General features: G+C 44.6%; 2 long non-coding RNA genes across 2 annotated transcripts in view; both read left to right on the forward strand.

The window, feature by feature from the left end:
* Positions 1-284: 284 nt before the first annotated feature.
* LOC132658770 (uncharacterized) lies at positions 285-44,772 on the forward strand. Its single transcript, XR_009598780.1, has 3 exons — positions 285-378; positions 7,130-7,193; positions 30,599-44,772. It is a non-coding gene; the product is annotated as an uncharacterized LOC132658770 (long non-coding RNA).
* A 24,260-nt stretch (positions 44,773-69,032) lies between these two features.
* Positions 69,033-72,089, forward strand: part of LOC132658772 (uncharacterized) — a 3,283-nt gene continuing 226 nt past the window's right edge. The window contains exons 1-2 of the long non-coding RNA XR_009598782.1: positions 69,033-71,418; positions 72,047-72,089. The exon at positions 72,047-72,089 is cut by the window's right edge and continues 226 nt beyond it. This is a non-coding gene — a long non-coding RNA (uncharacterized LOC132658772). The remainder of the gene's footprint in view (positions 71,419-72,046) is intronic.

Genomic DNA, 72,089 nt, shown 5'->3' on the forward strand with positions numbered 1-72,089 from the left:
TTCATAATAAAAAAGAAGTAGAAGTTTAAAAATGAAAAGGAAAACATGATGAAAAATGATGACAGAGGGTTGGAAAATCCAGACTGAGAGGCCCACATAGGCTGAACAGCCTGCCCCTTGGGAAGGTGTAAATAGGCTTTTCGGGAACCTCCATGGAAGGATGTGCAAATAGACAGCATAGCTCAGGCTGGTGGCCAGGATAAGTGACGCTCGCGTTCTCGTTTGTAGGCAATGGGAACCAAGCAAATGCCCTTCAGAGAGGAGAAACGTAACTGCGCTACCTGGAAAATGGTAAACAATCATTTTAGGCCTGGAGGACCGGACTCTGAGAACCACAGAACGTCACGGCAGCGTCACCAATATGATGCAACAAAGATGGTAGCCTTTTTTTTTTTTTTCATAGTTTATGTGAGCTGGTGATGGACAGGGAGGCCTGGTGTGCTGCGATTCATGGGATGGCAGAGAGTCAGACACGACTGAGCGACTGGACTGAACTGAACTGGACTGATACTTGATGTACAGTGCTGTCTTCATTTCAGATGTTCGGCAAAGTGATTGAGCAATAGATAGACTTTCCCATATTCTTTTCCACTATGGAAAAAAAGCAGGATATTGAATATTTCTCACCGGATACTGACCCTAGTTCCCTGTGCTCCATAGTACATCCTTGTTATTTATCTGTCTTGAACAGAGTGGTATGTGTACACTTCCCTGATAGCTTAGCTGGTAAAGAATCCGCCTGCAGTGCAGGAGACCCCAGTTCAATTCCTGGGTCAGGAAGATCCCCTGGTTCAGGAAGAGAAGGGACAGGCTGCCCACCCCAGTATTCTTGGGCTTCCCTGGTGGCTCAACTGGTAAAGAATCCGCCTGCAATGTGGGAGACCTGGGTTCGACCCCTGGGTTGGGAAGATCCCCTGGAGAAGGGAAAGGCTACCCGACTCCAGTATTCTGGCCTGGAGAATCCCATGGACTGTAGTCCATGGAGTTGCAAAGAGTCAGACACGACTAACCGACTTTCAGCTTGAGTGTGTGTATGTTAATCCCGAACTCCTGCCTCATCCCTCCCTCCCTTCCCTGTTTGCTAACCCTAAGGTCGTTCTCTGCGTCAGTGGGTCAGCTTCTGGTTTGGCTCATTCATTTGCATTATTTACTTTCATTTCTACATTTTTATTGGCGTTTAGTTGATGTACAACGTTGTACTAGTTTCTTCTGTACCAAAGTGACCGAGTTACACGTATATCGACTCTGTTTTAGATTCTGTTCCCTTATAGATCGTTACAGAGTATTGCGTAGAGTTCCTTGTGCTTTACAGTAAGGACATATTACTCATCAGTTGTATATATAGTGGTGTGTATATGTCAATCCGCATCTCCAAATCTGTCCCTCTCCCTCCTTAGCCCCTGGTCACCATCAGTTCAGCTCAGTCGTGTCCGACTCTTTGCAACCCCATGAATCTCAGCACGCCAGGCCTCCCTGTCCATCACCAACTCCTGGAGTTCACACAGACTCACATCCATCGAGTCCGTGATGCCATCCAGCCCTCTCATCCTCTGTCGTCCCCTTCTCCTCCTGCCCCCAATCCCTCCCAGCATGAGTCTTTGCCAATGAGTCAACTCTTCGCACGAGGTGGCCAAAGTACTGGAGTTTCAGCTTCAGCATCATTCCCTCCAAAGCAATCCCAGGGCTGATCTCCTTCAGAATGCACTGGTTGGATCTCCTTGCAGTCCAAGGGACTCTCAAGAGTCTTCTCCAACCCCACAGTTCAGAAGCATCAATTCTTCGGCGCTCAGCCATAGGTTTGTTTTTTACATCTGTGCCTCCGTTTCTTTTGTAAATGAGTTCATGTGAACCATTTTTTAAGATGCCGCACATAAGTGATGTCAAATGGCATTTGTCTTTGTCCGTCTGGCTTACTTCACTTCCTATGACCATCTCCAGGTCCATCCGTGTGGCTTCAAATGGCGTTATTTCATTCAGTGATGTCATCCCGTATTTGTCTTTCTCTGACTTATTTCTTGAGAGCCCCTTGGACTGCACGGAGATCCAACCAGTCCATCCTAAAGGAAATCAGTTCTGAATATTCATTGGAAGGACTGAAGCTGAAGCCAAAGCTTCGATCCTTTGACCACCTGATGCAAAAAGGCGACTCATCGGAAAAGACCCTGATGCTGGAAAAGATGGAAGGCGGGAGCAGAAGGGGGCGACAGAGGATGAGATGGTTGGATGGCATCACCGACTCAATGGACATGAGTTTGAGCAAGTTCTGAGAGTTGGTGATGGACAGGGAGGCCTGGCGTGCTGCAGTCCATGAGGTGGCAAAGAGTCGGACATGACTGAGAGACTGAACTGACTGACTGACTTATTTCACTTAGTATAATGCCCTCCAAGTCCATCCATGTGGCTGCACATGGGAAAGTTTCCTTCTTTCTTGGCTGAGTAATATTCATTTGTATATATGGACTGTGTGTGCTAAGTCACAGCAGTCATGTCCAGCTCCTTGCAACCCCATGGACTGTAGCCCACCAGGCTCCTCTGTCCATGGGATTCTCCAGGCAAGAATACCAGAGTGGGTTGCCATTTCATCCTCCAGGGAATCTTCCCAGCCCAGGAATCGAGCTGTGTGTCTTACGTCTCCTGCATCGACAGGCACATTCGTCACCACTAGTTGTGTATGGGAAGTCCAGTATATATGGACTGCATCTTCCTTATCCATTCATCTCTTCATGGGCTTGATCACATCTACTGAATGCCTCCATTCCGGCACCTAGGTGAGACTCTGATCGGAAACCTTAATCTCACTCGGATACCCCACGCCACTGGCCTCTCCACTCGTACAGCTGACTGAGGCAGGGACTCTCAGAGAGGTGTTATTCCTCTGTTATGCAAACCCAACAGGGACCAAAGAGGAACCAGAACTGCTTGCTCCTTGGGAAAGACCCAGCAGCTCCATGTGGATGAAGTTTGAGCTCAGACGGGCATGCACCCCAGATGATCCCCATCTGTGACGAAATGTCATGAGAAAGCCCTGCTTCGTTGCTATCATTCAGTCGCTCAGTCATGTCTGACTCCTTGCAACCCCAATGGGCTGCTGCACGCCAGGCCTCCCTGTCCTTCACAATCTCCCGGAGCGTGCTCAAACTCATGTCCATCAAGTCAGTGATGCCGTCCAACCATCTCATCCTCTGTCGTCCCCTTCTCCTCCCGCCTTCAATCTTTCCCAGCATCAGGCTCTTTTCCAATGAGTCAGCTTTTCACATCAGGTGGCCTAAGGATTGGGGCTTCAGCCTCAGCCTCAGTCCTTCCAATGAATATTCAGGGTTGATTTCCTTTAGGATGGACTGGTTGGATCTCCTAAGCCCTCCTTTAGACGCACATCATAACTCCAAAGACATTCACCTCTCCCGGGACTTGTATGAACCAGTCGTGGCACAAGTCACTTTTCTCTGCTGTGTATTTTATTTTACCGACTTGTTTATTTATTTTTGGCAGTGCTGAGTCTTTGTTACTGCACACGGGCTTTCTCTGGTTGCAGCAAGCAGGGACATCTCTCTGGTTGTGGTGTAGGGGCTTGTCCTTCCCCAGAATACGTGAAAAATACAGATAAATCACAGCGTCATTATGAGTGTTATAAGGATATGATTTGCAATACTCAGAGGATCATTTCAGTGAGTATAACGGTCATTACCCTGCCTATCCCAGGCTTCAGGAAAAGGTTGTCAATGTGGGGACCCACCCTGCCTCCCAACTGCTAAAGAAATGAGAAACCGCAGTTAACTACCCCTCACCCACTGGGCCAAACACCCTTGTATACTCACCCTTCTCCATAAACCTACCTGAGCCTGCTTCTCTTCCCAGCTGTCTTTCTCTCCTGCTCAGATACCACTCGTTTTGAAATTCAGGTGGCTCCGTGGTGAAAAACACAGCTGCCAGTGCAGGAGATGCAAGAGACGTGGGTTCGATCCCTGGTTCGGGAAGATCCCCTGGAGGAGGGCATGGCAACCCACTCCAGTATTCTTGCCTGCAGAACCCCATGGACAGAGGAGCCAGGTGGGGCTACAGTCCATGGGGCTGCAAAGAGTCAGACTTGACTGAGTGCACCTACTCACACTTACTTGCGCAGTAAGCACTTGGTAGGTGGCCAGTGTTAGGTAAACACTCTTCTCCTCTCTAGAAAGCATTCCTGCAGCCTCCTAGCAATGATTGCATCAAATCAAAACCACAGATTCGTTGATGCATATACCAGTCCATCCTGAAGGAGATCAGCCCTGGGTGTTCTCTGGAGGGAATGATGCTAAAGCTGAAACTCCAGTACTTTGGCCACCTCATGAGAAGAGTTGACTCCTTGGAAAAGACTCTGCTGCTGGGAGGGACTGGGGGCAGGAGGAGAAGGGGACGACCGAGGATGAGATGGCTGGATGGCATCACTGACTTGATGGACGTGAGTCCGAGTGAACTCTGGGAGCTGGTGATGGACAGGGAGGCCTGGCGTGCTGCGATTCATGGGGTCGCAAAGAGTCGGGCACGACTGAGCGACTGAACTGAACTGAACTGATAGTATAACTTCCTTGAGTGAAATGACCTAGATTCTGCTGACTTGATAAACCTGTTTCTGGTAAAGCGCTTGATACATGAACAGAAACTTTGCATCCAGGCATGGATACACGTTCATAAAGTCGAAAGTGAAAACAGAAATCATTGCCTCAGTTTAGCGAAAGCTGTATCGCATCCTTTGAGAAGGATTAGGGAGAACCCAGATAGTGTCGGTGGTCCCCAGCATCTTTGGCACCAGGGACCAGTTTTGTGGAAGACATCTTTACGTGGACTGGGGAAGGAGGATGGTTTTAGGATGATTCAAGCACATTGCATTTACTGTGCACTTTATTTCTAAGCTTATTCTGAGAGGACATACCAGTCTGTGGCCCAGAGGTTGGGGAACCCTGCCCTGTTGAACTGCAGACACATAGAAACTGGATTGAAAATATTCTAAACCATTACTTGCCTGAGAAACAGGAAAAGGAAATTCCAAATGCCAACACAGAAGCATAAAATGCAATAAAAGAGTAAAACTATTGTGAGCTGAAATGTTGTTATTTTTAAAAATTACATATAAAGAAATAAAAATACACATTATTTCATTCAGTGGTAGGTTCCAAGATACCACAGATATCTTTTTCCACTTAACGTATGTTTGGCTGAGCTGAATCTTTGCTGCCATCCTCAGGCTGTCTCTAGCTGTGGCGAGTGGGGGCTACTCTTTCGTGGCACGGGGCTTCTTGTTGCTGTGGTTTCTCTTGTGGCAGAGCATGTGCTCTAGAGCCCATAGGCCCAGTAGTTGTGGCCCCCAGGCTGAGCTGCCCTGTGGCGTGTGGGATCTTCCTAGACCAGGGATCGAACTCATCCCCTGGATTTGCAGGTGGATTCTTAACCACTAGACCACCGGGGAAGCCCGTACCACAGGTAGCTTCAAAGAGTTGCATGGAAATAAACACCAAAAAGTAATTGATTAGCAAATTACAGTGTCACTCAGGATCGAAGAGCCCATAAAATATTTTCAGGCATGTACACACTCAAGCTACTGGAGCTCCCTGGGACTCTGGTAAATAAAATTTCCAGAGAATATAGGCATGCCCACATATTGCGGGCTTGAGTCTAGAATACCACAGTAAAGTGAGTCACGCAAGTTTAATTTCCTAGCGTATACAAAAGTTGAGTTTCTAATATAGTACAATCTATTAAGTGTGCAGGAGTGTTATAGCTAACAAATTACATACCATAATTTAAAAATACTTTATTGCTAAAAGATAGTGAATATCTTGGCACTGCAGGATGCCACAAAATTTCAATTTATAAAAAAAAGGGGGGGGGGAATTATTCGCAAAACATGAAAATGTGGCATAAATCTTTACAACACACAATGCAGAAATATGCCTGTATGTTTGTAGAACATGACAGCTACTCTTTTGTCCACAGAATTCCAGGCAAGAGTAGCGGAGTGGGTTTCCATTCCCTCCTCCAGGGCATCTTCCCGACCCAAGGAGGAAACCTGGGTCTCCCTCATTGCAGGCAAACTCTTTACCGTCTGGGCCGCCAGGGAAGTCCATGACAGTTAAACCTAGGAGCAAAATATGTGATTGTGTATGGAGCCCTTTTGAGCCATGATCTTATATCTACAGTGGTCCAAATAATTGTTTACTTTCGTTTATAATGTGCGAAAATGTTGGATTTACAATCCTAGAAAACAATGCATGGAAGACGGCAGGTGACGATAAGGTTTAAAATACTTTCAGATTCTTCAGTCTTTGAGGAGAAAGTTAGATATGTCAAGTAGTTACATATATTTTGTATGCATGAATTAAAATGTGAGGATTAACCACTGAAGACTAGGAAACAAACATCAAATTACAAACCCATGGAGGATAAGAGGGCTAATCAAAATTGGATCAGTCCAGTGGGGGCCGTGAGACAGAGAGGAATAGGAAAGGAACACAGAACCTTCACGTTACTTACCTAGGAACAGGGACAGAATTAACACTACATGTAGAAATGGTGAAACATGGAGAATGGATTCATCGAACAAAACTAGTTATGTAGGAGTCAGTGTTGTGTGCAAATGAGGCAATGCAGAATGATACATTCATCAGAATGTAAAAAATTGCACACAAAAATCCTATGTATTATTCATGAGTCAATGAATAATAACCCTGTCTTCACGTGAGTGATACAAGACAGTTTCATGAAAAGGGTTGTCTAGGCTGAGAGGAGGACAAATATGCTATTAGAATAATGCATACTTCCTCTTACCTTTTTTTTTTTTTTAAGTAAACATTTGAGTGGAAAGTCTCAACTTTAAACCTATGTACGCTGGATTATGGTTGCTGGACTTCCACCATCTTCCTTCTTTCTTTCCCGTTGTAAACATGTTTCAACGTGAAAAGTTCATCTTCTGTAAGCTTAGAACTTATCTCAGTGGATTATAAATGGCACCTACAAGCATGTGATGTTTTGAAACCTCAAGTGTTTGAATAATAAAGCGTCTTTGCGGCAAATATTCAAAACGGGATCCCAACCAGCACAGCGGAAGTATTTTGGAGGAAGACTACAATTGAGCCAAACTCTGTTTCCCTTCCAGGTGGGCTGATGGTCGTTAGCAAGACTTCCTGAGTCCTGAGAAAGAAACAGATGGAAGCATACCTGTAAGTCTTTAATGTATGAATTATTTCTGGAAACTAGAGGTTCTTTGGGGGGAAAAAAAAAATGTGCTAGAGTCTGGGCATATTTCCAGAGAAAACCATAACTTGAAAGGACATACTGATAGCACCGGTCACAATAGCCAGCTCGTGGGAGCAATGTAGGAGAAGGCAATGGCACCCCACTCCAGTACTCTTGCCTGGAAAATCGCATGGATGGAGGAGCCTGGTGGGCTGCAGTCCATGGGGTCGCAAAGAGTCAGACACGACTGAGCGACTTCACTTTCACTTTCCACTTTCATGCATTGGAGAAGGAAATGGCACCCCACTCCAGTACTCTTGCCTGGAAAATCCCATGGATGGAGGAGCCTGGTGGGCTGCAGTCCATGGGGTTGCTGAGGGTTGGACATGACTGAGCGACTTCAATTTCCCTTTTCACTTTCCACTTTCATGCGCTGGAGAAGGAAATGGCAACCCACTCCAGTGTTCTTGCCTGGACAATCCCAGGGACGGAGGAGCCTAGTGGGCTGGCGTCTATGGGATCGCACAGAGTCGGACATGACTGAAGCGACTCAGCAGTAGCAGCAGGGAGCCACCTAAGTGTCCACCCACATAGGAATGGATAAAGAAGTTGCGGTAAATATATACAGGAGACTATGACTCAGCTGTATCCACGTCTCACTATTGTAAAAAGTGCTGCTATGAACATTAGGGTGCGTATATCCTTCTGAATTATGCATTTCTGCAGATACGTGCCCAGGAGTGGGATTTCTGAATCATATGGTAGCTCTATTTTTTTTTTTAAGGAACCTCCATACTGTTTTCCCTAGTGGAGGCAGCACTTTGCATTCCCACTAACACTGTAGGAGGGTTCCCTTCTCTCCTTCCCCTTGCCAGCATTTATTGTCTGTAAACTGTAAATAATGGTCATTCTGATCCGTGTGAGGTGATAGCTCATTGTAGTTTTGATTTGCGTTTCTCTGAGATAATCAGCGATGGTGAGCACCTTTTCATGTGTCCTTTGGTCATCCATAATTCTCCGGTGGAAAAATGTATGTTCAGGTCTCTGCCCATTTTTTTGAGTGAGTTGTTTTGTGCGTTATTGAGCTGTATGAGCTGTCTTGTGTTTTTTGGGAGATTAAGCTCCTGTCATTTGCATTGTTTGCAAATTTTTCTTCCGTCCCATAGATTGTCTTTTCGCTCTGTTTATAGTCTCTTTTTTTTGCTGTGCAAAAGCTTTTAAGTTTGATTAGATCCCATTTGCAAAATGGAGTTTCTAACTCATCATGTTGGCAGGCTTTTCATGAAAGGGATAAAGCCAACAGAGCTTACTCTGGTATTGAGAGGCTAAGGAAACAGAAACGAGAAACAAATCCCAATTCATTATACGAATGTGGATTGGATACAAAAGCCTAGTAAACATGGCGGGGGGGGGGGCGGTGGAATATCACAGGCTGAATTTAAGTGTAATACAAAAGAGCATAGGTAATAGTCTCATTGTTCAGTGGCGTCTGACTCTTTGCAACCCCATGGACTGTAGCTCGCCAGCCTTCCCTGTCCATGGGATTCTCCAGGCAGGAATACTGGAGTGGGTGGCCGTTTCCTCCTCCAGGGGGTCTTCCCTGGCCCAGGGATCAAACCCACGTCTACTGCATTGCCAGGTGGGTTGTTTACCACTGAGCCACCAGTAAATCCAAGTAAAAGACTAGTTGAAATCCATAACCTGTCGGGTAATGTTTAAATGACTGTAATACTTCAAAAGTCCAGCTGGCATTTAAAACTGTCTTATTAGGGAAAATGAGATATTTTTAGAAAGTCATCTTCATTTCTTTCCTCTTTTATTGACGTATATAACTAATAATCAGTGAAGAGTAGAAATATGGACAGCAGAAGTAATCATATTTACTACCCGCACAGATGGATAGTTAATTTGGGACATTACTTCTGAAAATTGGACTTTCCGTTTCATATTTGAGTGAACCGAATTTCAGAACAATAGAATGTGTGACTGTTTCAGCTCTTACTTAATCCTGAACTGAAATCCTAGTGGGGCTTTAAACAGCTTCCTTCAGTGATGTTAAAAAATATATATATATATTATTCAACTCCTCTTAAGCCACCTTTACATAATACTAGCTTCTTTATGGGAAACCAAATCCCATAATGCTTATTACAGAGAGAATCGCATTTGCTTTTGAATTTTCTTGAACCACACACTTTGAAGCAGGTTAGAAATTAGAATGTAATATAAATGAAAAACCAGGGGGGAAATAGCACTGGAATGAGACTGTCAGTGAAGATTTCCCTCTGGCAATTTTATTTCCACCGCAGAGAAAAATACAAGCATATTCTAAATCTGTTTCAATATGTGAGGGAGTTTTAAGTTTGATACTAGAAGATTAGCTGTTTGGGAGCAGAAGCAAAAAGGCAGGGAGAGTTGGTTTTAGAAAAGTAAAACTCTATATAAACCTAGAAACCTGAGTCTCTGCTGAGGTGGTAGTTCCGCCGCTCAGTCGTGTCCGACTCTTTGGGATCCCGTGGGCTGCAGCACAGCAGGCCGCCCTGCCCTTCAGTATTTCCCAGAGTGTGCTCAAACTCATGTGCATTGAGTTCGTGATGCCATCCAACCATCTCACCTTCTGTCGCCCCCTTCTCCTCTTGCCTTCAGTGTTTCGGGGTCTTTTCCAATGAGTTGACGCTTCCCATAAGCTGGCCAAGGTATTGGAGGGTCAGCTTAAGCAATGACATGAGTACCTTGTGACTAAATTCCAATGTGTCCGATTCCATCACTGTGAATGGAACTCACCTCCGCGTGAATGAAGGAATGCTTCCCCCCACCCCAGCCCATTCAAGAATCCCACATTCAGCGTCATGTGGCTTTTTTTTTTTTCTCTTTTTTTTTTTTTTTTTACATTTTTATCTGCCCTGGGTCTTTGTTGCTGGGTAAGGGATTTTCTCTAGTTGCAGCCAGTTGGGGCCACTCTGAGTTGCAAGACGTGCACTTCTCCTGTGGTGATTTTCCTCATTGAGGGAAATGGGGCTTCGGTCGTTGCCACACGTGGAGTCAGTAGCTGTAACGCACAGGCTCAGTTGCCCTAAGGCAGGCGGGATCTTCCCGGACCAGGGATGGAACCCATGTCCCTGGCATTGGCAGGCGGATTCTCAGCCACTGGACCACCGAGAAAGTCTGTCACGTGGCGCTGAATGTCACGTCCCCAACGTTTCATCTCACCTGTGACCATGTCTCAACCCTCACTTACTCTTCCATAATCATGAGCACCTAGAGGACAGCTGAGGCATCAAATGTTTGTTATCAACGGGGAGATAACAGACGGAGGCCGCCTTAGATGTAATTTATCATAGATCCAGCCTTGAAGATAGAAGGAGAACTCTTAGCAGAGACGAAAAGTTGTTTCCTTTGGTATCCATTTAGTGTGTAGTGAGGATGCGGTATACCACGCCTAATGCTTGTAATACTAGTGCCTGTAATTATAATAGTAATAGCGCCTTCCAGGAGTTTCAGCCAGCATAGAATCTTCCTGCAATGCAGGAGACCCAGGTTTGATCCCTGGGTAGGGAAGATCCCCTGAAGAAGGGAATGGCAACCCACTCCAGTATTTTTGCCTGGATAATTGCCATGGACAGAGGAGCCTGGAGGGCTACAGTCCATGGCATTGCAAAAGACTTAGGACGTGAGTGGGTGATAACACTTAATGTGCGTAATACTCTATGTGCAAGAAAAATACAGGTAATATGTACAGCTCTATCTGTAATCACTATATCTGAAAACTAAAATAATGCCCCATTGTTGGGAGTGTTATTTTGTACCTGCATTGACCTGATTTTATTTGCAGTATGAATTGACGTCTGGTAGGAGGTGAAACTCAGCTTCTCTTCCATTAGCATTTCTTGGTGGTATTCCAGGTTTTAATGGACAGTAACTAAAAGTTCTGTTCATCTCTCCGAAGGGTCTTTTGACTCCAAGGGGATAAATGCATCTTTTTTCATCTGGATTCAAATTCCAGCCTGATGTGGACTTTTTTTGTTGTTGTTTTTATGTCTTTTAAGTTTTATTTTGTATTAGAGTATAGCCAATTAAAAATATGGTGGTAGTTTCAGGTGAACAGTGAAGGAACTTAGCCACACATATACGCATATCCATTCTCCCCCAAACTCCCCTCCCATCCAGGCTGCCACGTGACACTGAGCAGAGTTCCCTGTGCTGTCCAGCAGGTCCTTGTTGGTTCTCCATGTTAAATACAGCCGTGTGTCCATGTCCATCCCAGACTCCCTGACTATCCCTTCCCCCATCCTTCCCCCTGGGAACCATAAGGTTATTACAGAGTATTGAGCAGAGTTCCCTGTGCTGTCCAGCAGCTGGTTCTCCATGATAAATGCATCAGTGTGTCCATGTCCATCCTAGACTCCCTGACTATCCCTTCCCCCACCCTTCCCCCTGGTGACCATTGGGTTATTACAGAGTATTGAGCAGAGTTCCCTGTGCTGTCCAGCAGGTCCTTGCTGGTTCTCCATGTTAAATACAGTATTGTGTCCATGTCCATCCCAGGCTCCCTGACTCTCCCTTCCTCCATCCTTCGCCCCTTGTGACCATAAGCTTTTTCTTGAAATCTGTGTTTCTGTTTCTTTTTTTTTATGGCTGAGTAATATTCCATCGCATGTATGTACCACATTTTCTTTATCCATTCTTCTATCGATGGGCGTCTAAGTTGCTCCTGTGTCCTGGGTAGTTTAAATAGTGCTACAGTGAACATTCGGCTTCCTTTTTCTTTTCAGATCATGAGTTTTTTGTTTGTCTGCTTTTTGCTTTTCTTCTCTTCTTTGCATAGAAGGGAGCATTTCCCATCAAAACTTCACCTGCTGTCTCTCCTTTCAGCCTCCAGTTGCAGGATGTGCCTTGTCTGATATCCAGGGGCATCGTCAGATATCTGTTTATGATGCATGGCACAGAGATCAAATACCTATGGTAATACACATTCGTATGGTTTGGACAAAAACAGTTAACAAAATGTGGTTTCCGCACCCCTGGTAGGAACACTACCAGGAATGATGCCTTGGCAGAGTCTCTCCTGGTGTCTGCAGCCACAGATGTAGTGAAAACAGAGCAAAGCCTTTGAAGTGAAGTCCTTGCAGGTTGGTCTCAGGGCTTACATTGTGAAAGCTGCTCAGTCTTGTCCGACTCTTAGAGACTCCGTGGACTATATACAGTCCATGGAATTCTCTAGGCCAGAATACTGGAGTGGGTAGCCTACTGGAGTGGATAGCCTTTCCTTTCCCCAGGGGGTCTTCCCAGCCCAGGGTTGGAACCCAAGTCTCCCGCATTGCAGGCGGATTCTTTACCAGCTTAGGCACCAGGGAAGCCCAAGAATCCTGGAGTGGGTAGCCTATTCCCTTCTCCAGTGGATCTTCCTGACCCAGGGATCGAACCAGGGTCTCCTGTAGTGCAGGGGGATTCTTTACCAACTGAGCTATCAGGGAAGCCTGGTCCCAGGGAGAGGGGAGATTTTAAGGATAAACCTATATGCCTGAGAGCAAAAAAACCTAGGTCAGTTCTCAGCACCCAAATCAGCATCTCCCCTTGCTGGCCGCCCTGCAGAACTGAAGGTTGCCAAGCCTTCTCTGACAGCATAATCACTGTGTCCCCTCAGTATTTGGGATCACCATTATCAAACATAGGCTACAAATTTAACGTTGTTCTTTTTCTGTTGCTCATTTGTGTCCAACTCTTTGCAACCCCATGGACTGCAGCACGCCAGGCTTCCCTGTCCTTCACCATCTCCCAGACTTTGCTCAAACTCAGGACCATTGAGTCGGTAATGCCATCCAACCATCTCATCCTCTGTCGCCCCCTTCTCCTCCCGCCCTCAATCTTTCCCAGCATCGGGATCTTTTCCAGTAAAAAGGCAACAGAGATGTTGAGGGTGATATTTTGCACCGATTCCTTGAGTATCAGCGAAGCTACTTCTGTCGCTGAGAGTGTTAACGCGCATCATTTCCCTTAGATGAAGGCTCCTGCATCTTACATACATTAGACATTGTCCCTGCAGAAGACTTCCTGGGTGACGGTGAATGCACCCTTCTTAGCTGGGGAAGAGAGGCACCTTCCTGGACATTTCTGTGTATAAGACTTCCCCTAGTGCTCTTGCTGTTTAGTCACTAACTGGTGTCCGACTCTCTGCAACCCCATGGACTGTAGCCCCCACCCCCCCCACCCCCCCCCCACCCCCCGCCCCAGGCTCCTCTGTCCAAGGCACTTTTCAAGTATTCCCTTTCCAGGGGTGCATCTCAGATCAGTTCAAGAAGTCTCTGAGGGTGGCAGTTAGCATTTTGTAGATTTAAAAGCTTAAAAGCTTTCCTGGGAATCTGGGGCAGCTATGCTCACAGGCTGCATCTCAGTTCTTGCAGGCTCAGCTAAGAAGAATGTCCATTTGGAACTATGATGGCTCAGATATGGTAAAGAACCTGGCCACCAGAGCAGGGGATGCTATTGGCGCAGGTTCAATCCCTGGGTCAGGAAGATCCCCTGGAGAAGGAAATGGCAACCCACTCCAGTATTCCTGCCTGGAGAATCCCATGAATAGAGGAACCTGGCGGGCTACAGTCCATGGGGGTCACAAAGTGTCTGAATTGTTTGAGCAACTAAACAGCAACATCAGTTACTTAGTTGCCACAGTGCTGTTGCCATTGAAAGAAGCTTTGGAGACCTTGTTACAGCTTCCCTGGTGGATCAGATGGTAAAGAATCCGCCTTCAGTGTGGGAGCCCCATGTGTGATCCCTGGGTTGGGAACATCCCCTGCAGAAGGGAATGTTAACCCACTCCAGTATTCTTGCCTGGGAAATCTCTTGGACAGAGGAGCCTGGCGAGGCTACAGTCCATGGGGTCGCAAACAGTCCAAGGTGACTGAACAGGTAAACGACAGCAGCAATTACTCAGTTGCCATAGCTGTTGCCATTGAAAGAAGCTTTGGAAGCCTCCTTACATTAGGATCTCAGCAACAACATTTCTAGTTTCGCTTCTGTGAGTGACAGCTGCTTGGCATGGGTCAGGCCACACTTAGCTAGCTCCTATTTCCCTTGTTTAAGGGATTATGGGCTCTGCCTTCTCTAAAGGATTTGTTGACTAAACATCCTGTTCATCTCTCTCCGCTGGAGAATAATAATGGCAGGCCAGATGAGAGCAGAAAGGCAAGCCAGGCTGGGCCTTGGACCTTAGTACGTGTAGGTCAGAGCTCCCAGTTCATCAACAGTAATCGTACTGTATGACACCAAGGGTCAGCCGTTAATGAATTTCCATATTATAGAGAACTCTTTAAGTTAATCAGGCCAATTGGATCAACTTAACTGCATTAGGAAAATAATTACCGATAGTTCACTGAACATCAACAGCTCCCAGAAATTTCTTGCTGCCTAAGCACGCTTCCAAATAGCAGAGCATAGAGTTCACCAGGTCAGGTAATTTTATGTTCGTCTGAGCTGTGACTTCTAAAATGAACATAAGATTACCCGACCCAGTTCTCACAGCATACAGATAAGACCGCAGAGGAGACAGAAAAAAATTAAAGGAAATGTCCCAGCGCTATATACGGGTGCAGGAATGTAGAAAAGTCAGCGTTCAGACTGCCTTATGTGGGTTTAAAAAAAAAAAAAAAAGGATACAAAAATGAGAGTGTTTTTAGCCTGATGCTGGGAAAGACGGAGGGCAGGAGGAAAAGGGGGAGGAAGAGGATGAGATGGTTGGATGGCATCAGCAACGCGATGGACATGAGTTTGAGGATGAGATGGTTGGATGGCATCACCGACTCGATGGACATGAGTTAGAAAAAGCTCCGGGAGTTGGTGATGGACAGGGACGCCTGGCGTGCTGCAGTCCATGGGGTCTCAAAGAGTCGGACACGACTCAACAACAGAGATCATGGACGATTTCCCCGCTCTTCTGAATATAAAGACAGAGCAATGCAACTGACTTTGAGAGCAGATTAAATGAATTAAGAAATGGTGAAAGTGTCTTTTAAGTCTGTCCTAGGCTATAATGGACTGTTGACTCATAGTATTATAACACAGGGCACATTGGGGGTCAGGATTTACACCTTCTCCAGTGAATACTTACCAATCACCATATCCAGCCAACAAACCTGGATGGTCCCGCATGAACAGGAAGTGGGTTTAGTCCGTTCACAAGCTTGTTATCGGGATTACACCCATACCTCCTTCAGAAGAAAGACTGGTATCCGTCTGACTTACCCAGCACCATCCTGTAGGTACAGGAAAACCTCAGACAGACAGGGCATCAGTGTTCAATTAAACCTTAACTGTAAAGGTTGAAATCTGAAGCGCTTCCCTGGCCAACAGTGGCCAAGAATTCACCTTCTGATGCAGGGAGTAAGGGTTCCATCCTTGACTGGCGAGCTAAGCTACCGTGTCCTTCGGGCCCCAAAACCCAAACATCAAACAGAAGCAGTATTGTAGCAAATTCAGTAAAGTCTTCTTCTTTTTTTTTTTTTTTTTGGAAACAGTCCACATTAAAAAAAAAAATAAAAGTCTTCAAAAAAAAAGTTGAAATTTGGTATGTGTCTGCCTCCAAGATTTCATAATAACCCTGTTAAGTTTGAGGCTTCCCTGCAATGCCGGAGACCCAGGTTTGATCCCTGGGTCGGAAAGATCCTGTAGAAAAGGAAATGGCAACCCCCTCCAGTATTCTTGCCTGGAGAATCCCATGGATAGAGGAATCTTGTGGGCTACAGTCCATGGGGCGGCAAAGAGTTGGACACGACTGAAGTGACTTAGCAGACATGCACGCAAGCAGCCCAGAGACCTTATCCAGGGAGGCTGGACATCCTGATTAATATGGCCAGAGGCAGAAAACAATCAGCTAGAGTGATCCTGTTCCAGCCCATGCGGTCGCAGTCAGCTTAGCGGCTAAACCGCCACTAAACCAGCACTAAAATGATAAGGTTATCAGTCTTTTTTTTTCCTCTGAGGCAAATGGGTGTTCTCACTCTCTGAATGCAATACTTAGTGAATCAGAGTGTGTGTGTGTGTGTGTGTGTGTGTGTGTGCGCGCGCGCGCGCACGCTCAGACTTTTTCCAGAGTCTCACCATATATCTTGCAAGCTGCGCAAATCACGGCCAAAGCAGGTTTCCAAACTGAAGAGCTCACCTTTAGTTTCAGCAGCATGATACATTTTCAGTTTAGCTGCGCAGTCGTGTCCGACTCTTTGCAACCCCGTGGACTGCAGCACACCAGGCCGCCCTGTCCATCACCAACTCCAGAAGCTTGCTCAGACTCATGTCCATCGAGTCGGTGGTGCCATCCAGCCATCTCATCCTCTGTCATCCCCTTCGCCTCCTGCCTTCAATCTTTCCCAACATTAGGGTCTTTTCAAGTGAGTCAGCTCTTCATACCGGGTGGCCAAAGGATTGGAGTTTCAGCTTCAACATCAGTCCTTCCAATGAACACCCAGGACTGCTTTCCTTTAGGATGGACTAGTTGGATCTCCTTGCAGTCCAAGGGACTCTCAGGAGTCTTCTCCAGCACCACAGTTCAACAGCATAATAAATTTTAGATGTCTCTACCTATCACCAGATAATGGAGGAAGAGAAAGGAAGAATGAGAACATTCCAGTTCTTAGCAACCTGGCAGGATAAAAACGGACGCTCTTTCCCATTTGTATTCGTGTGGGGTCCGAGTTGTGCAATTAACAATTCACGTGTGTAGGTTTTCTCCAAGGTCTGCAAAACCTCGCCATCCAAGTTTCAAACTGGCTGTGCTGGGGACATTTTCAGAGGTCTTTTTTTTTTTTTTTTTTTCCAGTCAATATTGACTGTGATGGAAATCGTCACATCATGTCATTTATCTGCTATTATCAGGATCTCTCTCTTTCTCTCTGTTTCCCCCTCTTTATTTATTAATTTTTATTTTTTACTTTTTTTTAAATTTTAATTTTATTTTACTTTACAATACTGTATTGGTTTTGCCATACATTGACATGAATCCACCACGGGTGTACATGAGTTCCCAAACATGAACCTCCCACCCCATATCATCTCTCTGGGTCATCTCAGTGCACCAGCCCCAAGCATCCTGTATCCTGCTTTGGACATAGACTGGTGATTCGCTTCTTACATGATAGTATACATGTTTCAATGCCATTCTCCCAAATCATCCCACCCTCTCTCTCTCCCTCTGAGTCCAAAAGTCCGCTCCACACATCTGTGTCTATTTTGCAGTCTCGCATACAGGGTCATCATTCCCATCTTTGTAAATTCCATATATATGTGTCAGTATACCGTATTGGTGTTTTTCTTTCTGGCTTACTTCGCTCTGTATAATCGGCTCCAGTTTCATCCGCCTCATTAGAACTGATTCAAATGTATTCTTTTTGATGGCTGAGTAATACTCCATTGTGTATATGTACCACAGCTTTCTTATCCATTCATCTGCTGATGGACATCTGGGTTGTTTCCATGTCCTGGCTATTATAAACAGTGCTGCGATGAACATTGGGGTACACGTGTCTCTTTCAATTCTGGTTTCCTCGGTGTGTATGCCCAGCAGTGGGATTGCTGAGTCATAAGGCAGTTCTATTTGCAATTTTTTAAGGAATCTCCAGACTGTTCTCCATAGTGGCTGTACTAGTTTGCATTCCCACCAACAGTGTAAGAGGGTTCCCTTTTCTCTACACCCTCTCCAGCATTTATTGCTTGCAGACTTTTGGATCGCGGCCATTCTGACTGGTGTGAAGTGGTACCTCACTGTGGTCTTGATGTCTGGCTTTTTGCCTCTAGTCTCTTGCTGGCTCCAAGGCTTTCTACTTAACAGGTCTTCAGTACATTTTATTTTTCATGGAAGGATTACTGCTTTAGAATATTGTGTTGGTTTCTGCCATACATCAGCATGAATCAGCCACAGGTATACATGTGTCCCGTCCCTCCTGAGCCTCCCTCCCACCTCCCTCCCCACCCCACCCCTCTACGTTGTCACAGAGCCCTGGGATGAGCTTCCTGGGTCACACAGCAAGGCAGAGGAAAACATCTGAGAAATAAAACAGAAGCGAGTCTGTTGAAAACCTCTTTGCTTTCCCGCCCAGACACGTAACAACTGTTCATTGCCTTCATCCCTACTGTCTTCAGAGCTGCCCTGTTGGAGAAAAGGAGGAATTTGATCCATCCTGAGCAAGAGGAATTAAAAAACATTTTTAAAAAGCTTTTCTTGTGCTACTTAGCCTTGAATATAAAGATCTTGCTTTTTCACAAAGGGTTTGCAATAAAAGTGATAGCCTATTTCAATGGGTAGCAAAAGAAAAAAAAAAAATCCAATGGAATTTCCTTCACAGGCATAGGTCTGATCAGTTACCCCTTCCGGGTATCATTTCTTTTTTTTTTCTGCAACAACCTGAAGTGTATGATTCTCACCTGAAGTGATATTGGAAAAAATAGAAAGCTCAAATTTTGTATTTTCCGTGACTCACAGTTGAATTATTTTTTTTAATGAAAAAATTTTCTTTGATGTGAATCAATTCTAAAATCTTTATTGACTTTATTACATTTTTGCTTCTGTCTTATGTTCTGGGTTTTTTGTTGGTTTTTCTTTTTTGCCTCAAGGCATGTGGAATCTTATAAGGTGATGTCTTACCCACTGGAACACCAAGGAGGCCCCCCACAGGTGAATTTTTAAACTCAGCTCAGTCAGTTACAGTGGGGTAGCTCACAGTCATTAGAATTAATTGTGGTAGTTTCTGGGACAAGGTAAAGAATATCAGTGGGCATCATTGTAACTATAGCCTAATCTGGTCTATTTCATCAAGGCTATGGTTTTCCAGTACTCATGTATGGATGTGAGAGTTGGACTGTGAAGAAAGGTGAGCGCTTAAGAATTGATGCTTTCAAACTGTGGTGTTGGGGAAGACTCTTGAGAGTCCCTTGGACTGCAAGGAGATCCAACCAGTCCATCCTAAAGGAGATCAGTCCTGGGTGTTCATTGGAAGGACTGATGTTGAAGCCGAAACTCCAATCCTTTGGCCACCTGATGCGAAGAGCTGACTCACTTGAAAAGACCCTGATGCTGGGAAAGACTGAGGGCTGGAGGAGAAGGGGACGCCAGAGGATGAGATGGTTGGATGGCATCACCAACTCGATGGACGTGAGTTTGGGTGGACTCTGGGAGTTGGTGATGGACAGGGAGGCCTGGAATGCTGTGGTCCATGGGGTCACGAAGAGTCAGACACAACTGAGTGACTGAAATGAACTGAATCTGGCCTCTTGTTCACCAAAAACCCAGACGGCACAAACCATAAGCCACGCACAGGTCTTGCGAGCAGACAAAGGAAACACCTAGTTACATAATGAGTTTGTCTTTGCGGAGGGGCCTGTGTTTGGTCTATATAGTTGCCTCTAGGCTTTCTCTGATTTCATGAGGTGGGGGCTACTCCTAAGGTGCAGGGCAAACGCTTCGCACGGAGATGGTTTCTCTAGTTGTGGAGCACACGCTCAGTACTCACTGTGTGCAGACGTAGTTTGCTCCACAGCACGTGGGGGTCTTCCCAGACCAGGGATCGGACCCGAGTCCCCTGCATTGGCAGGCGAATGCGTTAGCCCTGGATCACCAGGGAAGCCCTGATTTCAGCTGTATAACCAACTGCTTTAACATCCTCGGAAAGTAGGAAGGGGAGCCCTGCCAAACAGAAGGCCCCTTCTTCCTGGCGAGTTGACTTTGGAAGTTTTGCCTTCCAGGGGCTCACTGTCTGGTTTCGCTGTTTTCCCGATGGATGTACAGTTGGCGTGCGCTTCTCTGGTGGCTCAGGGGTGAAGAATCCGCCTCCTGATGCAGGTTGGATCCTGGGTGGAGAAGATCCTCTGCAGAAGGAAATGGCAACCCAGCCCAGTATTCTTGCCTGGAGAACCCCATGGACAGAGGGGCCTGATTGGCCATAGTTCTCGGGGTTGCAAAGAGTCGGACAAGACTGAGCAGTTGAAATAGCAGCAGGTTTATCCCCTACCCCTTCCCTTTCTCCACTGGGAGGAACCACTAGCTTGTTCTTCATATCTATGAGTCCACGGCGTTTCTGTTATATTTACTCACTTGTTGTTTTTGACTCCACGCATGAGTGATATCTGGGCCTTCCCTCATTGTTGAGCTGGTAAAGAAGCCGCCTGCAATTCAGGAGACCCCATTTGATTCCTGGGTCAGGAAGATCGCCTGGAGAAGGGATAGGCTACCCACTCCAGTATTCTAGGGCTTCCCTTGTGGCTCAGCTGGTAAAAGAATCCACCTGCAATGCGGGAGACCTGGGTTCGATCCCTGAGTTGGGAAGATCCCCTGGAGAAGGGAAAGGCTACCCGCTCCAGTATTCTGGCCTGGAGAATTCCATGGACTGTATAGTCCTTGGGTGGGGAAGAAGGGGGTGGGTCACAAAGAGTCGACACGACTGAGCGACTTTCCCTTTCATAAGTGATGGCATATGATACTTGTCTTTGACTTACTTCCCATAGTGTGATGGCCTCCAAGGTCACCCATGTGCTGCTGTTGGGGTTATTGCATTCTTTTTTACGGCCAAGTAATATTCCACTCTATACCGATGTACCACGTCTTTCTCCCTTCATCTGTGGACGGACACTTGGGTGGTTTCCGGGTGTTGGCTGTTGTCAACAGCACTGCTACGCTATGAGAATTGAAGTGTGTGTCTCTTTGCTGATTAGAGTTTCCACCTTTTCTGCATATATGCCCAGGAGTGGGATTCTTCCAGCATCACATGATAGTTCTAGGTTGCGTTTTTTAATGAACCTACGTGCCGTTCTTCATATCAGCTGCACTAGTTGGGTACGGATGGAGATATTTCAGAACTCCAAGTGAACCACACAGGAGACATAATCATCAACCGTCCCCACAGAAAAGCATAAACCACAAATGGCTGCACCTCGTCCCAATATTTCATATACCTAGAAAACTGTTCATCAGCATCTGTTCTCATATATGGCACGTTCACCCCCTGGGGTACCAAAATTTCACCTGAAGTTCAGCTTTCAATTTCACGGTAGTCCACCTGTCTGGCATAAGTTAGCTCTACCCAGAACCCCCAACTCAAGGTGTCCTCTTAGTACACAGGCTAGGTGCTAAGTAGTATTGAAAGATACTTCATTAAACTATCCCCACAGACAGGCAAATTCGAATCTACATCAGTAGAAGCGGAATAAAACACCAAAGCTAATGTCACTAAGAATCCCTTAGATGTTAATAATATTGCATATTTCACTATTAGATTGGGGGCAAAAGGAGAAGGGGGCGACAGAGGACGAGATGGTTGGATGGCATCACCGACTCGATGGACGCGAGTGTGGGCAAGCTCCAGGAGATGGTGATGGACAGGGAAGCCTGGCGTGCAGCCGTCCTTAGGCCTACAAAGTCAGACACGACTTAGCAACTGAACAACAGTAATAATGCATATTTCTTTCAACTTTTGTATATGGGATATATATGTAATCCAGGTAAAGAGCATCAAAAATGTTTGTGAAGATGTATAATGATTCTCACAGGGGTGTTGTCAAATAACGGTGATGGAGATTACAGGCGAGTATGTTTCTTTTATTAATAAGATGGACATGATGAAGCAAACCAGACTTTTTCCAGGGGGAAAAATCCCTGTCAAAATCCTACCTCTGTTTAACTTAAAATAAGAAGATTCATTCCATTCAGGGGTGAAAAAAAATCAATGAAGAGATCTTTAGCTATTTGAAAAGATCAAGGATTTGTCAAAAGTACAAAAGAGACTGCATTTTTAAAAAGTAGAGGTTTGTGACTCCCATCAGGGAGGTTGGGCTGGCAAGAAGGAGCCATTTTAGGGAGAAACCTTTTTTTTTTTTTTTTTTTAACCAGTTAGAATTTTGGAATATAGGACAAGAAGCATAGGAATACAGGAAAAAAATGTTACTACTTAAAGCATACGTACAATAAACATATTACTAGTTAAAATACCCATTCTACACTCACGGTAACCACTGTATGTTAATCATGTAAGGGGTAATATTTGCTGCGTTAGACACTCAGTCGCCTCTGACTCTTTGCAACCCCATGCATTGTATCCTCTGTCCATGGGATTCTCCAGGCAAGAATACTGGAGTGGGTTGCCATTTCCTTCTCTAGGGGACCTTCCTGACGCAGGGATGTGACCCGAGTCTCCTGCATTGCAGGCAGATTGCTCACCATCTGAACCACAAAGCAAGCCATTCGTTACCTACGGGTTGTCCGTATATATCACATGACATCTTCACATCCATAAATCAATATCCTTCTTAAAATATCAGCTCTGTTTGTAATATTTGCTGTGCCATGATTGATTTATCCCCTCCAAATAAGTCATGTCTCTATTGTGGTAGCAGTTAGCAAGGCTTGTAAATATATCTGGGGATTCTTTGCAACGTCTTCAACGATGGATTAAAGACAAAAGTATAATGAAATACACTTCAGACTCTTCAGCATGCATGTCAGCAAACTCACTCCACAAGGTTATTTTCTTTAGTGGGACGTACCCTTGCCATGGTATGCTGACTTCTGACTTTAAAGCCAATTATTTGGCAAGGAAATGGGTCATGTGAACATACTGTGTAACTAAGCATCCATTCATCAGATACACAGCAAAAAACTAATTTTAAATGGAAGGTTCACATAAATTAATTACAAAGAAGATTAAAAAATAAAGGCATTATGCATTTAAAGGTATTTTATTGGGTAATTACTTTCTAAAGTGTTATTTCTCTCCTGCCCTACTTTCATGCAGAAACGTGAAAGTTTCTGTCCTTGGTAGCTGGTGTTTTGTGTATATTCTTCAGCTCTTAACCACTGAGGATGCTTTAAATTGAGAATTCTATGAACTGTAGCTGCAATTACACAGTCAAACAGAACAACCCCTGATTCTTTGAACGGTTTATATTGACTTTGCTTTTCCAAGAAAAAAGATGCTTGACTGGATAGCACAAAATAATTTGCCTTTTGACTAAAGAAGACTCAATTCGATTTCATTTGTTCAATCAGCATGATAAACAGAGTGTAATTTACCTTCAAAAGGAAGAGAGTTTTTAAGGTGTTTTTTTTTTTGGGGGGGGGAGTAGTGATATAAAACCTCACATTGAATTCTTATAGTTCCGTTCAGTTGCTCAGTTGTGTCCGACTCTTTGTGACCCCATGGACTGCAGCACGCCAGGCCTCCCTGTCCATCACCAACTCCCAGAGTCCACCCAAACCCATGTCCATCGAGTCGGTGATGCCATCCAACCATCTCATCCTCTGTCGTTCCCTTCCCCTCCCGCCTTCATTTCCAGGGATTGTATAGTCCATGGGGTTGCAAAGAGTCAGACACAACTGAGCGACTTTCACTTCACTTCATGATATGTTTTGCCCGTGTCGAAAACAGTGGGACCGTGTCAAATTTAGACGTATTCTTATTGCATGATCCTGCAGTTCCACTCACAATTTTGAGAGACGTTAAACCATGTGTCCACATGAAGACTTGGATAGGAATTCATTGTGTCTTTATTTAAAACAGAAAAGAAAAATTGGAAGCACCAAATATCCATCAAGTATATTCACCAAATATTCACCAAATATTCATCAAGAACAGATCAGCTTATATTCTTTATCCAGTCATACCATGAATAGTATTCATCAGTCAAGAAGAACAAAGCATTAATAAATGCAACATTAGACATGAATTTCAATAAACTCTACGCCAAGGGAAAGAATCAAAACGTCAAGAGTCATTTACATGAAATTCTAGAAAAACACAGCGCATGGATGCATGCTGGCCCCAGGGCTGAGAGGAAGAAACGGCCAGGCTGCCAGGGGGCTAGAGAAACTTGGGAGGATGTTTATAGGCTTTTATGTTTTGATCTCAGCAGCGATGACACCCAAATAATACAGTCAGTGAAACTCACAAGCTTTATACTTCAAGAAGGCGGGTGACTGTCTAAAAATTGTATATCAATAGCGCTGGAAAATATAGTACTCTGTACACTAAATTTTCTCAGTAGATTTTGGGTTTTCCCTGCTTTCTCTCTTATCGGTCTAATCATCCGTCCATCATGTATCTATCCTCTGTCTATCATCGAGCTCTCTCTGTCTATCAGTAGTATCCAGCGAGCTATCTGGCGAGCTCACAGTCATCGCTTCATTTCTGTCCAGCATCTATCCATCTGTCTACCGTTTATCTCTCTGTGCATCTTTGTAGCTGTCTGTCTTTATAGCTCTCTGTTCAGTTGATTAGTCCTGTCCGACTCTTTGCGACCACCGTGGACTGCAGCTCACCACACTTGCCTGTCCTATACTATCTCCCAGAGCTTGCTTAAACCCATGTCCATTGAGTCGGTGATGCCATCCAACCATCGCATCCTCTGCCGTCCCCTTCTCCTCCCGCCCTCAATCTTTCCCAGCATCAGGGTCTTTTCCAATGAGTTGGCTCTTCACATCAGGCGCCCAAAGTGTGTCTAATACCTAGTGTCAATCTGTCTGTGTCTACATCTCTCTTGTCTTTCCATCCGTCATCTGTCTTTGTATCATTAGCTCTGTGTGGCTACATATCCAGCCATCTATCTAGCGTCTATTTGTCTATGTATTTACTTTAATCTATCTGTCACCTATGTACACACCTATTTGTCTGGGTGTGTACACATCTATCTGTTTGTCTAGAATACTCAAACTACAGCACAATTGCACTCATCTCACACGCTAGTAAAGTAATGCTTAAAATTCTGCAAGCCAGGCTTCAGCAATACATGAACCGTGAACTTCCAGATGTTCAAGCTGGTTTTAGAAAAGGCAGAGGAACCAGAGATCAAATTGCCAACATCTGCTGGATCATCCAAAAAGCAAGAGAGTTCCAGAAAACACATCTATTTCTGCTTTATTGACTATGCCAAAGCCTTTGACTGTGTGAATCACAATAAACTGTGGAAAATTCTGAAAGAGATGGGAATACAGACCACCTGACCTGCCTCTTGAGAAACCTCTATGCAGGTCAGGAAGCAACAGTTAGAACCGGACATGGAACAACAGACTGGTTCCAAATAGGAAAAGGAGTACATCAAGGCTGTATATTTTCACCCTGCTTATTTAACTTCTATGCAGAGTACATCATGAGAAACGCTGGGCTGGAAGAAGCACAAACTGGAATCAAGATTGCTGGGAAAAATATCAATAACCTCAGGTCTGCAGATGACACCACCCTTATGGCAGAAAGTGAAGAGGAACTCAAAAGCCTCTTGATGAAAGTGAAAGAGGAGAGTGAAAAAGTTGGCTTAAAGCTCAACATTCAGAAAACGAAGATCATGGCATCTGGTCCCATCACTTCATGGGCAATAGATGGGGAAACAGTGGAAACAGTGCCTGACTTTATTTTGGGGGGCTCCAAAATCCCTGCAGGTGGTGATTGCAGCCATGAAATTTAAAGACGCTTACTCTTTGGAAGGAAAATTATGACCAACCTAGCATATTCAAAAGCAGAGACATTACTTTGCCAACAAAGGTCCGACTAGTCAAGGCTATGGTTTTTCCAGTGGTCACGTATGGATGTGAGAGTTGGACTATGAAGAAAGCTGAGTGCTGAAAAATTGATGCTTTTGAACTGTGGTGTTGGAGAAGACTCTTGAGAGTCCCTTGGACTGCAAGGAGATCCAACCAGTCCATTCTAAAGGAGATCAGTCCTGGGTGTTTATTGGAAGGACTGATGCTGAACCTGAAATTTCAATACTTTGGCCACCTGATGCGAAGAGCTGATTATTTGAAAAGACCCTGATGCTGGGAAAGATTGAAGGCAGGCGGAGAAGGGGACGACAGAGGATGAGATGGTTGGATGGCATCACCAACTCGATGGACATGGGTTTGGGTGGACTCCAGGAGTTGGTGATGAACAGGGAGGCCTGGCATGCTGCAGTTCTTGGGGTCGCAGAGTCGGACACGACTGAGCAACTGAACTGAACTGAGTCATCTGTCTGTCCCTGCTGAGGTGAATGTCAAGATATATTGAAGGATTCAGCCTCATGCCCTGACACCAAGGTGGTTCAAGCACTTAGCAGGCCAGAGCCTTGGGCAGTCTTGACCCCCACCTTTATCTACTGAAAACTTCCCAAGACAAATACACTCAATCACCTCCTTGGCTCGTCCCATCCGTTACCTGAGTGTCCTCTCAATCCTCTGTGTAATAGACCTTAGGGAAGGATTGAGAGTCCTCGTGACCGGGTGGTACCAGTGGAAAAGAATCCACCTTCCAGGGCAAGAGACGTGAGAGATGTGAGTTCGCCGCCTCGGTGGGGAAGCTCCCCTGGAGGAGGGCATGGCGACCCACTGGAGAATCCCATGCACAGAGGAGCCTGGTGGGCTGTAGTCCACAGGGTTCGAAAAGATTCAGACACAACTGAAGCTATGTGGCACGCACACACAGGACATAAAATTTTGGAATGTCTGTAATGAGCCATTTCTCAGAGAGGACGTATCTCCTCCACCTCCATCTTCTTTGACCAGATATGAGCCTTGCCACTGAGCTCTGTGATGCACGTGTTTATCCAGCTTACCTTATTTCTCTTTTATGCATGAAGAAAGATGCTCATGGAACCACGATACATGCCTAATGTCACTTAGCCAGCGATAGTCGGCACGCTTACTAAATTCACCTGCTGTGTCTTCCCCTATACATAATTTGGGACATAAGATGGCATGGGTGCCATAAACCACAGATGCAGCAAAATGCACAGAAGGTGTCCATTTCACACCCTTTTCTGCCGACTGCTTGCTAGCATTTTGTCCTGTCACAGACCATGACTGATATTTATTTGCAGCATCTCTGCATGAAAAATGCATTGTACTTCCATCTAGATTAGGGGAAAATGCTATTAAAAATTGATGCTATCTCACAGTGAAATGTTATTCCACACTCAAGGACTGCTGGTCTTACCATGACTATGTGGGTGTGTTGGGTTTCATTTTTTTTGTTTTCTGTAATGCAAACGTTTTGCTAACTGCTTCTGAAAGCTTGTTGGTATAAAAGTATTTCTATAGAAAATTAAGGATAGTATCCATTTTCTCAAAATTTTTATCTCCATCCAAATTCTGTTCAAGGGGTCTGATTTAAACTCTACAGGTAGAACAGAAAGCTGAGATATGATTTTATAAGGATACATTAGATGTATTTTAATAAAAGTAATCACTATGTAATTATTCCTCATTGATCTGTTTCTTCCCACAAATAGAGTTAAATGAGCAAGCAGATTTAATCTAAAGTTGATCAAAACTTGAATTGATTCTCTTAATTAAGGGTAGGGCTTGTTGTACATTCTAAGAGACCTCGAGGTCATTCCTCAAAATCGTTCAAGCACCCATTCTTCATTTTAACCTGAAACTTAACGATTGGTGTTTAGTATGAAGGAATTATGTCATGTTAATTGATGCATTCAAACTGTGGTGTTGGAGAAGACTCTTGAGAGTCCCTTGGACTGCAAGGAGATCCTGCCTGTGTGTCCTAAAGGAAATCAGGCCTGAATATTCACTGGAAGGACTGATGCTGAAACTGAAGCTCTAATCCTTTGGCCACCTGATGCGAAGAGCTGACTCATTGGAAAAGACCCTGATGCTGGGAAAGATTGAAGGCGGGAGGAGAAGGGGATGGCGAGGATGAGATGGTTTGATGGCATCACCGACTTGATGGACATGGGTTTGAGCAAGCTCTAGGAGATGGTGATGGACAGGGAGGCCTGGCGTGCTGCAGTCCACGGGGTCACAAAGAGTTGGACACAACTGAGCCACTTTCACTTTCACTTCCAGTCTGACCTAGAGAAGTATAGACACTGATTAGAAACAGACATAGATAGAGACTTGGATTTATAGAATTAGGCATGCGAGTCTACGGGCTTCCCAGGTGGCGTTAGCAGTAAAGTATTTACCTGCCAGTGCAGGAGACGTAAGAGACGTGGGTTCAATCCCTGGGCCAGGAAGATTCCCCTGGAGGAGGGCATGGCAGCCCATTCCAGTATTCTTGCCTGGAGAATCCCATGGACTGAGGAGTCTGGTGGGCTGCAGGCCATAGGGTTACAAAGAATCAGCCAGGACTGAGCGACTGAGCTTGCAGGCACCGTGTGTAAGTCTAAGTATGCACATCCACCTGGGTCTCCGTTTGCGGCTCTGTCATCCTCTGCACTTATATCTCCTCCATCCGTGAGTCTGTATCTGCGTATCCCGTCCACATCTACACCTGCGTCTCAGATCTGTATCTCTGTGTCATCCACCTCTCAATCCGTATATTCATACCTCTCTCTATCGCATCTCTACCTCCATCATGTATCTAATCTCTGTCTCTGCGTGTATCATCTACACCCATATATCTGTGGCTATGCCTATACCACCTACATCTGCATTCTCCATCATATGTCTGTATGCCTCTGTGTGTACCATCTCCATCTCCATCTGCATCTGGATATCTATTTCTGGACCATCTGCATCTCCATCATATATCTATATCTCTGTCTCTATATGAATCATCTACATCCATTTATCCATCAGTTCAGGTCAGTTCAGTCACTCAGTCGTGTCCGACTCTCTGCGACCCCATGGACTGCAGCACACCAGGCTTCCCTGTCCATCAGCAACTCCCAGAGCTTGCTCAAACTGATGACCACTGAGTTGGTGATGCCATCCAACCATCTCATCCTCTGTTGTCCCCTTCTCCACCTGCCCTCAATCTTTCCCAGAAAAGGTAATTGATCAGACCTATGCCTGTGAACGGAGAAGGCAATGGCACCCCACTCCAGTACTCTTGCCTGGAAAATCCCATGGACGGAAGAGCCTGGTAGGCTGCAGTCCACGGGGTTGCTGAGAGTTGGACACGACTCAGTGACTTCACTTTCACTTTTCACTTTCGTGCATTGGAGAAGGAAATGGCACCCCACTCCAGTGTTCTTGCCTGGAGAATCCCAGGGATGCCGGGGCCTGGTGGGCGGCCGTCTCTGGGGTCGCACAGAGTCAGACACGACTGAAGCGACTTAGCAGCAGCAGCAGCAGCATGCCTGTGAAGGATCTCCTTGCTGTCCAAGGTACTCTCAAGAGTCTTCTCCAACACCACAGTTCAAAAGCATCAATTCTTTGGCACTCAGCTTTCTTCGTAGTCCAACTCTCCCATCCATACATGACTACTGGAAAAACCATAGCCTTGACTAGACAGACCTTTGTTGACAAAGCAATATCTCTGCTTTTTAATATGCTGTCTAGGTTGTTCTTTGGAAGGAATGATGCTAAAGCTGAAACTCCAGAACTTTGGCCACCTCATGTGAAGAGTTGACTCATTGGAAAAGACTCTGATGCTGGGAGGGATTGGGGGCAGGAGGAGAAGGGGACGACAGAGGATGAGATGGCTGGGTGGCATCACCGACTCAATGGACGTGAGTTTGCGTGAACTCCTGGGAGATGGTGATGGACAGGGAGGCCCGGCGTGCTGCGATTCATGGGGTCACAAAGAGTCAGACACGACTGAGCAACTGAACTGAACTGAACTGAATTGAACTGAACTGAGATTGGTCATAACTTTCCTTCCAAGGAGTAAGCGTCTTCTAATTTCATGGCTGAAATCACCATCTGCAGTGATTTTGGAGCCCCCCAAATTAAAGGCTGCTTCCTGCCCAGTACCTGGCAACTTATCTGCTTAGAAGCTCCTGTAGCGCCCTTCACTTGGTTTCTCCTCTGATATCCATCTTAAGCTGCTTCCTGTCTCCTATTAGAATTTGTCCTCACGTCTCCCGAGAAATGCCCACGCTGACCAGAGGTCGTTCTCGATCCATAGCTGCATGTGTATATTTAAACCATTTCTGCATGTTTACTGAAAGGTGATATTAGAAAGTACCACGTGTCGACTTTCCCATTAGGACATGGGGGTGGAACAGTTATTCTTTATGTATTGTGTTTGTTTTTTTTTTTAAATTTTTGGCTGGGCTGGATCTTCCTTGCTCCACATGGACTCTGCTCTAGCTTCAGAGAGTGGGGGCAAGTCTCTAGTTGGGTCTAGAGCACAGGCTTAGTAGTTGTGGCACACAGGATTTCTTGCTGCAAGGCATGTTGGATCTTCCCAGACCCGGGACTGAACCCGTGTCTCCAGCACTGGCAGGTGGATTCTGTACCACTGAGCCTCCTGGGATGTCCCATATTTATTCTTGGTCTTCTTCTTGAGATTAAGAACAAATGCATTCCTGCTAGGACAGAGTCATCAGTATTTAAATATAGTTACCACGTTTGCCTCTCCATCTCTTGCCTCTCAACTCTCTCTGGAGTTACTTCTCCACTGATCTCCAGGAGCATTTTGGGCCTCTACCGACCTGGGGAGTTCATCATTCAGTATCATAGCTTTTTGCCTTTTCATACGGTTCACAGGGTTCTCAAGGCAAGAATGCTGAAGTGGCTCACCATTCCTTCTCCGCTGGACCATGTTTTGTCAGGAATCCACATTCTGGATGTGAGAGTTGGACCCTAAAGAAGGCTGAGCCCCAAAGAATTGATGCTTTTGAACTGCGGCGTTGGAGAAGACTCTAGAGAGCCCCTCGGACTGCAAGGAGACCAAACCAGTCCGTCCTAAAGGAGATCAGTCCTGAATATTCATTGGAAGGACTGATGCTGAAGCTGAAGCCCCAATCTTTTGGCCACCTGATGTGAGGAGCTGACTCACTGGGAAAGACCCTGATGCTGGGAAAGATTGATGGCAGGAGGAGAAGGGGATGACAGAGAATAAGATGGTTGGGTGGCATCACCGACTGGATGGACATGAGTCTGAGTCATTTCCAGGAGATGGTGATGGACAGGGAAGCCTGGCGTGCTGCAGTCCTTGGGGTCGCAAAGAGTCAGACATGACTGAGCGACTGAAATGAACCAAGCTTGCCTATAATCCTTCTTGTATTCCTCTAGATGGAAAATGCTTTGGACCATGGGTTGCTTTACATCAGCAGTCCTCATCCTTTCTGTCAGTAGGGACTGGTTTCGTGGGAGATGACGTTTCTGGATCAGGGTGGGTTTCAGGAGTTATGGTTTCAGGAGGACCTGTGTACTACATTGATCATGCGCTATACTGCTATTATTATCACATCAGTTCCACCTCAGATCACCAGGCATTAGATCCTAGCGTTTGGGGACCACTGCTTTACATGGTTAACTCAATAATGGTAAGTATTGCATCAAAATAGCTTAAAGGAATCTCTGCAGTCCTGTCAGCCAAAGTACTACTGAATGGCAGGTCCCTTTCTCCCCCTGTGAAGTTTGCAGGTGCCCCATGAAGGTTAAAGCCTATGAGTGTTATGCAGTTCTCAGCTCGTCCAAATTAATGGGGTGTGTGGAGTTTTCTGCCTGACTCATCTGTGTGCATTTATTTATTTATGGGACCACAACTACTGCTGTCGAATTGATGTGAACTCGCTACTCCAATGGGAGGGCAGGTCACTGACAAAAACACAAACATTGGCAGATTATATGAGGGGGAAAATAGTCTGATCCAAGCAGATACCCTCAGAGATTTACACTGGGAGGTTCTGTCCACAGGGATTGCAATGAAATCTTTTCTTCCAAATACTCGCTCCAAGACTGAAGCCGAACTGTTCTCGTTTATATCATCCCAGTGAGTGGAATGCGTTTTCCTCATCCTGTTTTCTGGTACCTGATTGCCACTGCTGCTCCTGTTTGTGTTTCTTTGCCTTCTTATATGATGAGGTATTGTTGTTTAGTCACTAATTTGTGTCTAACTCTGCAATCCCATGGATCACAGCACACCAGGCTTCCCTGTCCTTCACCATCTCCTGAAACTTGCTCAAACTTGTATCCATCGAGTCGGTGATGCCATCCACCCATCTCATCCTCTGTCATCCCCTTCTCCTCCTGCCTTCAATCTTTCCCAGCATCAAGGTCTTTTCCAGTGAGTCAGCTCTTTGCATCAGGGTGGCCAAAGTATTGGAGCTTCAGCTTCAACATCAGTCTTTCCAATGAATATTCAGGACTGATCTCCTTTAGGATGGACTGGTTGGATCTCCTTGCAGTCCAAGGGACTCTCAAGAGTCTTCTCCAACACCACAGTTCAGAAGCATCAATTCTTCGGCGCTCAACTTTCTTTACAGTCCAACTCTCACATCCATACATGACCACTGGAAAAACCATAGCCTTGACTAGACGGACCTTTGTTGGCAAAGTAATGTCACATCCATTCTATAGATACTTTCCAAAATATGGTCTTCATTAACAAATGCACCAGGTACAGATTTTAAAATGCACCTTGTCCAGTGGACATTTTAAATAATTTCATTTCAGGATAATTGGTTGAAAGGTGTTTCAAATTACACTCTTTGCGGAAAGAGAATCAATTTCAATCGAAAGAAACACTCAGCGTCGCAGACGGGGCCCAGATTTCATGTCATAAATCAAACCTCATTTTCTGCTCCGAGTTACTAATTTATTTTGCTCTATTTCTGATGTCTGTTTGATCACAAGTAGAAACGAGTATACAGTAAGATATGCCTTCAGACTTGTAATTGGCAATTTTAGACACTTAACAGGCGTTTTTTCAGTTTCACTTAAACAGTTTAAAGCAATGCCATTTCTCACGATCCCCAAAGCAGCTAGACGAGGCTGCCTTATTAAAGGCTCTGGGATATTGCATGAAAAGTCTGTAGTCTGCAGAATTTAATGTTGCTTATCTTAACAGGTGCAAAGCAGAAGGCATCTAAACCCTTTCTCTTCCCTCTGAAAGTGTTCCAAAAAGTCCAGCACTCAGGTAAATTATCTAAGATCATTGAGGGGAACGGTTACCATTTATAAGTGCAGTAGCTTCTCCCATTCCCAAGACCCTTAACTGATATTTGTCATTGTTCACTCACTCCGTCGTGCCTGACCCTTTGTGACCCCATGGGCTGCAGCACGCCAGGCTTCCCTGTCCATCACCATCTCCCAGAGCTTACTCAAGCTCACGTCCATTGAGGCAGTGATGCCATCCAACCATCTCATCCTCTGCTGCCCGCTTCTCCTCCTGCCCTCAATCTTTCCCAGCATCAGGGCCCTTTCCACCTACATTATCATTAAATTGTGAAAACAGAGGGCCACTGATAATACTGAGTATTAGTTGAGATATCAGAGGGAAAAAAGCAATCATGCGTCTCAAAAATAGAGATCACATTTTTTTTTTCAGCTGCAGCAAATTATGTTTTCAAAGTTCTGGACATAACTTTGAAAACATACGTTTTCAAACATAAGTATATTGGCATTGCATCAAAGTAAACTCCAAATGTTTTACTTATGTTTGAAACAAAAAGTTTTCCTGGGTGAACGTACCGCTGTTAGATACCTCTTAAATAACAACAATAAGAAATGTTATTTATTCATCTTTTTTGGGAAGAATGAAGAGGAAGCGCATAGTTTGAAGAGCGTATTTGGTGTGGACACAGGAGGCTTCTGCACATGGAATATAATCAATACATTCTGTGCGCTGCCAGGAGGAGAGATTCAGCAAGGCAAGGAGACCAACTTGGGGGGGGGGGGGCTAAAAGGCTTTGAGCTCAACTCTAGCAGAGGCTCAAGTCTTCCCACTCAGCAGGCATCCCTCTTCCCTGGTGACGATTGCTCAGGATAAGGAGAAGCTGGATTTTTAGTATCTGTTCATGTTGATTCTTTGTTTTACTTTAAAAATAAATTTAATTGGAGGATAATTGCTTTACAATGTTGCCTTAGTTCCTGGTGTACAACATCATGAATCTGTCATAACTATATATGTGGGTGTTGCGTGCGTATGTACATATATACACACAGAACACACATATCCCCTCCCTCCTGAGTCACACCTCGCCCCACCCCTCTAGGTCATCACAGAGCCCCAAGCTGAGCTCTCTGTGCTATACCGCAGCTTCCCACTAGCTGTCTATGTTACACGTGGTCGTGTGTATCGGCTTCCCCGGTGGCTCAGACGGTAAAGAATCCGCCTGCAGTGCAGGAGACCTGGGTTCGATCCCTGGGTTGGGAAGATCCCCTGGAGAAGGGAATGACAACCCACTCCAGTATTCTGGCCTGGAGAATTCTGTGGACAGAGGAGCCTGATGGGCTACAGTCCATGGGGCTGCAAAGAATTGGACACAACTGAGTGACTAACACACACACAATTTGTGTCTGTGTGTGTGTATGTATCAGTTCTACTTTCTCAGCTCATCCCATCCTCTCTTTCCCCTGTTGTGTCCACAAGTCTGCTCTCTACATCTGTCTCTCTGTTCCTGTCCTGAAAATAGGTTCATCAGTACCACTTTCATAGGTGGAATTTTATATATATATATATATATATGTATATATGGAATTCTGTATATAATCAAGGCTATAGTTTTTCCAGTAGTCACGTATGGATGTGAGAGTTGGACCATAAAGAAAGCTGAGCGCTGCAGAATTGATGCTTTTGCACTGTGGTGTTGGAGGAGACTCTGGAGAGTCCCTAGGACTGCAGGGAGCTCCAATCAGTCCATCCTAAAGGAAGTCAGTCCTGAATGTTCACTGGAAGGACTGCTTCTGAAGGAAAAGCCGCAACACTCTGGCCGCCTGGTGCAAATGACGGACTCACTGGGAAAGACCCAGATGCTGGGAAAGACTGAAGGCGGGAGGAGAAGGGGATGACAGAGGATGAGATGGTTGGATGGCATCACCGCCTCGATGGACATGAGTTTGAGCAAGCTCCTAGAGCTGGTGATGGACAGGGAAGCCTGGCGTGCTGCAGTCCACAGGGTTGCTAAGAGTCAGACAAGGCTGAGCTGATATATATATAAATGTGTGTGTTAAAGTACGATATTTGCTTTTCCCTTCCCAACTTAACTTTGTCTATATAATAGACTCTTGGTTCAGGTTAGTCAGCACAGGAGTTTGAAAGATTGCACTGTTTGCAGAAAATTTATGGAGATAGTCCCATCGAGGCACTGACTTTCCAAAGTCTATATTGATCAGTGGGGTTCCTAATTGCTAGTTAGACTGTTAAGGAAGCCATCCTTCTTTTTTTAAGATTTATTTGTTTTCGGCTGTGGTGCTCAGGCGTCTCGCTGTGGGGGCTTCCGTTGCGGAGCACGCGCTCTGGGCCAGCAGGCTTCAGAAGCTGGAGCACACAGACTCAGGAGCTGTAGCAGGTGGGGTCTTCACGTACCGTGGATTCACTTCATGTCCCTTCCACTGGCAGGCGCGTCCTCAACCGCTAGACCACCAGGGAAACCTCTACGTCGTCCCTTTTTTCAAAAAAATTTATTTTATTTATTTTAATTGGAGGCTAACTACTTTATAATATTTTTAAGACTTTGAATCTACAACTCTGAGCGACTCTCTTTGCTAGCTCTCAATTGATCAGCCTGAGGTGCTTATTATTTTGAAACTACCAACATCAGAAAATATTCTCCAACACCCAAGCTAAATGTCATGTTAACAGAATGTGCTTTCAAAAAGATAGGAAAAGGTTTTGTAAGAAAAAGCCTTTAAAAAAAAAAAATTTCCAAACATCTAGTTTGGGGCACTCTCTTAGAGCCGTGTCAATACATTGAGCAGCGACTAGGAATCTTTTTCTAATTTTCTGAAACCAGGCTCCCCACAGATACACAGGTGAGGGAAAATGATAAGATATAGCAAAGTGACCATTTAATATTCAACTCACATAAACACGTGTTGTGTCCATGCTGTGGGCATAAGGTAGGGCCAACTCTCCATTTCTTTGGTTGACCAGGGAAATTTCTCAATTCCGAAAGTCCAATCATTCATCATTTCAGCTGTCAGGACACTCAACAAAACGATGCATTTGCACGGAAAATATTTGTACTGTGTCTCCCAGAAAATCTGGTTCTTGAATGGTCGTCTTCAATGCTTTGTAGGTATCCACAGATGGCGGCAGTAACCTTCTGAACACACACACTCACACGCACACACACACACACACTCACACACACACACACTCACACACGCAAACACCACAAGCTTACAAACCGTGCATAACTGTGGGGACCTAAGCCTTTCCTCCGTGACGCTTGTCCTCCGGGGATGAGCTTCTTCCCGGATCCCCCCGGCAACCTCTTCTGTCGTGTTTATCTCGGTGCCCATGGATACAGAACTTGGTCCCTCATCAGAGCTGGCTCATTCAAGCTTCTCATTCACTGGCTCCTGAATGGTGTGCTACGTGTGGTTGTAACTACGTAGTGATTTCATTCAGTCACAGCACGGTACACCAGTCAGTTACCATCCCCAGCCCACTGTCCCAAACAAAAGCCAGGATAAGGACAAAGAACACGTAATCTGGGGCTTTCCTGATGGTCCAGTGGTTAAGAGTCTGAGCTTCTACTACAGAGGGGCACAGGTTCAATCCCAGGTTCATGATTAATATCCCTCATGTCTCGGCACATGCCCAAAACAGTGTCACAAAACATTGAACGACCTGGATATATTCAGTGACCTGCTTACCAACCCATCGCCCATCTCGAGTTCAAACATCTTTGGAAATCCCATTTAGGGTCTTCTTTATCTCGAAGAAGTTGTGTTGCGCAGATAGGCATTCTTAAGTGGATATGCATTTTACATTTTCACTGCCTTTTACAAAGAAAGGGTCCCATGACATCTATAATCTTGCTGGACTCGAGATTTTAAAATTAAACTGCTGTCCTCACGGTGCTTTCCTGGTGGTGCCATTGAACCCAGGAGTGCAGTTGAAGGTTTCCGGACACTCTGTGGATGGTCAGCTTTGGGACGTCACAGTTTCCTAACTTGTTCAGTCGCTCAGTCGTGTCCGACCCTTCGCGACTCCACGGAGTGTAGCCCACCAGGCTTCTCCATCCGTGGGATTCTCCAGGCAAGAATACTGGAGTGGGTTGCCATTACCTCCTCCAGGGGAATCTTCCCAACAGGATATAATGGCATTTAAACCCTGCCGTCTGAAAATGTATTCAGCAGCTTTGAGATCTATGTTGAAATGACAATGAGAAACATCTCCAGAAGGTGGAAACAACAAAACTCAGCAGAAGAAAAAAAAGAAGATAGTCAAGTGTTCCCCACTGTCCACTCCCTGACACTGGTGAGGGGGAAAATGCCCACGTGAGCCACGGCAGAGTGTGCTCTGGAGTTAGCTAGTTTGTCATGGACAGTCCGTCACCCTGAAAATAAAAGTGATTACTTCCCAGACTTGAGGAAACAAACTCTCCCCCTGGATGACGTGCCCTTTCCATCTTTCAGGGACCGCGAGTATAATTATCGGACGATGTCATGAGGGAACTTAAACATTGTTTTAACCTTTCCTTTTTTTCACCCTTTCCTGACTTTGAAACATGGCTTTTTCTTTTTTTAAAATCGAAAGGCAAAAAACCCCGCCACCTCCTCTAGGGAAGTGTGTTAGAATCTGAACAGTATAGAAGCATGTAATCTGATTATCCAGAAAAAGAAAAAAAAAAGTGAGTAAATTTATTTTAATCTTTTGATCATTAAGAAAGCCCACATTAAGTGACTGTACATCCATGCCAAATAATTACTGTGCAATTATTGTGGGTATTTTCTAGCCTATAGGTAGTAGTTTGATGGTCTTGTCGCTAAGTTGCGTCCGACTCTTGCTATCCCCATGGACTGTAGCCCACCAGGCTCCTCTGGCCATGGGATTTCCCAGAGAAGAACAATGAAGTGGGTACCCATTGCCTTCTCCTGGGGATCTTCCTGACCCAGGGCTCGAACCCAGGTCTCCTGCGCTGCAGGCAGATTCTTTACCGACTCATCTACCAGGGAAGCCCTACAGGGAATCCTCTCAGAGATCATTACTGTTTGAGCTGTAAAGAAACAAGGTGAAGGAGAGAAATGACTCAGAGACCTGATACCGTATGGAAATCAGGCTTCTTTGATTCCAAACTTGTCCATCTTCTTCTTGGACTGTGCCTTGCACTGCCTACTTATGAAATCGGTCCTGTGGTTTCAGACTTGAACCCTCCAAATGTACCATCTCTGTTGCCACTTTTACTGAAGAACTAATCCATTGATTTTCCTTTTTCTTGTGCATAAATAATAATTCCTGTCCTTTTGTAGTTCTTATTTGACACTAGATTAAATTGATTTACAATGTTGCGTTTCTGGTGTACAGCACAATGTTTCACTTTTACTTAAACCTGTATCTCTTCTTCAATTGCTTTCCTGTTTAGGTTGTTAAATAATAATGAGCAGAGTTCCCGGTACTATACAGTAGGTCCTTGTTGACTATTTTATATATAGAAGTCTGTGTGTTGTTCACTTGCTCAGTCGTGTCTGACACTTTGCAACCCCATGGACGGCAGCTCCAGGCTTCCCTGTCCATCACCGACTCCCAGAGTTTACTCAAACTCATGTCCATCGAGTCGGTGATGCCATCCAGCCATCTCATCCTCTGTCGTCCCCTTCTCCTCCCGCCTTCAGTCTTTCCTAGCATCATGGGTCTTTTCCAATGAGTCAGTTCTTCAGTGGCCAGAGTATTGGAGCTTCAGCTTCAGCATCCGTCCTTCCGATGAATATTCAGGGCTAATTTCCTTTAGGTTTGACAGGTTTGATCTCCTTGCAGTCAAGGGACTCTCAAGAGTCTTCTCCAACACCACAGCTGGAAAGTATCCATTCTTGGGCACTAGGCAATGGCACCCCACTCCAGTACTCTTGCCTGGAAAATCCCCTGGATGGAGGAGCTTGGTGGGGGCTGCAGTCCATTGGGCCCCTGAGTCAGACACGACTGAGCGACTTCACTTTCACTTTTCCCTTCCATGCACTGGAGAAGGAAATGGCAACCCACTCCAGTCTTCTTGACTGGAGAATCCCAGGGACAGAGGAGCCTGGCGGGCTGCCGTCTATGGGGTCACACAGAGTCGGACACAACTTAGCAACTGAGCAATAGTTGGGATGATAAGCATCTTTTTGATAAGCCTCTTTTCAGATGCCTCTCGGCCATCTGTCTTCTTTATAGAAATGTCTGTTTGAGTCTTCTTCTGCTTTATTTTAAATGCAGCCTAGGATTTCTACCTCTTCCTCGGGGAAAATTGCATTGCAAACTATGGATCCTCAGAAATGAATGCTAGGTTAGTTTGTTCTAAAAAGAATAAAACTGTCTCTTCCCATTTCGATGCTTGGTTTTTTTTATTTCTACCTGTCTTTGGGAGAGAGGAAAGGGTGAATGGGAGGGAACTTTGAGAGCTGGGACTAAAAGCCTGATAACACAAAGTAAAATATGCAGATAAGCCTCACCCAAAGGTTTTCCGCTTTTGGAGGTGGTGACTTACTTATTCAATACCCACATCTTTTCTGAGAAAGGAGGAGATTGATTACAGCTTTTCAGGGATGTTTCAATTACTTGCCTGTGTTAGTAAGAATGTTTCTGATTAATTGCCTGACTTCAGGTCAGCCGGCCACCGTCATCTAAATCACTTCTAACAGGTGGCTGACGTCTTGACAGGCAAAGTGATGGGGGCTCCAGCAAAGCTTAATAGAAGCCACGTCAATCTGAAGTGTTAAAAAAAAAAAAAAAAACAAATAATTAAAAAGGGAGTGTTGAACCATCTTGTTGCTCCTGTTGTTCCGTTGCTAAGTCATCTCCGACTCTTTGCAACCCCATGGACTGCAGCACACCAGGCTTCCCTGTCCTTCACTGTCTCCCGGAGCTTGCTTAAACTCATGTCCAGCGAGTCGGTGATACCATCGAACCATCTCCTCCTCTCTCATCCCCTTCTCCTCCTGCCTTCAGCCTTTCCCAGCTTCAGGGTCTTTTCCCATGAGTCGGCTCTTTGCGTCAGGTGACCAGAGTACTGGCGTTTCAGCATCGGCCCTTCCAATGAATATTCAGGGCTGGCTGTTTTTAGGGTTGATTGGTTTGGTCTCCTTGCTGTCCAAGAGTCTTCTCCAGCACCACAATTTCTTTCCAATACCCAGCAGTTGGGAAATGTGTGCAAATAAATACATGCTTTTTGAAATGTTTATTGTCTTGTAAACCTTTCACATACAACTCCTGTTCTGAAAGGAAAAACAAACAGGAAAAGTATGTAGACGTACTTTTCTAGCTGTAGGAGCTAGAGTTCTTCCTTGGGCTTGTGTCTACTTGTTTAGCACCCGCAATGGATCCACCTTAACCCACCCAGGTTAAGAGAATGCTCACACCTACACTCTTGTCTGCATTGAGCTGACAGAAATAATTTGCCACGTGTTTTAGGAAAACATGAGATGGTCTCGGATAGCAAAGCCATGGTTTTGCTGTTGTGGCATGCCTTGCGAATGATCGAGTTAATATCGTCTAGAAATAAAAGTGTGTTCTGCCTTTAATTCCTTTTACATGTCTTTAAAAATTTATTGATATATAAGTTGCTTTTCCAGAGAAGGCAATGGCACCCCACTCCAGTTCTCTTGCCTGGAAAATCCCATGGACGGAGGAGACTGGTGGGCTGTAGTCCGTGGGGTCGCTAGGAGTTGGACACGACTGAGGGACTTCACTTTCCATTTTCACTCTCATGCATTGGAGAAGGACATGGCAACCCACTCCAGTGTTCTTGCCTGGAGAATCCCAGGGACAGGGGAGCCTGGTGGGCTGCCGTCTATGGGGTCGCACAGAGTCGGACATGACTGAAGAGACTTAGCAGCAGCAGCAAGTTGCTTTTCAATGCTGTTAGTTTCTGCTGTAGAGGAAAGCAATTCAGTTATAGATAGATACAGATATCCATTATTGCTTATATGATTCTCCACTGTGGTTTATCCAAGAGCACTGAATATACTTCCATGTGCTGTACAGTAGGACCTTATTGTTTATCCATCATATGTACAATAGTTGGTGTTGTGTGGTTACTCACTCAGTCATGTCCAAGTCTTTGCAACCCCATGGACCTTAGTCCACCAGGCTCACTCAGGGTGATAACGTCTAGGTCCACCCAGGTGGCAGCACTTGGCATTATTTCATTCTCAGTTTAAAGTCTTGAAGCCAGGTACCAGCAGGGAAGGTGCATTCTTTCCGCTCTGAAGTCCAGATGCCACCGTTAATTTCTCCCGACACCATTGCTTCTCACAGTCCAGAGGACGTCAGGCTCTAAGGTGTGCAGGTTGTATTGGCTACTGAATCCCCAGAGTGTGAGACTGATGCTAGAGCCACAGGCCAATAACCTGCTCTTTGAGGATCATCTCTGAGCCTTTCCTTTTAAGGGCTCTGTATATAAGAAGTGTCCACATCTCAGCGTATTGAGTAGTGACGCTGTTCTTGTTAAGTCACTCAGTCATGTCTGATTCTTTGCAACCACGTGGACTGCAGCACACCGGGCCTCCCTGTCCATCACTGACTCCCGAAGCTTGCTCAAACTCGTGTCTATTAGCATCAGCGATGCCATCCAGCCATCCCATCCTCTGTCGTCCCCTTCTCCTCCTGCCCTCAATCTTGCCCAGCATCAGGGTCTTTTCAAATGAGTCAGCTCTTTGCATCAGGTGGCCAAAGTATTGCAGTTTCAGCTTTAGCGTCAGTCCCTCCAATGAATATTCAGGACTGATTCCCTTCAGAATGGACTGGTTCGATCTCCTTGCAGTCCAAGGGACTCTCAAGAGTCTTCTCCAACACCACGGTTCAAAAGCATCAGTTCTTCAGTGCTCAGCTTTCTTTATAGTCCAACTCTCACATCCATACATGACTCCTGGAAAAAGCACAGCTTTGACTGTCCGGACCTTTGTCGGCAAACTAACAACATATATGTGTGTTATATATAGAAATATTTGGCCATCCTTTATGCAGCTGCTCCAGTCTTTTCTTTTTCCTCTGTCTCGCTGTGTTTCCATGTCAGTATTTGTATCGAATTTCTCTGCTCTGTTAATACACAATTCTCTGTGCCCTACGGTCAAACTTGGTCCCTTTAAACTGGAGCAAAGCTGCTTTTCAGGGTCTTTTGAAGTCTGATCATTTTCAACGCTCCCGATAGCATTTTTGTCATGCTTGAAATTTTACACAAAATTCCTCAGGATGTTACCTCTGAAGAAGGAAAATAAACAGTTGTCGGATTGCTTAAGGATGGGAATTCTAGGCTGCAGAAATTTGGCAATCATTAACTCTGTATGCATTTCACTAGATTTTTGTCTGGTGGTACCAGGTGATAGTTATAACATAAAAGGAGATACAGCTTCAGAACTGTTTACTATTTAACTCAGTGTAAGTTTTAAAAAGGTAAGTATTCTAACTACAAAATTAGGTGTAGGCTCAGCGACTCAATGGACATGAGTTTGAGCAAACTCCGGTAGTTGGTGATGGACAGGGAAGCCTGGCTTGCTGCAGTCCATGGGGTCGCAAAGAGTCGGTCATGATTGAGTGTCTGACAGCCTCAAATAGAATGTATGACTGATTCATTTCACTGTATAGTTGAAACCAGCACACCACTAGAAAGCGGCTATACTCCAATAAATATTAATTTAAAAATTAGGGAAACAGAGAGAGAGAAGCCAGTATAAACTGATTTAAAAAGGAACTAATATTTCCCTTTACTCTTCGAATGGGTTTTAGAAATCTCTCTTCAAAAATAAAATAGCAAATCAACTATAATTCTGTTTCTTACTATGTGAACTTCAAAATCAAAATAAAAAAAGGTCTAGGTATTAGCAGGGTCATTTTAAATGTATTAAGGAAAGTACTATCATCTGGAATATAATCTAACATGCTAAATGTATTCTCTTAAAAATGATGCCTATTTGGCTGGGTTTTTTTTTTTTTTAATGGTAATAAAATTTCAAGTTAGCATTTTAAGATTCCATGCAGTGGGTAAAATTTGAAAGCAGTGGTTTTGTAATTTTCTCTCTTTTTTTTTTTTTTTTAAGAATGTTGACTTTTTAAAAATTGTATAGCTGATTTACAGTTTGGCTACTATTGCAATAATTAGGACAAGTTGTTTGACCGTCTTGAACAAATCTCTTGTATTTTTACTAATGCTTCTGTTTCCTTTTTCTATCAATTATGCGGGACTACTTACGTGTTAACATGATTATATTAATTAAACTTAAATTGTGAATTTCTCTGGTTTTCCGTGCATTATCTATCAGGTTTTAATTTTTTTAATTTATTTTTTAACTGAAGCATAATTGCTTTATAGAATTTTGCCGTTTTCTGTCAAACCTCAGCATGAATCAGCCATAGGTATACATAATGCCCTCTCCCTTTTGACACTCCCTCCCATCTCCCTCCCCATCCCAGCCCTCTAGGTTGACACAGAGCGCCAGTTTGAGCTTCCTGAGTCACACAGCAAATTCCCGTTGGCTCTCTCTGTTACATATGGTGATATAAGTTTCCATGTTACTCTCTCCATACACCTCTCCAATTGACAAACCTCAAATTTGTCTATTCCTTTTTCAAGGAGCCTGTTACTCTAGTAACAGGCTTCCCAGGTAGTGGTCAAGAACCCACGTGCTAATGCAGGAGCTGTAAGAGACTTTGTTTCCATCCCTGGGTCGGGAAGATCCCCTGGAGGAGGGCGTGGCAACCCCCTCCAGTATTCTTGCCTGGAAAACCCCATGGACACAGGAGCCTGGTGGGCTATAGGCTGTGGGATTGCAAAGAATCTGGCATGACTGAAGCGACGGAGCACGCACGCACGCACGCACGCACGCACGCAGTAGGTGCATAAGCGTTGAGTATTTTATATCCTCCTAGTGAACGGACATTTTTACTGTCAAGAAGTAACTCTTTCCCTTTGGTAGTAGTCTTTGCTATGAAACACTGTGTGTTGGGTATAGTCAAAATGAAAACTCGCTCAGTCGTGCTCAGCCCTTGCAACCCCGTGGACTATATAGTCCATGGAATTCTCCAGACCAGAAAACTGGAGTCGGTAGCCTTTCCCTCCTCCAGGGGATCTTCCCAACCCAGGGATCGAACCCAGGTCTCCCACATTGCAGGCGGATTCTTTACCAGCTGAACTATAGAACCGCATCAAATTTCATTTAATTGAGGTAGCATGGTGTATGGAGAAGGCAATGGCACCCCACTCCAGTACTCTTGCCTGGAGAATCCCGTGGACAGAGGGGCCTGGCGGGCTTAAAGTCCACGGGGGTCACAAAGAGTCAGACACGACTGAGCTAACAAAGCTCTCACTGCTATTATCGATACAACAAGGTTTGAAAGATAAACTGTTTGTCTCTTAATTTTTGTCTCATTGGTTTTTTGTCTTCTTTTGCATTAATTTTGTTTATGATTCAGTTTCTTTTCATTTGCAAGTTCGTTAGTTGTAATACTTTATTCTGTCTTTTTTCTGGTTGCTTTCAAATTCATAATAAATATGATTCACTTATGACAGGCTACGTTTAAGTGACAATGTATTTCACACACAGATTAAGAATATTTCCACAGTGTCCTAGCCTTCTCTCCTCTTGAATTTTGTGCTACTGTCCCACTGATTTTTGCATTTTATGTTAAATTCCATTTACTAGATCTTATTTGCTTAAAGAATCAATTATAGGAGAAATAATAAGAGAAATATTTACCATGTATGTAAACTGTCACATTTTTGTAATATTTGCTTAAGCAGTCTATTATCTTTAAAAGAGATGTAAATAAAGAAATCTCACGTGTTTTCAGTATAGTTCCAACTACTGATTTCCTTCATTCCATTGTATAAATCCATATATCCAACGTCACACCTGATAATATTTTCTTTCCCTTGAAGGGTACCCTTAACATTAACTGCAGTGTAGTCCGTCCTGATGGATTCTTTCTGCACTTTTATGTTTGACAATTCCAACATTATCTTTCATCTTTAAATACATTTTTGTTGTATGATATTTTGAGCTTTTATTTTTTTAATTTTTATTGACGTATATAGTTGATTTACTGGAGAAGGCAATGGCACCCCACTCCAGTACTCTTGCCTGGAAAATCCCATGGATGGCAGAGCCTGGTGGGCTGCAGTCCATGGGGTCACTAAGAGTCGGACAGGACTTAGGGATCATGTTCACGGGTCATTTGTCCTGTCGAGTCTAAGCAACTGGTAACTCCATTCAACGAATTTGTCATTCCACACAGTATTGTTCTCACGTCCCGATGTTTAATTTGGATCTTTTTATGACTTACATGTCCCTAACTTTGTGGGCATTATTAAATGCAGTTATAGTAACTCCTTAAAGTCACTCTGTGTGTATTGTTCTATCTGGGTCATTTGTGGGTCCGTGTTGATGTCTTTTAAGTCGCTTCAGTCGTGTCTGACTCTGTGCGACCCCACAGACAGCAGCCCAGCAGGCTCCCCCGTCCCTGGGATTCTCCAGGCAAGAACACTGTTGATGTCTTTATTTCACTCTTTGCTTGATCGGTTGTGCTTTCCGACTGCTTCTCCTGGCTGGAAATTTTTGTTTGGATGGCAGACATGGAAAAATTAACCCTGCTGGGCCTTGAATCTTTTTGTGTTCTACATGGTTGAGTTTACCTCTAAGACGCATAAAGGCGTATGGACCTCGAAGGTATTTGGGATCCAATTCAAGACCTCTGTAATAAGGCAGATAACAGACTACTCTATCATTGGACCTAAAAGTTAGGTTTATGCTATACCGTCAGCTATTAGGGGCTTGCCTGATGGCTCAGACAGTAAAGAATCTGTCTGCAGTGTTAAGAGACCTCGGTTCCATCCCTGGAAGCTTTGGAGAAAGAAATGGCAACCCTCAGTCTGTAACACTCACAGAGATTTAAGAAAATCTCTCCTCCCCAAGCAAATAAATTCTAGATAACTGAAGTGAAAAATGTGAACAGATTAAGCGTGCAGAAGGTGGATTCGGTGATGTAAAATCGTGTTCGTGGAATATTTAAGTAGAGAAGAATTTGTTTTGAACTTAAATGCAGGGCATGTTCTATTTCACGTTGTGTTCCTGAAACTTGCGGACGATTCTGGGGAGCAGGAGTGACCCCTGCAGGAAGGTTGTGGCTAAAATAAAACAGTTTTCAAGATAAGCTCTTCCATCTGCTGATTTGTATTTGACTCATTGCGTTGAGTCATTGTGTCCAGAGAATTAGCAAGAGGCTGTTCCTGCCGGTGCTTTGTGAATCACACCCTTGTTACCGACTCCTGAAAGGATGCTGAAATTCTGTCAAAGGATGTGGAAACCGCAGGCTGAAATGGATAGGGGGTTTCTTCCTATTTATGGCACTTTACTGATCCTGCCTTCTGAAACAAAGTGTGTTTCTCTCTCCTGGGATTATAACATTTAACCCTGAAAATGTGGCCTTCCTTGGTGACTGCGATGGTAAAGAATCCGCCTGCAATGCAGAAGAGACTCGGGTTCCATTCCTGGGTCTGGAAGGACCGCCCCCCTCCCCACCCTGAAAGGAAATGGCAACCCACTCCAGTATTCCTGCCTGGAGAATCCCCTGGACAGAGGAGCCTGGAAGGCTACACAGTCCAGGGGTTTGCAGAGTCAGACAGGACTCAGCAGCTAACACCTTCACCTCACTTTTTCCCTTCAGTGATACTACATTCTAAAATAATGTCTCTATCTTTTTCTATGTTCAACCCCAGAAACACAGTTCTTTTTTTTTTTTTTTTTTTAAGCAAGAATTTCCAGGGGAAAAATATTTCTCTCTTTATTTCTTTGCTAGCAAAAAGGCAGTTTTCCCCTAACGGTGAATGAGGCTTATTAAAGAGCAAGACACCACAGTCCAGAACAGTGTGTGTGGGTGGGTTCATATGTATGTATGAGGTTGTGTGTCTGTGGGAGTCATCTTTCCCCTTCACAGTGGAGGGGTCACCCTATAGAGGAAATCAGCAGGTATCTTAGTTTCCTAGGGCTGGGGTCTTGAACAGTAGAGATTTATGTCTCTCCTGGAGGCTGACATCTGAGACCCAGGTGTGGGCAGGGCTGGACTCTCTCCTGGGCATGTGGACGGACGTCCCCTCCCTGAGTCCTCACATGGTCCTCCCTCCGTGTGTCTGTATCCTGATCACCTCTTCTTATGAGGACCCGAGTCCTATGAGGTCAGGACCCAGCCTGATGCACAAAGGTTGTTTGTTTAAACTCAATGACCTCTGAGTTTAAATAAGTCCTCATTCCAAAGGTCACATCCACAGGTACTATGAGTTAGAATTTCAATATAGAAATATTTGCAGGCTTCCCTGGTGGCTCAGATGGTAAAGAATCTGCCTGCAATGCAGATTTTGATCCCTGGGTGGGGAAGATCCCCAGGAAAAGGGAAAGACTACCTACTCCAGTGTTCTTGCCTGGGGAATCCCATGGACAGAGGAGCCTGGTGGGCTATACAGCCCATGGGGTCCCAGAGAGTTGGACACGACCAAGCAACTAAGCCTTCACTGGGCTGTCTGCCTTCCTTTTGAGGTGTATTTAACGATTACATTTCCACCCCAGTCTGCTTGACTTCTCCCCGGAGGTACAGCCCTCTGAAGGCGCCCCAAGCAAGCACTCTGTGGACGTCAAGCGTACAGGGTGCCCTGAATGACTTCCCCCAATGGTTGGCAAGCACACAACGCTCACCACGCACCCTGACAGCTGGCAAACACCTGAGCAAGGAGCACCATCCTTCCCTGAAGCCGACAGCCACAGGCGACATCAGAGCCCGCAGGCAGAGAGAGCGGTTCACCCACATCAACTCAAAAGCCCTCTCCTCAGTGAGAGCCAGTTGGATACACTCACAGGTGAATGCTCACAAAGAAGAATCTATTTAACCCACATCACGTGCTTGACATCCGTCTACAAATACCCTTCTCCACCTTACGGTTTGTATTTTTTTTTTCCCCACGAGTGTGTGTTTCCTGGTGAAATTCGCATCCTGCTTTCCCCTCTGTCTCCATGGATAGTCTTGTTTTACTGGGAAATCCTGTTTATTCCAGTGTCAGTTCTTGTCCTGGTTTTCATTCATCTTCTGACCTTACCCTGACCCAGCTCTCCCCTCCCCACAATACCCAGAATCCAAAACAGATATCACTGCTACATCTTTGCCAAACATTACTGCCACCTCAGTGAAAGTCGCTCAGTCGTGTCTGACTCTTTGTGACCGTATAGTCCATGGGATTCTCCAGGCCAGAGTACCGCCCTGGGTGGCCTTTCCCTTCTCCAGGGGATCTTTCTAACCCAGGTCTCCCACATTACAGGTGGATTCTTTACCAGCTGAGCCACCAGGGAAGCCCAGGATTACTGAAGTGGGTAGCCTTTCCCGTCTCCAGGGGATCTTCCAAAGCCAGGGATCGAACCCAGATCTCCCACATTGCAGGCAGATTCTTTACCAGCTGAGCCACCAGGGAAGCCCAGGAATACAGGAGTGGGTAGCCTTTCCCTTCTCCAGGGGATCTTCCCAGGCCAGGGATCAAACCAGGGTCTCCTGCATTGCAGGCAGCTTTTTTTGCCAACTGAGCTATCAGGGAAGCCTTAACCAATATCTTTCATCTACTCTGAAGAATTTGTGATAAGGTGGATGCTAAAAACAATCCTGGGCAAATGGAATGTGATTTTTTTTTTTTTAAGTGTGACTATGATTCCTCAGATGGATTCTCCGTGCATGGTGAGGATGGATGCTCCCTGCATGGTGAGGATGGATGCTCCCTGCATGGTGAGGATGGATGCTCCCTGCATGGTGAGGATGGATTCTCCCTGCATGGTGAGGATGGAGTCTACAAGGAAGGTGATGACAATAATTAATCAGACTCTCCTCCAAGGCCCAAAGAAAAGTTACCTTGAGGGGAAGACTTTGACAGGGCACACTTGTAACGTTCAGCAGGATACAGTTACAGGTTTTTGCCCTGGGAGCAACTAACCCTCCCCCGGAAGAGGTGGAGGTATACTTAGGTGTCTCCTGCAGGCTGTTGGGAACATTATCTTCTAGGAAAGTCGATGATTAATTATCGCGGTCTCTGCGAATCATTGATGCACAGCTTGCAGGCGCGTTGATTGAAAGCCCGTGTCCAATGCAATTATGGGCTTGTCCATCAGATGGCTCAAAATAGAACCCGGAGCCTCACATCAGGGACGCTGAAAATATTTGTACCGGCATTAATTGTGGTCCCCGACATTCACCACACGCGTGCAGAGAGAAATCGCCTTTAACATTTCCCCAAGATTCCTGTGATGGCTTTGACATGAGAATATATTTGCAATATTTGCTTCCAGATCTCGGCCATTGTAAACGATGACAATTTGTGCAGTGGGGTGCCTGCTTCTTTTCCAATTGAAGTGTCATAAATCCCAAATGAAAAACTTAACACCTGCTCTGTGTTTCAATCACAGCCAGTCGAAAGGTACAACAGAGGCATCTGAGGATAAAAATTTAAAGCAGTTCTGCTTTTAATTGGACAGCTTACAGACAGATAAATTACAGCACAAAGGAAATCATTTCTATATGCTTCAACAAAGTGTAAGGTGAGAAAGGTAAAAAAATACGAAACATGACCATTCTTACAAACGGAGAATTTTCACTGATTTTGCAAGTCAGGGTAAAATAGTACGGAGACCATCCTTTGATTCTACAGTTGTGTGTGTGTGTGTGTGTGTGTGTGTGTGTGTGTGTGTAATACACACAGAACGTGACATGCAATACATAGAATGACATGCAATAGATGGAATATGACAATTCCCATAATAACCTTTACTGTTCATTCAATTATAAGCCTGTTGGACCTAACTAGAAAATGAATATTTGCTGATTAAATCTAGTCTGATTATTTCACATTCGAATTTTAGCTGTTGAGGTCAGCCACCAAGCCTTGCTTCTATTTCTCTTCCAGAGGCATATACCGTCTACAAGGCACTTGAGATTTATTTCATTCACAGTAAATAGCAAGTCATAGAGAGACAAGACCTAATGGCTTGAATTCGTGGCACTTATATCCCTTAAAGATATAGTTACTCAGTCATAAAAAAGAAATGAAGGTAGGTCCACCCACAACTCTGAATGACTCTGCTGTACAGAGTGAAGACGTCGGAAAGAGGAAAACAAGTATCATATATTAACTCGTGTGAGGAATCTAGAAAGATGGTCCCGATGAACCTCCTTGCAGGGACACAGACCCAGAGACAGACTCAGAGGACAGACTTGTGCAGGGGAAGGAGAGGGAGACGATTGGAGATGGTGGCTCTCACACGTATGCACGTATAGAATAGATAGCTTTTGGAAAGCTGCTGTTTGTATACAGGAAGCTCAGCTCAGTCCCCTGTGATGACCTGGGTGGCCTGGAGGCAGGCCTCAGAGGGAGCCTCTCGTATAATTCTGACTGATCCCCAGAGGTTCAGTTGATAAAGAATGCGCCTGCAGTGCAGGAGACCCTCGTTCGGTTCCTGGGTCGGGAAGATCCCCTGGAGAAGGGACAGGCTACCCAGTCCAGGATTCTGGGGCTTCCCTGCTGGCTCGGGTGGTAAAGAATCTGCCTGCAGTGTGGCAGACCTGGGTTCGATCCCTGGGTTTGGGAAGATCCCCTGAAGAAGGGAATAGCCAGTCCACTCCAGTATTCTCGCCTGGAGAACCTCCATGGACAGAGGAGCCGGGCAGGCTACAGTCCATGGGGTCACAGAGAGTCGGACACGACTGAGCAATTTTCCCGTGTTCTTGTACAGCAGAAACCAACCAACACACCACTGTAAAGCAAGTGCCCTCCAGTTAAAATCTTTACCAGTCACTGGGTGCCTCCGGTGCTTTGGACCCCGTGCTGAGTATCTTCCATTCATCTACTCATGAAATCATGCCTCAGACTCATTGAACAGACTCTCCTTACACCTGTTTCTCTCATCTGAGAAAGATCGTCCAGAGGAGATCACGGCCCTTGGTTTAGGATGGTGTATCACTGAGCTTTGACAGAGGCAGAGGGTCGCACAGTTTTACCTTGATCGTGATCAGACATAAGTCCTTGCAAAGGTGTGACTGCGTGCCTTTCCAGGCATGCAAGCCCATCTGATTGCTAACATTTTCAGGAAAATCACAGGCGCACACTTGGGAGGCTGTGATAAAGCTGCACAGAGACTTTGGGCGATTATATGGCCTGAGTGGAAGGTCCTAACAGCATTCATTCATCACCCGTGACTTGGCCCATAACTTGTGCAATGCTTCTTGTGCCTTTTCTTACTTTTATAACGCTCTTCCTTTGGAATGTATCTACTTTGTGAAACCTGTGTTGCTAACTCAGCTTTGGGGAGTAAACTAAGGCTCAAAGGGATGTGTTCAGCGTGATGGAGCAAAACCAAAGTGGGATACGTGGCTGTTCACAGGTATCACGTTGTAAACACCTTTCTTATTTAATATTTAAGTGTTATTAGAATAGCACTGATTTGGAATGTTGTGTTAGTTTCAGCTGTACAAACAAACTGAATCATAATAGACTTTTTTTTTTTACTTTATTTTACTTTACGATACCGTATTGGTTTTGCCATACATTGACATGGATCCACCACGGGTGTACATGCGTTCCCAAACATGAACCCCCCTCCCACCTCCCTCCCCATAACATCTCTCTGGGTCATCACCGTTCACCAGCCCCAAGCATGCTGTATCCTGCGTCGGACATAGACTGGCGTGAATCATACATAGACATTTGTACACTATTTTTTTAATATATTCTTTTCTCATATAGCTTATCACAGAGTATCGGGTAGACTTCACTGTTCTATCGAGCAGGTTCTTGTTGATTTTGTATTTTATATATAGTAGTGTGTGTCTCTTGATTCCCAGGTTCTTAACGTATCCCTTCCCAGTGCCTGCTTTGGTTATGATAAGTTTGTTTTCTCTGTGACTCACTTTCTGTTTTATGAATAAGTTCATTTGTATCGGGTTTTTTTTAGATTCCATAGATAAGTGATATATGATACGTCTCTTTGCCGCTTCACTGTTAGGGTAGTCTCTAGGTCCATCTCTGTTGCTGCAGAGGGCATGATTACATTTTTCGTGACTGAGTACGATTCCACGGTGTCTTTGCCATGTCATCTTTGTCCATCCTTCCTTTGATGGACATTTAGGTTGCTTCCTTGTCTTCGCTCTTGTAAATAGTGCTACTGTGAACATCGGAGTGCATGTTATCTTTTTAAATGACAGTTTTCTGCAGATACGTGCTTAGGAATGGGATTTCTGGATCATATGGTACCTTCTGTTGCACAGGATATTTAGGAGCCTCCATACTGTTCTCCATAGTGCCTGCAGAAATTTACAGTCCCACCAACAGTGTGGGAGTGTTTCCTCCTTTCCACGCCCTCTCCACCATTTACTGTGTGTAGACTTTTTAACGGTGACCACTGTGACCGGTGCGAATTGATACGTCATTGTCATTTTGATTTCATTTCGCTGATCATCGGGGATTTTGAGCATCTTTTCTTGTGCTTTGTGGCCGCTGGTGTGTCGTCTGGACACATGTCTACTTAGATCTATCGCAGCTTCTTTGATTGGGTTCTTCTTTCTTTTTTTAAATCACTTCTTTACCCTCAGTAATCAGGACCATCCTTCAGGCATCAGAGACACACAGAGACTGGGTCTACACAAAGCCCGCTGTGTGCACCTTGCCCTGCCGTTAGCCACTCTTCTGTTGAAATTAAGGAAATGAGGAAGAATGCAAGGTGTCAAACCTAGAACGCGAGGTGCTGCAAAAGCAGAGACGACCCAGCTCCCACAAACGTAGCACTAAGTCGCTTCAGTCGTGTCCGACTCTGCGCAAGCCTATGGCTCGAAGCCCGCCAGGCTCCTCTGTCCTGGGGATTTTCCAGGCAAGGGTATGGGAGTGGGTTGCCATTCTCTTCTCCAGGGGAAGTTCCCACCCACGGACTGAACCCGTCTCTCCTGCACTGCAGGAGGGTTCTTTACCATCTGAACCACCTGGGAAGTCGAGCAACATGGATTTGACCAGAGATTATTATACTAAGTGAAGTCAGTTAGTCAAAGAAGGAGAAATATCACAGGACATCCCTTATATGTGAACCTAAAAAGAAGTGACAGAAAAGAAGTTACTGACGAGACAGAAAGGAACTCCCAGACACAGAGGATGAACTTACGCTTGCCACGGGGAAGGGATGGTCAGGGAGGCTGGGATGGACACGGACACACTGCTGTGTTTCACATGGAGAACCAGCCAGGACCTGCTGTCCAGCACACGGAACTCTGCTCAATCCTCTGTAATAACCTTATGGTTCCCAGGGGGAAGGATGGGGAAGGGATAGTCAGGGAGTCTGGGATGGACATGGACACACTGCTGTGTTTAACATGGAGAACCAGCAAGGAGCTGCTGTCCAGCACAGGGAACTCTGCTCAATACTCTGTAATAACCTTATGGTCACCAGCAGGGAGCGATGAGGGGAGGGATAGTCGGGGAGTTTGGGATGGGCATGGACACACTGCTGTGTTTAACATGGAGAACCAGCAAGGACCTGCTGTCCAGCACAGGGAACTCTGCTCAATCCTCTGTAATAACCTTATGGTCACTAGTGGGGAGAGATGGGGGAAGGGATAGTTAGGGAGTTTGGGATGGACCTGTCCACTCTGACGATATTTAACATGGAGAACCAGCAAGGACCTGCTGGACAGCACAGGGACCTCTGCTCAGTGTCACGTGGCAGCCTGGATGGGAGGGGAGTTTGGGGGGGAATGGATACATGTGTGTCTGTGGCTGAGTCCCTTTGCTGTCTGCCTGAAATTATCACAACAGTGTTAATAGGCTATACTCAAATACAAAATAAATGGTTAAAAAATAATAATAATAATGGGAAGCAAAGAATCATGGGTTTCTTAAACCCATGCATCACTCGCTTATGTATTTTGGTTAGGTTTTCAAGGATCTGAGATATTATAGAAATGCACAAGAAAAACCATGCAAATCCTTTGGGTATAAGAAACGAGCTATTTGTGTGGAAAATTAATGAGAATTAGATAATGACACCTCTTGAAAAAAGAACATGTCATTTAAAAATTCATTAATTTACAAATAAGTCACCATCTTTAATGTAGTCAGAGCTTCTCAGCATGTAATTATTTATGGAAGAGTCATCATTCTCTAATTTTGCACGTACCCAAATGGACTTGTTGGATTTCTGAACAACCAAAGGACTAATTCGTAAAACAACAATTTCTTTTCAAAAACTGTGCCTGGGGTTATCATCAAGGACTGTTATAAAATTTTAAGCCTATTATAATCAACCTCCCCCAGAATGTTCATCAGTTTTGAAAGGAAAATGACTGTTGCTGGTGATCAAATAGTTTTTTAAACGTTTTCTTTGTAGGTTGAATTGAAGCTTGAATTAATACACCCTTTGGGCTTCCAAAGAAGGGTGTGGAACTGATCACTGGTCAGGGAAGTAAGATCTCACATGCCTTGCAGCTAAAAAGCCAAAACGCAAAACAGAAGCGATATTGTAACAAATTCAGTAAAGAGTGTAAAAATCAGTTCAGCTCAGTTCAGTTCTGTCCAAGCACGCCAGGCTTCCCTGTCCATCACCACCTCCTGGAGCTTGCTCAAAGTCATGTCCATTGATTCAGTGATGCTATAGGACCATCTCATCCTCTGTCATCCCCTTCTCCTCCCGCCCTCAATCTTTCCCAACATCAGGGTCTTTTCAAATGAGTCGGTTCTTCGCACGAGGTGGCCAAAGTATTGGAGCTTCAGCTTCAGCATCAGTCCTTCCAAAGAACACCCAGGACTGATCTCCTTTAGGAGGGACTGTGTGGATCTCCTTGCAGTCCAAGGGACTCTCAAGAGTCTTCTCCAACACCACAGTTCAAAAGCATATATGCTTCAGCGTTCAGCTTTGTTTATACTCCAACTCTCACACCCATACATGACCACTGGAAAACCATAGCCTTGACCAGACGGACCTTTGTTGGCAAAGTAATGTCTCTGCTTTTGAATATGCTATCTAGGTTGGTCATAGCCTTTCTTCCAAGGAGTAAGCGTCTTTTAATTTCATGGCTGCAGTCACCATCTGCAGTGATGTTGGAGCCCAAGAAAATAAAATCTGACTCTGTTTCCACTGTTTGCCCATCTATTTCCCATGAAGTGATGGGACCAGATGCCATGATCTCCGTTTTCTGAATGTTGAGCTTTAAGCCAACTTTTTTTACTCTCCTCTGCATATCTGAGGTTATTGATATTTCTCCCAGCAATCTTGATTCCAGCTTGTGCTTCTTCCAGTCCAGTGTTTCTCATGATGTACTCCGCATAGAAGTTAAATAAGCAGGGTAACAATATCCAGCCTTGACGTACTCCTTTCCTGATTTGGAACCAGTCTGTTGTTCCATGTCCAGTTCTAACTGTTGCTTCCTGACCTGCATACAGATTTCTCAAGAGGCAGGTCAGGTGGCCTGGTATTCCCATCTCTTCACTGCAAGAGTAGCTTTGAAACATATAGATTACCACATGTGAAACAGATGGCAGGTGGAATTTGCTGTATGACTCAGGGAACTGATACCTATGCTCTGGGGCAACCTAGAGGGGTGGGATGGGGTTGGGGGGGGGGGGGGGGGAAGGTTCAAGAGGGAGGGGACACGTGTATACCTGTGCCTGACTGACATTGTCATACGGCAGAAAGCAGCAGAACATTGTAAAGCAATCATCCTTCAATTAAAAATAAATAAATTTTAGAAAAATTTTAAGTCTTTAAAAAAAAAAAAACACTGCACAGTTTAATGGAGAAATATTATCTAAGACGGGGAATAGCTGGGATGGTGTCATGTATACCCTAAAACAGCCCACGATTTGGCTCTTTTTCATTGCCCCACCAATTACAAACCATAGAGGCTTCAAAGTTTTTAAGTGTGTTTGCGTCCTGCCTGCAAAGAGGACTTTGGGAGAAAATAAAAGTACCTGTTTCTCCAAAACCATGGTGTTAAGAATGGCAAGTTTCCCAAACAAGCTCAGCAAAGACTCATCTAGCCTATCAGAGCAAGTATAAAATCCTGAACACGTTGCATTTACAAGAAGCAGATATATGATCCTGATGGCCATAGCTAAACACAATAGGTTAGCATTTTGGGTTTTGTTTTGTTTTTTTTTTTTTTTTTCAAATAACATGTTAAAAATCCTGCTACATGTTGGCACGTGAAAGGAATCAATGTTATAATTTTTTTAATTGGAGTAAAATTGCTTTACAATGTTTCGTTTCTGCTGTACAATAAAGTGAATCAGCTTTCAGTTCAGTTCAGTTCAGTTCAGTCACTCAGTCGTGTCCGACCCTTTGCGACCCCATGAATCGCAGCACGCCAGGCCTCCCTGTCCATCACCAACTCCCAGAGTTCACTTAGACTCACGTCCATCGAGTCAGTGATGCCATCCAGCCTTCTCATCCTCTGTTGTCCACTTCTCCTCCTGCCCCCAGTCCCTCCCAGCATCAGAGTCTTTTCCAGTGAGTCAGCTCTTCGCATGACGTGGCCAAAGTACTGGAGTTTCAGCCTTAGCATCATTCCTTCCAAAGAACACCCTGGGCTGATGTCCTTCAGAATGGACTGGTTGGATCTCCTTGCAGTCCCAGGGACTCTCAGCTTTAAGTACACACATATCTCCTCCGTCTTGAGCCTCCCTCCGAGCCCCACCCACCCCTCTGGGTCATCACAGAGCCCCGAGCGGAGCGCCCTGTGCTACAGAGCAGCTTCCCGCTGGCTGGCCGTTTTGCGCATGGTGCTGTGTATATGGAAGGTCTACTCTCTCAGTTCACCCCACCGCCCCCTTTCCCCCGCTGTTGCCGCATTTCCGTTCTCTCTGTCTGCATCTCTCTTTCTGCCCTGCAAAGAAGATCATCTGTACCATCTTTTTGTAGATTCCTCCTAGAGAGAATACGCGATACTCGTTTTTCTCTTTCTGACTTTGTACGACAGGCTCTAGGTCCATGCACGTCATCACCGCAGCTGACTCAGTTTCGTTCCCCTTTTTAGGGCTCGGTAATATTCCGTCGTGTGTATGTTGAGCGTGGACAACGGGCAGGTGTAGCACTTTCTGGAAATTTTGCAGACATTTGCGGGAACTTTTGAAGGATGGGTTGCATTCAGTTTCTTAAGAAGGCTTTAAAGAATTGCAGGTTGATCAGCAAACAGGCCTTGAGGAACAAAGAATAAGGTGCCCATGACTTTTAAACCAAGAAAGGACCAGATCAAGGCTTGAGGAGTCATCCTTGTTTAACTGACAGATAATAATGCAGAAAATACTTACAGGCATAAGAATTTTAAGACAGACCCTGACAGAGCTTTGGAGAACGTTCTTAAAACGAAACCAGTGCGCAGAGTTTACTCAAGGTCAGTAAGTTAAGGTCAGTCACTACCCTTGCCATTTGAGATTCCAGGCTTAGTTTCAAAATTACAGCCCTTAAACGTTGGGTTCCATTTGTCCTGATTTGTTCATCTGTTTACCCGAATTACATATTTCCAAACAGAGAATCTATTTTTCGCAATGACCAGAGTATTTTCCTAGATCTGCAAACAATTTGTGTATATGCTGAAGGAATTTAAAGCCAACACCATCCAACGAGCCGTGATCTTATTAAACTTGAAATGCAACATTTGCATTTAAAAAGAAACTGTTATTTCTGTGTCTTTCTTTCCCAGTGGAAGTGAAAACCTGTGAGATTAAATTATTCTCCCGTGCGTGTCTTGTTTTCCCGTATAAGACATGCTAAAAAGTGGATTTCATAGAAATTTCAGTAGATTGTTCAATATTAATGTCTTCTATTCCCCCTTGTGGTTTGTGACTTAACATACTTGAAAATGAGTGAGTTGAATAAAGCCAGGATTTTTTTGTCCTTTTTAAAAAAAAAAATTTTTGATCTTTTTTAACACCAAAAACATTTTGTATTGTGGTATAGCTGATCAACAGTGCTGTGACAGGTGGACAGCGAAGGGACTCAGCCATACATACACGAGTATCCATTCTCCCCCAAAACTCCCCTCCCATCCACGCTGCCGCATCATGTTAGCAGGGGGCAATGTAGAATAAAGCCAGGTTTGGAACTTACACAGTTTCCTTCAGAGGTTTTAAAAAATGGGGACTTGGAAGAATTGGGCATATTGTGTGACTTCTTTCCTCCAAAAATTGTTGAACTGAATTCTTCAGCCATAATTTTAATAGGATAATTGTTTTACACCATTGTGTTGGTTTGTGGCATATATTAACTTATTTTTTTTTTAAACCACCGTATACTTGTTGATAATGATTGATGATCATTAAGGACATATTGAAAACCTTTGTGAGTATAGCATACAATTCCTAATATGATGACTAGGGTCGTTTCATAATTCCTAATACAAACTTTAAGTCTTTAGTCAAGCTGCAATCTGATTATTAGATTTCTGTGTTTGCACAGCTATTAAAAGTCTCCTCAGTTCTTTCCAAGGCCTTTATTTTTGTGACGATCATAAGAAAGTGAAGTTTTTATTGGTTTAAGCTTCAATGGGCTTAATTTTTTTCTACAGTGTGATTTGCACAATGTCAATGAAATTGCTTTGACACCCAATTCTACATTTTTTAAATCAGTATACATCAGGAATTACCCATTCTGCTAAAAGTTAAAAACAGATTTCGTTAAAATGAAGACTCTGTTATGTTCTCTTTAATTTTAAAGAAATTGTGAGTATTAAGATAATGCTTGGAACATTCGAGTTTTTCAAATATTATATCATATTCATTAGAAATAACCACATACTCTTTTAAAATTGAGGTCTTCCCTGGTGGCTCAGAGGTTAAAGTGTCTGCCTGCAATGCGGGAGACCCGGGTTCAATCCCTGGGCTGGGAAGGTCCCCTGGAGAAGGCAATGGCACCCCACTCCAGTGGAGTGGAGAATCCCATGGACGGAGAGCCTGGTGGGCTACAGTCCATGGGGTCGCAGAAAGTCGGACACCACTGAGCGACTTCACTTCACTTCACTTCATAGTTGATTTACAATGTTATGTTAGTTTCTGGTGTATAGCAAAGGGATTCAGTTATACATGTATATTATTTTTGATACTCTTTGCCATGATGGTTTATCAGAGGCTATTGAATATGCTTCCATATGCTGCCCAGTAGGTCCTTGGTATTTTTATCTGTTCTATCTACAGTCTTGCGTATCTGCTAGTCCCAGACTCCTAACTTATCCCTGCTTGCTTTGCCCCTACGGTAACCAGAGTTTGTTTCCGAACTCTGAGTCTGTTTTATAAATAAGCTCATTTGCATCACTTTTATCTCTGTAAGTTTGTATCGTTTTTGGAGTTTGTGTGTACGTCATGTCAGGGGATATTTGTCTTTCTCAATGTGGGTCGCTTAAGTATGATCATCTCTGGGTCCACCCATGTTGCTGCAGGTGGCATTATTTTGCTTTTTTGCAGCCGCCTAAGAGTCCGTCGTCTGTCGGTCCACATCTTCATCCATTCCTCTGTTGATGGACACTCAGGCCGCTTCCATGTCTTGGCTGTTGTGAACAGTGCTGCTATAAACACTGCGGTACACGTATCTTTTCAAATGATGGTTTTCTCCAGTTATGTGCCCAGGAATGGGACTTCTGGATCATACGACGGTATCAGTGGTTTTATTTTTAGTTTTTTAAGGAGCCTCCGCAGCGGCTGCGTCCATTTTCATCCCCACCCATAGTGTGGTACGGTTTCCTTCTCCCCACGCCCTCTCCCGCGTTGAGTGTTTGCAGACTCTTTCATGATGGCCGTTCTGACTGGTGTGAGCTGGTACCTCACTGTGGTTTCGATTTGCATTTCTCTGATAAATGAGTGATGCTGAGCATCTTTTCAGGTGCCTCTTGGCCATCTGCACGTGTTCTTTGGAGAAATGTCTATCTAAGTATTCTGCCCCATTTGTGGATTGGGTTTTATTGTTGTTAAGTTGTATGAACTGCCTGTATATTTTGGAAATTAAGTCCCTGTCAGTTACATCCTTTGCAAATATTTTCTCCCAGTCCGTAGGCTGTCGTGCTTTTATTTATGGTTTCCTTTGCTGGGCAAAAGCTTCAAAGTATGATTAAGTTCCGTTGGTTTATTTTTGCTTTTATTTCTATTCCCGTAGGAGATGACCTAAGAAAACATCGGTACTGTTTATGTCAGCACTTTTTTATGTATATTCTCTTCTAAGAGTTTTATGATGTCAGGTCTTTATTTAAGTCTTTGAGCCATTTTGAGTTGTTGTTGTTGGTGGTGGTTTGTTTTTTTTTTTTTTTTTACTTACTCTCAGGAAGTATTAAGTTCTTCCCTGTAGCTCAAGTGGTAAAGAGTCTGCCTGCAATGCAGGAGACCCTGGTTCAATCCCTGGGTTGAGAAGGTCCCCTGGAGATGGGACTGGCAACCCACTCCAGTATTCTTGCCTGGAGGATTCTATGGACAGAGGAGCCTGGCGGGCCGCAGTCCATGGGGTCACAAAGAGTCAGACACCACTGAACGGTTAACATTATTGCTACTACTGAAGATGTAGTAAGTTCTTGGCGAAAGTGGAGTGACTCATTTCATTGGTTGAATATTCAACTTCATTTTTAAAATATAAGGATTTTATATCTATAGATACAAATATTTACTAATGTAAATGTTATCACCGACTTGATGGACATGAGTTTGAGCAGGCTCTGGGAGTTGGTGATGGACAGGGAGGCCTGGTGGGCTGCAGGCCATGGGGTCACAGAGTCGGACACGACTGAGCGACTGAACCGACTGAATATAAGTGGTATATTTATATACCATGCAAGTAATCTGTAAGAATGAGAGACTTGAAGACCTGTCCAGAGTGAGAGGTGAGGTCACAGGCAGCCAGTGACTTTTGTCCCATATTGTGCATTTGTTTCTAAAGGGTAGACTCTAGACCTGGGCAGAAATGATGCAGAATAATAATAATAGATTGTCCCTGAGAGTCTCAGGGCAATTCCTTGGTTGACATCCCTTTTGAATAGTGACAATGATGGGTACCTTTGGTTGAAGTAATATGAAATGTCCCATTCTCAGAAAGATGTATACAGGTTTTGACATGATGTTGTTGCTGTTGCTTTTAAGTCGCTAAGTCATGTTTGACTCTTTGTGACCCCATGGACTATAGCCCACCAGGTTCCTCTATCCATGGGATTCTCCAAGCAAGAATACTGGAGTAGGTTGCCCTCCCTCCTCCAGGGGATCTTCCTGACCCAGGGATCCAACACACATCTCTTGCATTTGCAGGCAGATTCTTTACCGTCTGAGACACCGGAAAAGCCCTTGGCGTGAGACAGATTGATATTGACTAGCAGAGTTTTCATTTTCACCTCTTTGAATAACATGAGAACATCAATCAATGTAATATCTGATATTATTACCATCAAATTGTTATAAAATATTGATTTTAATTATTGGTTATTTAAAATAGTATTTATATTATTGGTTATTAATGTTTATATAATATTTATGAAATATATTTATTAATATCTATATAATTATAAACATTAATGCTACATAGTATATATTGCATAAATATTAATGTTTATTCATTATTGATTATTATTAAATATTGATTTTTAACATTGATATTTAATACTAATATCAATATTAATGATATTAATGTTAATTATTATCAAACTTATAAAATATTGATTTTAAGTATTGGTTATTTTAAAGTAGTATGTGTATTATTGATTATTAATGTTTATATAATATTTATGACATATTTATATTTATTAATATGTTATAATTGTAAATATTAATGTTATTTATAGTATATATTACATGAATATTAATGTTTATTTATTATTGATTATTAACTCTTATTGATTGTTAACATTGATATTTAATATTAATAATATTAAAGCACATTCAGATTTGAGGAATAGAATGTCCCTCAGGGTCTTTGGGGAAAGGCCTTTAATTTAGATATTGTATCCTGCTCTCCCCAGGAGGTGGTGACCTCTTCTTGGTTAAAATAGAATTTATTTTTTTATTCTTAATGACACACTCTAGGAATGTAATCGCCTACAGAAAATAAAGAAGAAAGCAAAAATAAGCACCCAAAGCAAGCGGTTAGGACTTTCTGAAAATCCCAATTTGCTTATAAATTTTATATAAAATCCCAAACCAATTATAAATTTTAAACAGTCATTTGGAAATGAGCGTGTTTGAGGTAAGTGTGTCAATATCTGGGACAGAGTTTGAAGGTTCCATCCACGCTATGGGGACCAATAGTAATGAAGCCGTACATTATGGCTGTCTATCCCTGAGCTATATGTGTATATATATGTGTGTATATTATATATGTATATATATATACACATGTGTACACGCTCAGTCATGTCCAACTCTTTGAGACCCCCTGGACTGTAGCCCACCAGGCTCCTCTGTCCATGGGATTCTCCAGGCAGGAACACTGGAGTGGGTTGCCATGCCCTCCTCCAGGGCATCTTCCCGACGCAAGGATGGAACCCACGTCTCCTGCATCTGCGGTGAATTCTTCACTGCCGAACCACCCGGGAAGCATATTCCTGAGATCACGTAGCTTCAGTTCCAACCAAAGACTCTTCTTCCAAGGATATCTCATGAGACCCGCCTGAGTGACCCTTGACGAATCATCCAACCTCAGGGTTCCTGAGTCAGTGATAAAATTCTCTAACAAGTCCCCTCGACCCCGCCCTGAGCCCCGAAGAGAGTGTACATTGTTTGGTGCTCAAATGCAGCGGTTCAGGGACAGGTTCGTAGTTTTACTCCGACGCTCAGAGGCTCCGTGATCCCCAGATATTAAGAACCACCAACCATTCCTTGCAGCCTGTTCTTTCCGTACTTCTAAAATGATAGAGTGAGGTTACACCGCCTTTAAGGTCAGTATTTGCTGGGTGCTGGTATGCATCTATGAATTTCATCAAACTTCTTACCGGCAAGCTCTCCTCTTTCTGAGACCACATCTTAGGACAATGTTTTAAAGCCTCCAAGGGGAAATAACTCACTGAGGCCCAAAGCAGATCAGCACCCGTGACAGAATTCCATTTTTCAGTGCCTGCAGATTCAAGATTCTGCCCGAAGAATGTGTCAGAAGCTGTAGTTTATGGTGTCACAGGCAAATATTGTTTAGAAATAAGATGAACTGCTACCCAAGCCTGAGGAAGATCCCCTGGAGGAGGAAATGGCGACCCACTCCCGTATTCTTGCCTGGCAAATCCCATGGATGGAGGAGCCTGGTGGCCTACAGTCCATGGGGTTGCAAAGAGTCGGACACGACTGAGGACTCACGCACACACACACTACCTAGGCCGTAGGGAAGTGTCTTTGCCCCTCTCCCAGATGGAGGCAAATGACTGCATATTCCTACTGTGCCAGTGTGTGCAAGGATCAACAATCTGCAGCGTGTCCAGCGGCATAACGGGTTTCTCCCAAAATAGCAATATGGCTCATGTAAGTCCAGCTTTTGCTCTTGCAACGACTGTTCCGCTAGCTTACAACCGTGTAGTCTTCATTCAGTCCCCCTACCCTCCCGAGACTTATAGACATTAGCACAGAAAGATGAAAATAGGAAGCCGTCTTTGTGAGCATTGGGACAGGGGGGGCATTAAAAAAACACAAAGCCGTAGGATATTAGGAATGTCAATGCAAGACGGTGCAGACAAGAATGGATGGAATGGGACTTCCCTGCTGCTCCAATGAGGAAGACTTCACCTTCCAATGCTGGGGCTGCAAGTTCGTTCCCCGGTCAGAGGGCTAAGATCCCACATGGCTCACAGTCCAGAAACTAGAACCTAGACAGAAGCAATATTGTAACAAATTCAAGAAAGACTTTGAAAATGGTCCACCCCCACCCAAAAAAAAAAAAAATCTTTTAAAAAATGGATGGGTTGAAATGCCCATCGGAGATTCAAGGCGAGTGACACACCATTTGTCTTTGTTCACAAGTATATTTCATCAGGCTGCAAATTGGATTTTTTTACAATATTGAACCGGTGGGTACTTTAAGCCCAACATACATCATCAATATTGTACCATCCCCATCATCTCTCTTATGATTAGCTATGTCCCCAAAAGAGTTTTATTTCCCAACCGCTGCCACGGATAGACTGCTGTGTCACTTGATAATTTTGTAAATCTGTTTACTTGGTACAGAAAAAGCAAGACAGGTTAAGACATGGCGAGTTAAATGCTGGCAGTGTAAAGTCCAGCTTCGGTAGACTTGACCCATTTCTAGTTTAGCTCCAAGTCTAAACCATCACCTGGTTGGTTCTTTTTTTTCGTATATGTGTAATCAGACAACCAAGTGATTTTAAATGCAATTTTCTTCTTTAGGGCTGCACCTACTTGTCATTGGAAATTAGGCAAGGATAAACTATCGGTTATAAACTTAGCATATCCAAAAAGCTCGTGTGCAGACCTCCTCCACAATACAATAGACAGCAGGATGTGTTATTAGCCTGAAATAAATTTTCATTAACAACGGATGAAGGTAACCAGCAATCGAATTCTGACACGAGATGGTTTACCTTGAATATCCTTCAAACGTGCTTCGGCGAGAACTGAAAATTTAATAAGAAGTTATTAGATTAAACTTTCTTCTTTGAAAACAGTGACTGAATTACATGGGCTCTGATCATAACCGTTCATTAAAAAGACATGTCAAGGGAACCGGCTGCCTTAAGAAAATGGAGGATTTCAGGCAGTGGGATTTTATTCCATCAAAGAAGGTTGAGTGTGGCGATGGCAGACGTGAGTAATCTCGGACCAAGAAAAGCAATTAAGATGTCACATTGCACTTTAGAAAAATTAGCCCCGTTACTTTCAGCAATTTAGCTGTAGGCATAGCTGTGTTTAGTGTTCTCTGAAGCTTCAAAAATTCTCTAAAAGATAGTCTAGAGAGGAAGTTTGGAGAAGGCGATGGCACCCCACTCCAGTACTCTTGCCTGGAAAATCCCATGGATGGAGGAGCCTGGTGGGTTGCAGTCCATGGGGTCGCTGAGGGTCGGACACGGCTGAGCGACTTCACTTTCCCTTTTCCCTTTCATGCATTGGAGAAGGCAATGGCAACCCACTCCAGTGTTCTTGCCTGGAGAATCCCAGGGACGGGGGAGCCTGGTGGGCTGCCGTCTGTGGGGTCGCACAGAGTCGGACACGACTGGAGCGACTTAGCAGCAGCAGCAGCAGAGAGGAAGTTGAAATATATACACGTGTGTGTGTGTGTTCTAATTGTTGTTCACTTGCTCAGTCGTGTCTGACTCTTTGTGACCCATGGGCTGCAGCACACCAGGCTTCCCTGTCCATCACCAACTCCCGGAGTTTGCTCAAACTCACGTCCGTTGAGTCGGTGATGCCATCCAACCATCTCATCCTCTGTCGTCCCCTTCTCCTCGTGCCTTTAATCTTTCCCAGCATCAGCGTCTTTTCCAGTGAGTCAGGTCTTCGAATCAGGTGGCCAAAGCATTGCAGCTTCAGCATCAGTCTTTCCAAAGAATATTCAGGACTGATCCCCTTTAGGATGGACTGGTTGGATCTCCTTGCAGTCCAAGGGAGTCCCAAGAGTCTTCTCCAACACCACAGTTCAAAAGCATCAATTCTTTGGCACTCAGCCTTCTTTATGGTCCAGCTCTCACCAGTACGCAATTACTGGAAAAACCGTAGCTTTGACTGTGTGGACCTTTGTCAGCAAAGTGATGTCTCTGCTTTTCAATACATTGTCAACATTTGTCATACCTTTTCTTCCAAGGAGCGTGCGTCTTTTAATTTTGTGGCTACATTTACCATCCCCAGTGGTTTTGGAGCCCAAGGAAATAAAATTTGCCACTGGTTCCACTTTTTCCTCATCTGTTTGCCAGGGAAAGTGTGTGTGTGTCTTCTCAATTAAAAAGGAAGTAAAGAGCTTAGCATTTATGTAGAGATAAAGAATGTCCTCTGCCTTATCAGTAAACAAAGGATGGCACAGCTGACAGGCCAGCAGCTAACTGGTACCCTGAGGGGATTCATGATGGAGAAAATTAGGGTGCTGGCCCCAGAGAGCTGAGGTGCACATGTAGGGAATAATTTCAGTGAGCCCAGACTCTTGCATCTTCCCAGACATCTTTAACTTGAGTTTCCCACTGCCCCCCCCCCTTAATTAACAGTAATTTTTTGATGTTCCAATGACCTGGTCTTTGTTGCAAAAACTCGCATATTTCCTGGCTCCTCCCTGGCCTCTTTGGAGCAGTCCATGCCAGCAGTCTGAGATGGTGCTTCCTGCGCTTAAGTCCTCAGAAAGACTGCCAAGTGAAACATGATTCTCACCCTTTAGGCTGTGCTTTGTTCCTTTTTGTTTTAAGTTGACAGCAGTACGTGTCTGCATAGGGATTAAAAACAATTCTACGGACAATTTCATTTGAAATGTTGCCTGATTGGACTATCGTAGTGTCATTTTATCATCTCATACTCCTTATTGGAGTACAGTTGACTTACGGCAAGTTGACTTGTGTTAATTTCAGGCCTGTGGCAAAGTGATTCCATTGTACATATACATATATTCATCCTCGTTAAGACTCTTCTCTCAGGTTATTACAGAATGTTGAGCAGAGTTCCCTGTGCTGTGTACAGTAGGCCCTTGTTGGTTGTCTCTTTTATATACAGCCGTGTGTGTGTTCATCTGAAACTCCTGATTTATGCCTCTCCAGGACATTTTCCCCTGGTAAATTATGACCAACCTAGATAGCATATTGAAAAGCAGAGACATTACTTTGCCAACAAAGGTCCGTCTAGTCAAGGCTATGGTTTTTCCAGTGGTCATGTATGGATGTGAGAGTTGGACTGTGAAGAAGGCTGAGCACCGAAGAATTGATGCATTTGAACTGTGGTGTTGGAGAAGACTCTTGAGAGTCCCTTGGACTGCAAGGAGATCCAACCAGGATCAGTCCTGGGATTTCTTTGGAGCGAATGATGCTGAAGCTGAAACTCTAGTACTTTGGCCACCTCATGCAAAGAGTTGACTCATTGGAAAAGACTCTGATGCTGGGAGGGATTGGGGGCAGGAGGAGAAGGGGACGACAGAAGATGAGATGGCTGGATGGTATCAGTGACTCGATGGACATGAGTGTGAGTGAACTCTGGGAGTTGGTTATGGACAGGGAGGCCTGGCGTGCTGCGATTCATGGGGTCGCAGAGAGTCGGACACGACTGAGAGACTGAACTGAACTGAACTATGATAATCCCTACATTCACCCATGTTGCTGTAAATGGCATTGTTTCTTTCTTTATTATTCAGTTCAGTTCAGTCGCTCAGTCGTGTCCAACTCTCTGTGACCCCATGGACTGCAGCAAACCAGGCTTCCCTGTCCATCACCATCTCCCGGAGCTCACTCAAACTCATGTCCATTGAGTCGGTGATGCCATCCAACCATCTCATCCTCTGTCATCCCCTTCTCCTCCTGCCTTGAATCTTTCCCAGCATCAGGGTCTTTTCCAAAGAGTCAGCTCTTCCCATCAGGTGGCGACAGCATTGCGGCTTCAGTGTCAGTCCCTCCGGTAGATATTCAGGGTTGATTTCCTTTAGGATTGACTGGTGGGATCTCCTTGCAGTTCAGAGGGACTCCAAGAGTCTTCTGCAGGACCACAGTTGGGAGGCATCAGTTCTTCAGTGCCCAGCCTTCTTTATGGTCCAACGCTCACATCCATACAGCTGACTTTGTGTTCTCCGCATTTGGTCATCTGGTGCGTGCGCGCTCAGAGCGTGTTCAATTGACTTGCTCTGGAACTCCGGTCCCTCCACCCTGTCTCTAGGTCAAGACGTCCATTCTCATGCATTTTGAAAAATTGAAGTACAGTTGATTTACAAGTTTTTGTAAATTTCCATTTACAGCAAACTGATTTAATTATACATGTATACATTTTCTCAGATTCTTTCCCAGTATAGGTTATTATAAGATATTGATATAATTTCTGTGTTCTAACAGTAGATCCTTCTTGCTTTTTCTATATATAGTAGTGTGTGTGTGTGTGTGTGTGTGTGTGTGTGTGTGTGTGTGTGCGTGTGTGTTATTCCCGAATCCCTTGTTCTTCCCCTTACCCCTTTGGTAAGCATCTGTGGTGGTTATTTACTTGCTCAGTGCTCAGTTGCTAAGTCATGCCCGACTCTTTGCAACCCCATGGACTATAGCCCCGCCAAGCTCCTCTGTCCATGGGATTTCCCAGGCAAGCGAACTGTGCAGTGGGCTGCCATTTCCTCCTCCAAGGAAATGCCAATCATAACTTTGTAACCTTGGAAGTTACCTTGGAAGTAACCCATAAGTTTGTGATTCTCGGTAACTGTAAAATCGTCTTCTATGTCTATGGGTCTATTTCTGAGCAAATGAGGAGAACACAAAGTCAGCTGTATTGGGGGAACATGAAGTCAGCTGTATGGATGTGAGAGCTGGACCATAAAGAAGGCTGGGCGCTGCAGACCTGAAATAGACCATTTGTATCATATTTTACATTCCACGTAAAACTGGTTGCATATAATGTTTGTCGTTGTCTGACTCGCTTCCCTCGGTATGACTTCTCTGTATCCATCCACGCTGCTGCACGTGGTGTTATTCCATCCTTTTGCATGGCTGAGTAATAATCCACTGCATATGTGTATCACATCTTCCTTCTCCGTTCTTCTCCCACGGACACTTGGGTTGCCCCCACGTCCTGACGGTTGTTGTCTACTCTATGCTCTAAGTCCCGTCTCTATATCAGTTCGTTTCTCATTTATCACGTGCAGTGGCCTCTCTCCGAAGCCCCTCTAATTTCCTAAAAATCGGTTGACTCTGTGGTCTCCCCATTCGGTGCGCGCTCAGTTGCGTCTGACTCTTCACAACCCCTCGCACTATCATCCGCCCGATCGTCTGGTCTTCTGAGAAGAGCTCGGATGCACCAAGCTCCAGACACAAAGCTTTGGTTGTTTTTCTCCCCAGGGAGAAGGAGGAGGCAATGGAGAAGCAGATGACGGAGAGACAGAGGGAAGCAGCGAAGACAGGCAGAGACATGAGAACAGGACCCGCATCAGGTTCGTGACTGATCCATGCTTTCAGCCTTACCCGAGTCCACATTCTCCCCCACAGACTTAGCAGCCGGCTCAGGCGATACAACAGACCTCTTTCGAAGCCTTGATGTTCTCATTGTCTTCCTGCTCTGAACCCCCACTGTCTCCCTAGCTGTAGCTAACACCTAGAGGCAGGTTCTTCCCTAATTCCCCAGCTTCCCCAAGATTCGCATTTCCCGAAGTCTCTCAGGTGGTTTCCGACCAGCTTGCGCCTGCAGCCTCTCCATTCCTGCAGGTCGCAGAATAGAGGAACCAGCGCAGTCCCCAATTCCAGCCCCTCCTCCCTAAGTCCCCCTTCTTCTGACAGCTCCATCACGTTTACCCTCAGGGTTGAAATCCTTTGGGCTGATGGTGGCAAGCCTGTCTCGCACACTGCTTTCCTTGCGTCTTCAGCCAGAGAACAATTTCCTCACCAAAGCTGCATCCATTTCTTCCCTCGGATTGTTGCATTTCCCTGGCTATTACTGTTCGTGATTTTCTCCAGTTCAATTCAGTCACTCTGTCGTGTCCGACTCTTTGTGACCCCATGGACTGCAGCATGCAGGCCTCCCTGTCCATCACCAACTCCCAGAGTTTGCTCAAACTCATGTCCATCGCGTCAGTGATGCCGTCCAGCCATGTCATCCTCTGTCGTCCCCTTCTCCTCCCGCCTTCACTCTTTCCTAGCATCCCTTTGCATCAGGTGGCCACAGTATTGGAGTTTCAGCTTCAACATCAGTCCTTCCAGTGAATACCCAGGACTCATTTCCTTTAGGATGGACTGGTTGGATCTCCTTACCGTCCAGGTGACTCTCAAGAGTCTTCTCCAACACCACAGTTCGCCACATCTGGCTTATCCTTTACTGAATATTTTGTGTTTCCACTGAATTTTTATTCTCTTGGGGGACCCAGTGTATGAATTTTGCTATTTCTCATGGTCTCTGGCACATTGGAGAGTCTTACTCAGTATCTGTTAACTGAGTAAAAGAGAAAACGAACTGTATCATGTCTTACCCAGGTAAGTCGAACTTCTCTACCAGGCTTAGTAAAATTCGCCATGGGATGGGTTGTCATTTTCAAGGTCAGTTTTTGTCTTCAAGATAATAGCAGTAGCTGCATAAGTCAGACTCTGCAGAAGCATCATCTGCGTCTTTATCTTTTTTTTTTTTTTAATCGTTTCTACTGCTTCTCTGATGAGTTTGAAATTCCCATGTCAGGTTGCAAATGAAAAATTGAATCCTTGCTTTTCGGTTTAGAGGATCTCAACAGATGTCTTCAGTTCACTCTGTGTAAATGTGGTCTTTTGATATTCTGATGCTTCAGGCTGGTAGTTCCTTTTTCATTTGCCGATGTCTGCTTAGGGAGCCTGCATTCACTAAGAAAGATGGATTGTAACCATGTCCTTCCCCTTCCCCAAAACCTGAACTTTTTTTTTTTTTTTTTTTTTCGCTTCTTACCTAGAGAATGAAAATCAAGCTCTTTTCACCTGCTGCCTCAGCTCTTTTGCGGCGAGGTTAAAGTCTCACTTTCATTATTTTTAATTCCTCTGCAACTCTTTGAAATGAAGAATTAAAACAGGATCTGAGGGGGGAGAGATGACTTCCCTAAAGTTTCTGAGCAATTTAGAATGGGCACGATGGGGGAAGGAGAGGGGGGCGTGATTTGACAGAGCAGCCCTAACATATATACTCTACCGTGTGTAAAATAGATACTCAGTGGGAAGCTGCTGTATAGCACAGGGAACTCTGTGATGACCTAGAGGGGTGGGTGGCAGGTGGGAGGCTCACAAGGGAGGGGACATATGTATACGTGTAGCCGATTTACAGTGTTATGCAGCAGAAACCAACACAGCATCATAAAGCTATTATCCTCCAATTAAAAAAAAAAAATGAGGTCAAGAACCAAGATGAAGTTATGATGTTAGTTTAATAGTGGTGTTGGAAAATGGAAACACGGGATTACCACAGTTTGAAAAAATCAGGCCTTCCAAATAACTGTACACTTTGTATCCTTCATAATAATCCTGTATCATGAAAACAAGTCAAAATTACATTATTTTTGTCATTGAGGCAACTGTAGATTAATGCGTCTGTCTTTGCAGCACACCAGGCCTCCCTGTCCGTCACCAACTCCCAGAGTTTACTCAGACTCATGTCTGCTGAGTCGGTGATGCCATCCAACCATCCCATCCTCTGTCATCCCCTTCTCCTCCTGCCCTCAATCTTTCCTAGCATCAGGGTCTTTCCAGTGAGTCAGCTCTTCGCATCAGGTGGCTAAAGGATTGGAGTTTCAGCTTCAGCATCAGTCCTTCCACTGAATATTCAGGACTGACTTCCTTTAGGATGGACTGGATAGATCTCCTTGCAGTCCAAGACCAAGTGAGTAAACACACATAAAAAACAGGTGTTACTGTCTCACAGTTCTGGAGGATGGATGTCCAAGATCCTGGCAAAGACAGATTCACTGTGAACATCTTGCTGGTTTGTAGATGGTGTCTTCAGGCTGGTCCTCACTTGGAGGAAAGCAGTCCCCTTTGTGGAGGCTACACCCTCATCACCGCCTCACTTCCTGATAACATTACATTAGGGGAAGAGACAAAAGCATCCTGTCTTTCTCTATATATATACAGATGGATCAATAAATAGACACAGTATAATGAATCAATAAATAGACCCAGTATTGGTGGTTTAGTCACTAAGTCGTGTCCAACTCTTGCGACCCCATGGACTGAAGCCCACCAGGCTCCTCTGTCCATGGGATGCTCCAGGCAAGAATGCTGGAGTGGGTACCATTTCCTGCTCCAAGACATAGTATGAGGTTAAGAATATTCCTAACATAACTCGTTTTGAAACTACTCCTGTGTGTATTTCTCATTCATTGACGCCCCTCGTGCTCTTAACACACTCATTTTTTTTAACTGTTTTTTTCTTTTAATCAAAATCTTCATTGAACTTGTTACAATATTGCTCAATATTGTTTCTGGGTTTTTTTTCTTTTTGGCCACAGAGCATGGGGGAATCTTACCTCCCTGACCCAGACATCGAACCTG

This window comes from Ovis aries, chromosome X (genome assembly GCF_016772045.2).
Source record: "Ovis aries strain OAR_USU_Benz2616 breed Rambouillet chromosome X, ARS-UI_Ramb_v3.0, whole genome shotgun sequence".
NCBI lineage: Eukaryota > Metazoa > Chordata > Mammalia > Artiodactyla > Bovidae > Ovis > Ovis aries.